This window comes from Miniopterus natalensis, chromosome 3, assembly GCF_054644295.1.
Source record: "Miniopterus natalensis isolate mMinNat1 chromosome 3, mMinNat1.hap1, whole genome shotgun sequence".
NCBI lineage: Eukaryota > Metazoa > Chordata > Mammalia > Chiroptera > Miniopteridae > Miniopterus > Miniopterus natalensis.
In genome coordinates, this window is record NC_142083.1 from 93,511,996 (window position 1) to 93,575,856 (window position 63,861).

Genomic DNA, 63,861 nt, shown 5'->3' on the forward strand with positions numbered 1-63,861 from the left:
TACATGATATACAGATTATAGAATTATACACCTGAAGCCTCTAATTTTATTAACCAATGTGACCCCAATAAATTCAATAAAAGGTGCTAACTTTAAAAAGATAAAATGTATTAAAATGTACAATAGTACCTCGGTTTTCTAAAGTCTCCGTTGACGAATATTTAGGTTTATGAACACCATAAACCCAGAAGTAAATGCTTTGGTTTTCGAACACGCCTCGGAAGTCGAACATGCCACACGGCTTCACTGAGGGCAAAATCCTGAGGCCCAGCTGTCGGCTATTGATCCCTCAATTTTCGAACGTTTGAGAACTCAATCTTCCAGAACGGATTACATTTGAAAACCAAGGTATCACTGTATATGCATGCCAAATTATATTACTTTAGACTCTAAAAGTTTAGAGCATTAAAAAAAAAAGCAGAGGGGGCTGTCAGGCCAGCTGGTTATTTCCCCACCCTCCTCTTGTTATGGTGGGGACACCAGCATGCCCCCTCCCAGCCAGGGTATCAGTGCTGCCCTGGGTAAAGGCTCTGGGTTCAGGGCCCTTCAGGTACCCACTAATGGTTGGCCCAGGATGTGTGGGGCTCCAACATGCTGCCACAGCCTCCATGTGCTATGGGCCTGGACCACCAAGGTCACCCCATCCCCAGTGCCAACCACCTAGGCCTCTTCACTGCTACAGGACCAAGGCTGCCCTTCTGATGTGGAGAATTTAACTTATTTTAAATGTCCCCCCATTCCTGCCATCAAACGGAAGACCCCCACCCTCAGGAACATGTTGGTGCCTCAGTGGAGGGGGCTCAGTGGGCAGGTTATTTCCCCACCCTCCTCTTGCTCCTCCCAGGCTTCATTTGTCCTGGACTACTCAAGACACCCCTCAGCACAGGGTAAGGTGTTAGGGGCACACTTGACATCCCTGTACAGGAGACAAGGCTGGAGGAGGGAAAGGAGTCATCATCATTGGCTGGGAGCACCAAGTGGAACAGAGAGCAATGACAAGCAGAGGGCATCCAGAGCACCATCTATCCACCCCAAGTCACCAAGCTGGCTCTTCCCGCTGACATCTAATTGGTCTCCAAGTAGCATTGGTTCCTTCCTCCAAAAAAATCACTTTGGATCTATTCCCTTCTCTTCCTTGCTTCACCTACCTGTACAGGCAACGTCTGGGTTTGGGCGCACATTCCTTCCTCCCACTAATAGTCAAGGAGGAAAGACTGCTTGCCAGACACGGAGGCGGGGGACTGGAGGAGAGGGATGGGAAGGGGGGGAATGCGGCTGACATAGAAGTGAACAAAACCCAAAAGCCTGGCCCTCTCAGCGCCAAGTTTTACTCCAACAGCCTGCTGGAGTAAAACCCAAACCTCTTCTTCTGCCTTTTCCATTAGGTTCTGACAGTGCTTCCCAGCCTACACCGTCCAGAGAAAGAATGCTGCCTCGGCCGGTATCTCGCACATCCTTCATGTCCCCCGCACCGCGGAACTCCACCTTCCCAGCCCCGGCCTGCGAGCTGCCCCACGGGCCTCCTTTCGCTTCTTCCAACGAGCCTCCGCGCCTTTGCATCTGCTGTTCCTCTGCCGGCGCGCCCCTCCACTCAGCTGCAGTGTCACCTCCTCAGAGACGCCTTCCCTTCTACACCTTGTCTTCTACCTTGCCTCCTGCATCCCAGTTCGTTCTGGCCGCACAGCCGGGTCCTGTCCATACCTCCCTCCCCCCTCGAGTTCCGCCGGTGCAGAAGCCTCGCCTACACGGTCAGCCCGCACACCACGCGTGATTTCTAACCGCACGAACCCATCTAGCGACGGCTTGGCTAGCTGAGCCGCCTACGCCCTGCAGGCTTCCAGGGCCGACTGCCCGAGGCCGCAGAGCGGCACGGCCCTGCTCTGCCACCGCCAGGTCCCACAAGGCGCGAAACCACCCCGTAGGGAGTTTAGCGCCCGGGCAACCGCCGAATCCGCTGCGAGCCCCTTACGCACGCGCACGGAGAGAGGCGGGGCCGCGTTAACCCCCTCCGTGCCGCCCCTTCAGCTGCTGGTGCGGCGCGGTCCTCCCAGCCCCAGCAAGCAGCCAATTTGTCGGCCCCACGAGGCACACAGCTAGCCCTGGGTAGCCCAAGACAACTCCTCCATAGGGAACTACAGAGTGAAAATTCCCGAGACTCTCCACAAACGCTCTCGGCCCTTTAACACTCCGAGCGCTCGCGCCCATTGGCTGGGGCGATTACGTCATCGCTGAGCGCCGAACAGCGGCGTCTTCCCGCTCCCTCTCCTGACGACTGAGCGGCGCCGACCTCAGCGGCTGAGGAGAGCGGGAGGAGGTCGCTGCGGCGGGAAGATGTAAGTGGGGGAATCCGACCCCATCCGAGCTTCTTAGGGGGCGCACCCCGGTATCGGCGGGGCGCATCGTGGAGCCGGCGTGCTCCTCCGTCCCCGCAGTGAGGACGGCGACCTGGCCGTACAGCGCGGGGACTAAGAAGAAAAAGTGTGGCTCGGGGTGGACAGAGTGGGAGGGTCCGAGGCCGCGGCCCGGAAGTAGTCGGGGCCGCGGCGGGCGGAAGGGCGGCCTCGCACAGTCAGCTCCACGGCTGGCCCAGCTAGGCCCCTGGGACTCGGAGAAGCCGCGAGCGCGGTCTCTGCCCTCAGGAACCTCTCGCCGGGCTGGAGACCCAGGCCTGCAACTCTGGGCCCTACCCTGGAAGCGGTCGCGGCCCGGCATCTGGACTGGGGAGTTGTGAGTGGACGTGTGCGGCGAGGTCGCGTGCGGGGCCCGTGCCCCGGTGGGTGCAGAGTTGCTTTGTGGGATACCCTGGAAGACCGACTAATCCTCCCTTCGGGGCCATTAATTCAAACATTTACAACACGAATGTTTACCGGGCTCCTGTGTGCCATTCTCGGTTCTAGCCCTTGGAGATACGGCCCCTGAATTCATGGAGCTCACATTGATGGGTTACCCCAGAAGGGAAGGTTAAGATCAATGGAGGAAAGACGTGACTTTTCTCTTTTTGTTATTTTGCATGAATTGTGCCTAGAATGTACTTTTAAATGGGGAAGGTGCTCTGAAGATTTGAGCTGAACGCCATCTACTCGAGATTTAACTAATTGTTCTCTCCTCTCTTTGACTGTTGGACGCGCACCTTTTCCGGATGATGGGGGAGGTAACCAAGGTCCTGTGCTGTTACCTGAACTTGTGTGAGCAGAGAACCTCAACCTTTGCTTTTTAGCATTCGGCCACACCCAACAAAGCGTTCGTTTACTCTGTGGTTGTTAATATTTAGTGTTTAAGAATAATTGGTGGTGCTTGTTTTCACAAAGTACTTTCAGGTAGATCGTTAGAACTGGGGTGGGGTCCAGGAATCTGCACTCTAGGACAATCCTGTTCAGTTTAAGTAGCCATTGGCCACATAGGGCTGTTGAGCACTTGAAATATACACCTATCCCAAATTGATGTGTTTTTAAGACTTAATGGGGGGGCGTAAAAATTTTACTGATGCGTTTTTACACTGATTGTTGAAAAGGTAATACTTGGGATGTAGTGTGTTAAATACATCACTAAAAGTTAATTTCATTGTTAACATTCTTTTTGTAACCTGGCTACTAGAAAATTTTAGGGTATGTTTGGAACTCCATCCCTATTGGACAGTGCTGCTCCTAGTGAGATAATGGGGGCTGTCCAAGGAACACATGTTGAGCACTCAGAGATATATGACTTTGGGGACAAGGGTTTATATGGGGAAAGAGCCTCATACATGGAGAAACAGCCTTTTCTTTGAACATTAGCCAACATTTACTGAGCCTTAACTAGATGCCAAGTCTCTTTTATGGGTTAATTTGATTGGTGTCCTTGATAACTATGAGGTGTAGGAACTAATTGCCACCATAATACTGGTGAGAAATTGAGGCTCAGAAAGGTTAAGTGACTTATCCAAGGTTACACAGCAAAGCTAACTCAAGCAAACTGATGCCAGAGTCTTAACCATAATCACTGATTATCCAAGGATGCTAACCATATCCAGTATTACCAGCTCCGTGTCTGTATTACCTTATTGTTTTAAGGCAAAACATTAAAGATTTTACAGCCTGGGAAAAGGAGAAAAGGATATTCTGCTCTTCCCTCATTTGATTGTCCAAGGTTGTCCAAGACCAGGCACTCTTTCTTGAATCAGAACATTATTGGAATTTTAGACTCCCCTATACACACGGAAACAGATCCCAAATGGTGTGCTGTGTCCAGGTTAAAGGCTATCGAAAAAGGTGGGACAGAAGTAGTTAAGACCGATATCCTCCGATCTTTGCTTACAACTCCAGCAAATTGTACAGAACTTCACTGGAATTGCTGAGGCAGCAGTTCCCAGGAAATAGGGGGCACATAATGAATTAGTAATTCATTCTTGAGTAAAATTTATTAATGACCATTTATTGAGCACATGCTTCAGTTCAGGCACTTGTACATGCCCTTTACCTGGGACCCTTCAGTCCACGGGCTAACGTTCTAACCATTGAGCCAAACCCACTTGGGCCACAATGGATATTTTTTAACATTGTTTTGTTGCTTTTTAAATGTTCATTTAGGATGTTTTTTCTTTTGGGGTAGTAAACTTTTTTTTTTTTTCCAATCCTCTCCAGAGGGCATACTTAGAGGAAGGGACACAGTAGAGAGAAAGAGAAACATCAATGTGAGAGAGAAACATTGATCAGTTGCCTTCTCTATGTGCCCCTACTGGGATCTAACCTATAACCCAGGTATGTTCCCTGACCGGGAATTGAACCAGCAACCTTTTGGTGCACAGGATGATGCTCAGCCAACTGAGCCACTCCAGCCGGGCAGGGTAGTAAACATTTTGATACCAGTACCAGTCACTTTTGAAGTAGTTTTCGCTTCCAGTAATATATATCCAAAGTATCCTATAACGGAAATTAGAGCAATAAAACAAATTCTAAACCTATCAGGAGGGCCACACTCATTTAGGTTTTTTCCTATTCTGCATGCAAATGTGCTGTAGTACTTCTATGGGACTGTAGAGGGCTTATCATCAAACTTATAAGTGAAAAACAGGTATTGTACCACCTGCAAAATAACAATACAGTGACCAGCATCACCATCATTTTCTTAAGAAAAAGACAACCTGAGGTGACGATTCTACTTTGTGTCCTGTGGAGATGGGATCCTCCCTGAGGACATGGTGAAGGTCCCCGCGTGTTCCTGGATTTGTGGACTCTCGCTGCTGTGTTCCTTGCCTCCATTCGTGTGCTCAGCTTTTGGCTGCAAAGTAGATTTTTTGCCTTGCCAATTTGTTCACTCTGTAAATCCTTTTATCTTATTAGGCTGCACTTTGGCGTAAATTGCAATCGATTAGGGATCGTTTCTCAGACTCAAGTTAGAAGTGAGAGTTCAGATAAGTGAGGCCGCCATTCTGCTTTGAACACCTCAGAAGGGGAGAATGGATTTATCAGGAGTGAAAAAGAAGAGCTTGCTAGGAGTCAAAGAAAATAATAAAAAGTCCAGCACTAGGTAATCCTTCTGTCAGATTTTTCTAGTGATACTTTGGGGGTGCTTGTTGCTAGGGACCCTTAGAAAGGGGAAGATTGGAAATGTCTTGCATTCTATAGTGAAAGTGTCCTAAGCCACAGATCATTTTGCTCTGTGATGGCCTGGGATCTCTGTAGCCGCATGGACCCCCTCTTTTGGGTTGTGCTATTGTTTTAGGGTTCAATCAAAAGGGCATGCATTCTCACATTCTTCCTTACCATCCAGGGCTCCTTCTCCTACCAAACGCAAAGACCGCTCTGATGAGAAGTCCAAGGATCGCTCTAAAGATAAAGGGACCACCAAGGAGTCAAGCGAGAAGGATCGGGGCAGGGATAAAACTCGAAAGAGGCGCAGCGCTTCCAGTGGTAGCAGCAGCACCAGGTGGGGCTGACCTCGTAGTGTTGAGAGGCCTCACATCCCTCCTGAAGGGCACGGAAAGTGCTTTGTCTTTTTAATTATTTATAAACAACACACTCAGATTGTTAATCGGAATTCTAATTGTGGCTGACTGGTTTGGGGTTTGCTCTGGTTATATATAGAAGTTGGTGTTTGTGTGTTTTCTTTCCTTGAAATATTGAAGAATGAGACATCTTAGGGTATATTTTTCTCTGAAGTGCTTCCTTTATTTTTTTACTATGTTTTTATTTTTTTAGAGAGAGAGGAAAGGAGGAGGGGTGTAGAGAGATAGAAACATCGATCAGCTTCCTCCTGCATGCCCCCCTACCAGGGATCAGGCCCACAACCCAGGCATGTGCCCTGACTAGAAATTGAATGGTAACCTCATGGTTCCTGGGTCAACGCTCAACCACTGAGCTACAGTGGCTAGACTCTAAAAGTGCTTTTTATTCAGGGTTGTAATCGGATTGCCCTAGCCCAGAAATTGTTTTTTTTTCCATTGAAAACCAGCCTTGGTCAGTCAGTAGTCACCTTTCAAGCTGAATTGGTGGCTCTGACTTGCCAGGCTCCTTTACCTTTTAGTAGACAACGCTTCTGTATCAGTAGGAAGCAGCTCATTCTTCCTTTCTTGTCACTGCACAATGTAAATGCTGTTTTTTCTTCCCAACAAGGTCTTTGGCTTGAGGGCGAGGTGGTAAATGTTTTCCCTGCTGGGGAAAGTAGGGCCGCTTGGAAATATAAGGACAGCTGTTTACTCTTGCGAGTGTGCGTAGGCTTGCCTGTGCTGGGAAGAAACGTTGTTCCCACCTGTTGTCTGTGACCCCCCCATTTCACCCCTCAGGTCTCGGTCCAGCTCTACCTCCAGCTCGGGCTCCAGCACTAGCACCGGCTCAAGCAGCGGCTCAAGCTCTTCGTCAGCATCAAGCCGCTCGGGAAGTTCCAGTACATCCCGCAGCTCCAGCTCCAGCAGCTCTTCCGGATCTCCAAGTCCTTCTCGGCGCAGACATGACAACAGGCGGCGTTCCCGCTCCAAGTGAGCTCCCCTCCAACACTGTTTCTCACCAAACCTGTGAATTATCTGTGAACTTAAGTTTACAGGCTGGAGGCTATCGAGTTTGTAGTTATTCTAAAAGACCAAAAAGGAGTCTTTCTGTCCTTGTAGGACTTCTAAGACAGGAATGATGTGCATGAACTAGTAGGAAAGACTTCCTTATTTAAAAACTGTTAACATCCCCACTAAAAAAACCTTTGACTTAACAGAAATTGATTGCTTTTTGTTTTCTTTTCTCAATCAGATCCAAACCACCCAAAAGAGATGAAAAGGAAAGGAAAAGGCGGAGCCCTTCCCCTAAACCCACCAAAGTGCACATTGGGAGACTCACCAGGAATGTGACCAAGGTGAGGACTGCCAAATCTATCCAGTGGACCAGGGGATGGTGCCTTTGGATGTAGCCTTCCGAGGACTTGTGTGATGGCACATGACTCAAATAGCGCACTAATTCCTTTTAATGGGATATATATGTGTGTCTAGGAGATTACCACCAAATGCCAAGGTTGTAGTTATGTGGTGAATTCTCTTTGACTCTTACACAAGTGACTGGTGCTTAAGCATTGGTGACACTTCTTTCCCTTTAGGATCACATCATGGAGATATTTTCCACCTATGGGAAAATTAAAATGATTGACATGCCTGTAGAAAGGATGCACCCCCATCTATCTAAAGGCTATGCATATGTGGAGTTTGAGAATCCAGATGAAGCTGAAAAGGCGCTGAAGCACATGGATGGAGGTGGGTGTGGGTGGCTCTGCCACCGCTCCTGAACCTCCTCTGTCCCCGATCCAAGACCAGCTACCCACCACATATAGGGACCTTTAGAACTGATTTCCAGTCTGGCTGGCTACACATCAGAATCTCCCTGGAGCTCTTTCAGGATTTTAATTTTCAATTCTTATTCAGTGGGTGTGTGTTTACCAAAAACACGTTTAATGGATCATTATTGAAAAAAATTGGCAAATATGAATATATTAGCATTTTAAGAGTTTTTCAGTCTGTTAAAAGCCTAAGGATTGAATGGTTTTTGTTTTTTTACAAAGAATATATCATGAATATTATGGAGCTATTTGACTTTTATATGAGAATGCTTCCTTTAATCCTCAGAGTCTTTTTTCTGTTTTGCTAACATTTCAGCATTAAGATTTTTTAAATTTCCTGAATTCGCAAATTTTTCCCATTTCCTAAAAGCTTGTGTCTTAGCTATTATCACATTTGCAGTCGTTTGGTATTAGGCAGAATAGTTGTAACATTTCAACATTAGTGAATAATTTCAGATGGCCAGTTTTCATTTTGTTTTTTGGGGAATGTGTAATTTGTCTCTGCCCCAGCTTGCTGCTGTTGTATGTAATCCAGGCAGCTGGGGCCAAGAGCCAGGACTGCCCATAGCACTGTATGGGCTGCCTGGCTGAGTGGAGAGGAGAATCTGAGCACCCCAGAAACTTGGTGTCCTCAGAGGCCCCTTTAATACAGTTGAATAGCTTAGCTTAACTGTTGTTTTTGGGTAACTGCCCTTGAGCCTTGGTATAGTTTGGATACTTAGCTAACTTTTCCAGTCTATTTGAATCCCTCTGAACTGTTTTAGGGAGTTCAGAATAAACTACACTCCATCACTCTGCACACACCAGCTTTTGGCTTTGTGAATCACATTTTCGTATTAGAGATTATTGATCATGTTTGAACATGAAGAATCTGAACACTTGCTAAAATTCAGGAGACTTGGACACATCCAAGGTGTGCCTGATTATAAACATTCCACATTTTCTTAAGATTCTGGTGGACTTTTGTGTTTCCCCATATTGTGCAATGCACCATCAAATGGAACAACTCCGAGTTGTCTCCAGAAGGAAAGTGAAAAGGATTGGCCTTTACTGGCAACTGCCAGGAGGTAGATTTGTCTCTGTGCTGTGTGTTTTTTTTAATATATTTTTATTGATTTCAGAGAGAGGATGGGGGGGGGGGGATAAAAAACATCAGTGATGAGTCATCATTGTTCGGCTGCCTCCTGCACACCCCCGGCTGGGGATCGAGCCCAGAACCTGGGCATGTGCCCTGACTGGGAATCGAACAGCAATCTCCTAGATCCTAGGTCAATGCTCAACGGCTGACCCACGCCCAGCTAGGCTATCTGTTATTTTATAATCAGGGCCAGCTTAGGCTGCAAATATTAAGTTAAGCCTTCGAGTCGCTTCTGAACACAGGTCCTCATTCCTCATTTATCCCCTCGATGCCTTTGAAATTTCCTTGAATGTAGGAGCTGAGAAGATAAAAGAGCCCTCCACCCTTTGGAGACACACAGGGGCTGTGCTTGGTATCCCGAGCAATCCCTAAACTGAGGTTGGAGTGTATGCTTCCCTGGGGTTCTTGGGTCTGCCTCTCAGTTTCCTTTGGTCTTTCTGTCGATAAAGCCCTGCAGGCTCCTCTGGCCTCCTTCCTGAGCTCCCTCCCTAGGGGCACATTTCCAAAGTCTTAAAGGCAGGCTTGGCCTCTCCTTAACCTCATTTCATCTTGTCCTCCCACCCCAAGGTGTTCTTCCTCCTGAGCCCCACTTCTTAGATCATAGTTCATCCAAAACCTGGTGCTGATCACCCCCCTTCTCCTGCTTCCTATCTGATCCGTCATCTGGTTCTGGGGATTTTATGTCCCAGTTACCCCTTGAGTTCTCAGTTTTCACCCTATCTCAGTTCTTGTGAAACCCCCTAGTGGGTCTCCCTTCTCTTGCCTGTCCCCTTCCCATTGTTCTTGAGAAGGAACCTCAAGTGCTAATCCCACGGTACAGCTCAGGGCCAGGGCACACTTTTCCCCTCAGGTTAGCAGATTCCAGCATGTTCTTTGGGTGTTGACTCGAATGGCACTTTCTCTGAGAGGCCATCCTAGTGCTTCAAGGTTGAGTACCGTTACGTTCCATGCCCACTTACAGTTTTCTGAATGAAACCTTCAACCGTAGTAATGGTGCGGTTATTTCTGTGACTAGCTGAGTTTGTCCTTATTTCCAAGGACCCTGTTTGTCCTGCTTTCCATGGCATGCCTACATCTGACGGCGCCTGGCTTAGAGTAGATGCTTGTTAGATATTTTTGACTTGATCCTTTTCAACAGGGCAAATTGATGGCCAGGAAATCACTGCCACTGCTGTGCTGGCCCCCTGGCCTAGGCCACCCCCCAGGCGATTCAGCCCTCCCAGGAGGATGCTGCCACCACCTCCCATGTGGCGCCGGTCACCCCCACGGATGAGGAGAAGGTGAGTCAGTTTGGGGTTTCACAGGGGACTGGCTGGCTGAGACCATTTTGGGTTTGTTTTATTTACGACACAATATGACAGTTATGACTTTGGTATCTTATTCAGCCCCCGCACGCACCATAATGGGAGTGGGAAGGCAGTGTTGGCATGGGTGGCCTTCAAAACTCATGCTCATTATAGCAGGGGAAAGGAAGAGGGACCAGCAGAAGGTGGCCCTGCAGGTTGCCCCAGAACTCCAGAACGTCTTCCTTTCCAACCTATTCTGACTCGGAGTGTTGGACCAAGAAACTGTGCAGAATTGTTTCAAAAAGAAGCTAGCATTACTCCTGCTGTCCAGAATGTAGAGCTGTTTCATGCCATGTGCTTCAAGTGTCTGATGTGATTTTTCCTCTTCCTACAGGTCCCGCTCCCCGCGGCGCAGGTCCCCCGTGCGTCGGCGATCCCGCTCTCCCGGCCGCCGCCGCCATAGGAGCCGCTCCAGTTCCAATTCCTCCCGATAAGCAAGCCACTGAAGCTCTGCCCCATAACTTATATCCCATCCAACTCAGTTCTGTCACTTCTCTAGCCGAAGGACAGTCGTCAGTAGGAAACAAATCCTCACTCAGGGGCAGGCTTCCAAAGGCAGCATTGAGACGTTTCCTCTGAAGGCCAAGTTTGGGTGCAGAAGTGGTGTTGGTTTGGGGTTATGCCTATGAAGATGCTCTCCAGTTTCCTGGCTAGAAAGTTCCCAGGTTTCCAGTCCCTGAGAGTCAGTTCAGTAGCAGAGCCAGCAGGAACAGAGCAGGATTCCAGGTAGCAGTGCTGCCCCAGCCTGCGAGCACATTTTTCCATTCCACAGGTGACCTATGGCCAGTCTAGCAGCCTGAGGATCCTTCAGGAAAGGGCATGCTTTGGTACAGCTGCCGTTCCTATTAACGTGGCCCTGCTTGAGTTCTGACCTCTGGGGTGAAATAGCCCGTGTTAGTTGCTATCAATCGTTCTGTTTTACATGTGCTCATACACATTCACCCACACCCCACATCTCTCTCTGAAATTGGTGAGCAAGTTGAGAGCTAGCTCTGCAAGGTCATCACAGGACCTCCCCCCCTTCATGGTGGTCTTTGGGGTTACCTTGGCAATGTGTACATTGCTTTTTTGGCTTTTATTGTACAGTCAGTACTATGAATTTTCTGTTTTGAGTTTTTTTGTAATTGTAGCATTTTAGATAATGTGTTTATACTTTGTTGTGTAGAGTAAAAAGGTTGTGTTGAATAAATCTAGGGTTAGAATGTGTATTGAGTGTTGGAGTCACTGCTTCCTTCCTGCCCCTTGGCCCCAAAGATAGCTATGGTTGTGAGGGACACATGGCTGCCTAAGATCTGAATTTTGGTTTTGTTTTCAAAGTCATGCCTCCAAAATCAAGTAGAACCTTGGTCAGTGTACCTGAGAGTTGGGTTTTCCCTGCACATACACAAATAAGAGGAAGATGTTTTTTCGTCTTTATATTCCCAGAAACTTTTAGTTCTGCCTGACTGGAAACGTGAATCTCATTTGCTGCTGCTGTATTAGTTACTGTGACAAAAAAACTATTTCCTCCTCAAAAATTGGTTTGTGCCACAAGGAAGACCTGGAAACACTTAAGGTGTTAAAGAACAAAAGTGTCAATTGTCTGACATTGTGCTTGACCCTTATTGTGCCCAGTGCTCAAACCGAATGGTCAGAACAAGACCATGTCCTGCAAGTAGTACAAAGGCTTGCTCCCCGTGCCTCTACTTCATTCCCCCTGCCTGGAGGGGTCACCATCTTTATTTGTTTCTTGAGTATCTTTTCAGTGTTTCTACATGTTGGATCAAGCAAATGAAAACACCCACCGTTTCTCCCCTTTCTTGCGGAGGAGGTAGCAACTGTGGTCCTGCCTTTAGTGAGTGCCTGTTTGCAGCAACTATGTTGCCCTACTGGGCTTTGGGAGAAGGCAGATGGTGTTAGTCACCAAGCTATGCTGATCTCCATGCGTATGGCTAAACTGCCACTTTTCCTCATGTTCACACATGAGGCAGCGCATGGCCCCCATCTGCATTTCCTCTCTAGCATCCTTTTCAGTGGGGATAGCAGAGTTTGAGAAACAGCCCTGGTGTGAGTTTGCCAGGGTTCCCAGAGTGTCCCTTATTACCCCTTAAACTTACAAGCCTCTCCATGACCTATGTAATTTATGTGCATTTTCTCCCAGTTTCGACACTCTTGCCTGGGTAACTTGGTCTTTGCCAGGTTGGAGAAGCATAGGAAGCCTGCCAGCGCCCCATAGGCGCATCTGTGGACGGAGGGGGAGTGCGGGTCTGTTCTGTGGGGTTTATGGGGAAGGTCTGTCTTGGGCAGGCAGCTCATGCCTGACCCTGCAACCCACAGCCCCAGGGCCCTGCTCAGTGAAGCCGGTCGAACTGGTAGGCCAAGCAGGGCGGAGCTGCTCAGGCGTGGCCTGAGGCCCTAGGGGTCAGGAGGATTTGCACCCTGGTTGACACGGTTGTGGGCGGAGGGACGCGCTTGAGCGGGGGAAGCGGTGGAGTAGTCCTTGGCCAGCTGGCCGAGGTAATGCCGGGGCAGGGGGCGTGGCCGGCCCCGCCCCGACTGCGAGGCCACACCCCAGCGCCGCGACTCCCACCCGCTCAGGTCAAGATGGCGCTGACGGCGGGGATGCGGCTCCCAGCGCGCGCCCTGCTCCGTGCTTGTGCGTGACCTCCGGCGGGTGGGCTGGAGACCGGGGATGGCGGGCTCGGGGCGGGGCGGGGCGGGGAGGGGCGGCGAGCTAACAGGCCTCCCGCTGCCGTTCGCAGGGGCCTGGCTCCCGGGCGCGGCCCTCGGGCGGACGGAGCCGGCGGCCAGCGGTGGCGTCGGCGCACGACGTTTCGGGAACCAGCGGGTCCTGGTAGAGCCGGACCCCGCCGCAGGTAAGCGTCCCTCGCGCTCTCGAGCTCCGGAGCCCGGGCCCTGCGCACGCTGCACCTCGCCTGCTCCTTGCGTCGGCCCGTGGCTTCGGAGGTTCGGCGGTGGTGCCGGTGCTTGGCCGGCCAGTTACCCAACCTCCTGAGCCGGTTCCCTGCCACGGCGCCCTCACTGCCAAGGGTTAAGAAAGGCGAATTCAGTAAGCCTTGCAGTGCTGGCAACAGGGCATGCTCCGCAGGGCGGTTCGTTGTATTATTCTCCCCCAGACTCGTGCGAAAGCTATTGAATTCCTAAAGAGCACGAGAAAAAGCCCAGTTTTAAAGTCCGTTTCTGTTGCGTTTAGAGCGTAAAGGTCATCAATCTAGGTGTTAGTTTAAATGGTTTCCTTCCCACACACTTCATTATGAAGATTAAAATATTTCCGTTTTTAAAGTTTGGGGGATGTGCCCCTTTAAGCTGTTAAGTTGGAAGCTGAAAATAATTGCAGGTATTTTTAGAATAAAATATTTTAATTTTTCTTAATACTTTCACGTGGCACAGAACCCAGCAGATATTTTACTAATTAAACCAGGAGCCACAAGTGGAATCACTCGTAACAGCACCGCTATCACCACCGGCAGTCAAAACACTTAAAACTCTCCAAGGGGGATAGAAAAGGTAGAAAACCGGTGCACGCCAGAGCTGGGTACTGGGAAGGCTTGGGGTCAGAGATGGGCAAAGTTTTGGAGTTTAAGACATGCTGTCCCATGGTCCCCCAGCTGTAAGGCCTCAGCCTTTCAAGATGGTGCCATGCTGTGCATTGGGGAAAGCCATCTCTATTCCCAAACACACACTGGTTCCACACTGTTGCCTACACCTGGAACAGTGTCAGGGCACCAGGATCCTTGGTTCAGTTCCCTTGTTTAGCCCCTCTCTGGCTTGGGGCTGCCTGAGCCAGGTGACGAGGGGTGGGCCTCAGACTAAGCCCAACTCCTAGTCCAACAAAAACCTGACTCTAAAAGGGTCATTTTTGTAACAGATTTGAATTTATCAAAGAGTGCAAAAACATTTAAAGGTATTGAGTGGGTGGTGGTAATGGCTGCACAACATTGTGAAAATATACTTAATATCACTGGATTGTACACTTAAAAAATGGCTTAAATGGTAAATTTTATGTTGTTTTTAAAAAGTATTGCTAATTTTTTACCAAAGTGCATCCCCGCCCCACCACGGAAGTCGCTAGCTTCATTGGCTTGGTAGAAAATTAAGTTTGGGGTCAGAAAGCCAGAGCTGGTTGTTTGGTTTTTTCTACCCGACCAGTTAGCTTTCAGGAATCTTGAGGCTTAGATGAAATAATGCAGTAAAAGTGCTTTAAAATGTTTTTATTTAAGTGCTGTTACTGAAGCTGATTTTAGAATGCGTTCATAATATTTATTTTAATACCCTGTGCCAGGAGTGTTGTTACTTACCTCTGGTGTCCAAGTTCATCCAAATTCCCTTGTAAACTCATGTTCACCTTTGGCCTCTTACCTTTCCCCCAGTGTCCTGAATTCTGCCCCATGAGACTCTACAAAAATGCAGAGTCACTTTCAGAAACTTTCTTCTGAACCAAGTTTAGAGAGCTTCTTTTGGAAGTTTTGATTGCTTCTTATTTGTACATGTACATACCTGTAGCCAGGTAATAATTACCCCTTTCTCCTAAATTAAAGGCCTCAAAAGAGCCCACTGCCTTTAGGACTTAGTTCTCACTCTTAGAGAATGGTTTGTGTTGATGGTCCAGAGATTTCCAAGGTTCTGACCAAGGAAATGCACCCTAAATGAACAGTGGCATATCTGAAGTCCTTGGGCTCTGCCCTTGGCCAGGCAATGAGAACAGATGGCCCCAGCTGACCCATGCCAGCAGCTGCACTGTCCTCAAGGGCAGGCCCTGTCCCTCCTGCTTGCCCTGCTGCTGGCAATATGAATGGAGAACATCTGACACTCCTCCACTCCCAGTATTTTTCACCTCTATCCTTAAACAAGCGTGAACCAGAGCACCTCACTGGAATCATCCTTGCACGTCTAGTTCTCACAGTTGGCTGACTCACTCTGCAAGAAACTAAGGCAATTTCCTACTCCCACGAGGATGGTGGACTTGTGTCTGGGAGAGAAAGATAAAAAATATTTGTACATGAATGTTCACAGAAGCATTCACAGTAGCCAAGAGGTAGAACCAACCTAAGTGTTCATCAGCACATGAATGGATAGATAAAATGCAGCATACAAGGGGATATTATTCTACCTTAAAAGGGAATGAGGCTGCCCTGACGTGTGGCTCAGTTAGTTGGAGCATCTTCCCGTGCACCAAAGGGTCATGAGTTTGATTACCAGTCAGGGCACATACACAGGTTGTGGGTTCGATCCCTGGTTGGGGCACGTACAAGAGGCAACAAATCAATGTTTCTCCCTCTCCTCTCAATTAAAAAAGAAAAAAAAAGGGATATACTGATACATGTTACAACATGGGTGAATCATAAAATCATGTTGTGAGAGAGATTAAAGATGGTGGCAGACTGAGTGCAAGCTACACTGACACTCTCCCTGGACTAAACTGGAATTACAACTAAAATATAGAAAAATCATCCTGAATAATCAACTGCAACTGAAGACTAGCTGGGGAACACCCTCATAACCAAGAAGAAAAGTGGAGACCACATAGAGACTGGTAGGAAGTGCAGAGGGACGAGAGGGCTGGCTGGGCTCCCACAGGCAGAAGCTGAAGGTCCGGAGGGATTCTCAGCTGTGGGGGTTCCCACTGAAGACACGGGCCTAAACCCCAGGCTGGGCTTCCCAGCCCAAGCACCAGAACTGAGAAACGTGCCCACATAACACCTGGCTGTGAAAAGCAGCAGGGTTTCTGTGTGCCAGTGAGAGATGGTTGGAACTGCAGGCACCCTCTTAAAGAGTCAACACAAAGTTTTGTGTGCAGCCACTCACCTTGGGCTCCAGCAAAGGGGTGGGCGGAGTGGCCTAGAGCTGTGTGAGGAGAACCTAGGGTTTTGGGCTCTGGAGATAGAGCTCAGAAGGCACCCATCTAGATTCCTGTGCCGAGTCATTACCCCAAACTGTGGAGGACATCTTTCTCAGGGAGACATTTTGCTGCTTTTGCCTGGGGGAGAAGCAGTTGCCTCACCCTGCTGGAAAACCTCTAGCCCTACCCAGAGGAGTTTCTACAGCCTGAGACCCATTAAGAGACTGATAACAACCAGCTGCCCCACCCTGTGGAATTTCTGCAGCCTGAGGGTCATTAAGAGAATCATATTAAGCTGCCTTCAGGCAGAGGCAGACCTCAGAGTGCTTGGAGTTTTTGCCTGATCTGCTTCTGGACCCAGGCCTTGGAAAAGCAGAGTTTAGTGTGCATTTTGATCCTGTCCAAAGGCACCCAGCCCCAGTAGAGGAGACCTCAAGCTGAGGGTTGTTGATAGCTCCAAACAGGGCACTCGGCCGGTCACAAACTGTGTCTGACATTGGCCTGCACCAGAGACCCTTCAAAAAGACTGAGAGTCATAGCAAATCCACCTACTACACAGAAACAAACCCAAACAGGCAGCCAAAATGGGAGACAAAAAAAGCAAGCCCTAAATGAAAGAACAAGAGAAGTCTCCAGAAAAAGCTAAATAAAATGGAGATAAGCAATCTATCAGATACAGAGTTCAGAGTACTAACTGTAAGGATGCTCAACGGCATGAAAAAATATAAGGAAACTATGAAGGAAATTAAGAATGACATAGCAGAAATAAAGAATACATTGGAAGGAGCAAATAGCAGGTTAGAGGAAGCTGAGGATCAGATCAGCGAATTAGAAGACAGGGTAGAAAAAATTACTCAGAAATCCAAAGAGAAAAAACAATTAAAAAAACAGGACAGTCTAAAGGAGCTATGGGACAACATAAAATGTAACAATATTTGCATCATAGGAGTGCCAAAGGAGGTAGAAAGGAAGCAAGGGTTAGAGAACCCATTTGTAGAAATAATGGCAGAACACTTCCCTAACCTGGTGAGGGAAAAAGTCACACAAGTTCAGGAGGCACAGAGAATCCCAAGCAAGAAGAACCCAAAGAGGCCCACGCCCAGACAAATCATTAAAATGCCAAGAATTCAAGACAAAGAATCTTAAAGGCAGCAAGAAAAAAGCAATCTGTTACCTACAATGGAGCTGCCATAAGGCTGTCAGCTGACTTCTCATTAGAAACTCTCTAATGGCATGAAGTGTTCAAGGTAATGCAAAACAAGGATCTGAAACCAACACTACTCCATCCAGCAAGGCTATCATTCAGAGTAGATCGTGAAATAAAGAGCTTCCCACACAAAAAAAGGCTAAAGGAATTTATCACCACCAAACCAGCATTGTAGGAAATGTTAAAGGGACTGTTGTAATAAGAAGAAAGAGAGAGAGAAACAGGCATAAAGAATTAAAATGGCGCCCAGCCCAGCATGGCTCAGCGGTTGAGCGTTGACCTAGGATCCAGGCAATTGGGGTTTGATTCCTAGTCAGGGCACATGCCCGGGTTGCGGGCTCGATCAATGACTTTCTCATCATTGATGTTTCTATCTCTCTCCCTCTCCTTTCCTCTCTCTGAAATCAGTAAAGATGTATATTTTTAAAAAATTTAAAATGGCAATAAATAAGGACCTATCAATAATAGCCTTAAGGGTTTTAAGGGAGAGATCAACAGCAATACAGTCAGTCGTGGACTTTAACACCCCACTGACTTCACTGGATAGATCTTCCAGACAAAAAGTCAACACTATCTAACCCTACAAGTTAAAGAATTAGAAAGCTCCCCTGTGAAACCATCTGGACCAGGGCTTTTGTTTGCTGGGAGTTTTTTTATTACTGCCTTGATTTCATCAGTTGTTATTGGCCTATTCAGGTTTTTTGATTCTTCCTGATTCAGTTTTATATGATCTCACGCATATGCGGAATCTAATAAACACAATAGACTGAGGAACAAAATAGTTCTAGAGACACAGAAACATGGAACAGACTGAGGGATCTCAGTGGGAAGGCAGGGGTGGAGGAGTGTGTGGGGAGAGATTAATCAAAGAGCTTATATGCATATATGCATAACCCATGGACACAGACAATAGGGGAGTGAAGACGTGAGGGGAGGGCAAGATGCAGGGTAGAGGAGATCAATAGGGAGAAAAAGGGGGGATATCTAACATTTTCAACAATAAAGATATATTTCAAAAAAAAACCTTTTTTTTTAAAAATATATCTTTATTGATTTCAGCAAGAGGAAAGGAGAGGGAGAGAGAGAGATAGAAACATCAATGATGAGAAGCGTGATTGATCGGCTGCCTCCTGCATGCCCCCAACTGGGGATCAAGCCCGCAATCCGGGCATGTGCCCTGACCAGGAATCGAACCCTGATCACCTGGATCCTAGGTCGATGCTCAACAGCTGAGCCCCGCCCGGCCAGGCAAAAAACATGTCAAGTGAAAAGAAGCCAGACACAAAAGGTCACGGATGATTTCATTTTTATGAGATGCCCACAATGGGCACATTCATAACAACAGAAAATAGACCAATGGTTGCCAGTGGCTAGAACAGAAGGAATGGTGACTGACTTGCCAGTTGGTACAGGACTTCCTTTTTAGGTGACGGAAATGTTCTAGAATGTGATAATGGTTGTACAACAGTGTGAATGTACTTAATAGAATTGTTCACTTTTAAATGGTTAATTTATGTTATGTGAATCTCACCTGAATTTTAAAAAACCATGTAACTTCCCATGGCCTGGTTGAGGGTGCAGGGTAACTAGGGACACTTTTCCAGTGCTGGGCATGAGCTTTCTCTTCATTTTCACACTAGGGATCGCTGTGATGAAGCTCAGGAACCCCCCAGTCAACAGCCTTAGCCTAGAGTTGCTGACGGAGTTGGTCATCAGCCTAGAGAAGCTGGAGAACGACAAGACCTTCCGAGGAGCTATCTTGACTTCGGTGGGTGCTCGTTAGCTCCCCAAGGCGCCGAGTTCCCTGATCAAAGTGTGAACCTGTTACCAGATCAGAGTCCAAACTTGGAGATCATCTGCATGTTACATAGTGTGGAATAAACTAGGCAGTCCTGGACACAGGTGCCCACGAGAGATTTCTAGGGATCGTGGTCCTAGGCAGGTGATGTTTTTGCAGGCACAACCTCGAATCCATGTTGATTCATGAAGTATAGATCCTATGAATACTGGGCAGTGGATTCCTGGGGTGCCCTCCCTGGGTGATCCTCAGAACCTGGGCTGGTTTTCACACCCAAACCTGCCGGACTGGGTGCCTCATGTGTTCCTGACCCCTCCAGTAGGCATCAGGTCTACCTGCTCTGCCAGGTGCCAGAGGTGCCAAGAGAGGACACAAATAAGACCTGGCCGGGGAGGTGAAGTGTGAACCCAATATAACAGGCCATTTGTTGGGTCAGGAAGAGTACTAGTGTCACCTTTCAAGTTAGGAGCCACAGACAGCATGAATCTCCCCCAAAGCTAAGTGCCACCATATTAGAGACCTGCCGTCAGTAAAGGTGCAGGAAGCAGACCACCACAGCCTCTTTCAATCAAGGTTTGGAGCATCTACTTGGGTGTATATCTGCTTTCTTATCCTTCAGGTTGTCCCAGGGGTAGCCTGGTGTTGTCAAAGCTCTGAGGAGCCTGGCTGCCTCTGACCCTGAGGGAACCAGCACTGTGCCTGAGACTGGCACCAGCAGGGGACTCCCAGGAACTGGGTGTGATGCATATACCTAGTGGGTACTATGAAGCTGGGGTTTGCAGAACAAAGCCTGGCCCCATGCCATGGAAGAGAGATTATTCCACATTTCTCCGAGGGTGAGACTGAGTACTTAGGGGTGTAGATTGTTGAGGGCCTGGTGACAGAATCTCAGGGAACTTTTTGACAATCTCAGCAGAACTTCCTGGAGATGCTAAAATTGCCTCAGAACTTTTTACGCTGGGTAATTTCTGAAAATACTCCATTTAAGATGTCATTTCATAGCACGACATTTTCTTTACTGTGCTCTAAAATGAGAGAACTGTGTGTCACCAAATATAGGACCTTCAGAATGAAAGGGGGAAGGCCATCACTTTACTGAGGCCCCCCCGCCTCCGTGCTTGTAGGCTCGGTGCTACACAGTGAAGGTCCCTCCTACCTCCAGGCCTCAAAGTCACACAGCCCTAAAGGAGGGGAGCCAGCATTTGTCCCTCCATAGCCTATATTCTCCCCACTACAGTGGGATCACCCCCCAAATGTATCTGTATTGTGTTCTGTATTGAGTGCCTACTGTGTATGTAGTAGCACAAGGCCTGCCCAGTGAGTCCTCAACAGGTGATTATGGAATGACATCATGTGACCACCATCACAAAGCACAAATGGAGTGGCTTAAAACAACAGAAGTGTACTGTCACAGTTCTGGAGGCCAGAAGGTCAAAATCAAGGTGTTGGCAGGGCTGGCTCCTTCTGCAGGCCCTAGGGGAGAGTCTTCCTTGGCCTCATCCAGCTCTGGTGGCTCCTGGTGTTCCATACTTGTCACTCCAGTTTCCTCCTCTGTGTCCAAATTTCCCTCTCTTTAGAAGGACACCAGTCACAGGATTTAGGCCCCCTACTCCAGCATGACCTCTTCTTGATCACATCTGCAAAGACCCTGCTTCTCAATAAGGTCGTGTTCACAGATCTGGGGGTGAGGATCTGTCCTTGTCTTTTTCAAGGGCACAATGTGGCCCGCTACAGATGTGTCGCTAAATCACAAAAACAAGCTGCCCCATACCCCAGTTAGGATCATGTGGTTTATTCTCACATTCAGAATATAATGCTTTGCCTTCGATTTCCTGAAGCAAGACTGTGGGCAAGTGCTGTACCCTGCCCGACATCTGTGCTGATAAAATGTGTTCGATTTTGTTGGGAGAGGAAGCCAGGGGATTGTGGTGAGAAAAGGGTGAGGGGAAAAGCAGAAAAGCTGAATGTAGTCCTGCCATGTCCTTGAAGCAAGAGCAGCTCTGTCCCTGCTGCCATCCCTCCTCCCCAACCAGGGGCTGGCCTCCGGGTCCCGATGTCTGGACCCTGAGGAACAGTGGACTTGGTGTAATGATTGCACGTCTTTCTCCGTTGGGTCTTTTTAAGTTACAGGAGTAGAACACATTGCATGGAAACGAGGTCAGCCTCCAAGTATTATGCACACATAAGCACGTGTGTGTACGACGCCTTGCTCTGCAACCTACTTCTGTAGCTTAATAGAAGGATGTAGGGGCCGTGGAGTGTGACTGCCCCATACTTCATTATCTGCCTGCTCTTCACAGACAATGGGTAGTTGCATTCTCACAAGCAACTTGGTAGCCATAGTCAATTCTTCTGTGTTTGCTCCCCTCCCTTCCTTGCCAGCTGTCTCAGGACCTGGGCATCCACACAGGACACATATCTTCAAGATCATTCCCCAGGCTTCTGTCTCACATGTGACAGCCCAGGGCAGAGGTCTGGATTTTTGACTGGTCACTGCCCCTTCCCTGATCAGACAGCAGCACGTCCCTGTCTGCACCTGTCTGCAGTTTGCTTGACCTTTGCGGGTAAATCAACATGTTCCCTCAAAAGACTGTCAGAAGTCCCCCCCATGCCTCTAAGTTTTCTGCCTGGGATACCACATAGGTGTGCACAGAGCCTGGGGGTGTGCCCCTGACACTGCCTGCCTGTTCCTTTTCCAGCTTGAACTTGGAAAGGGAAGAACTTCCCAGGATGTAGAAGGAACTGAGTCTGAGGGAGATTGAGGCTGAGTCCTAGAGCCCCAGCTCTGGGCTCCTTGGGGCAGTATCCTGCTGCCTTGAGCATTACCTCAGCCTTACTGACCGCTGAGCACCTGTGGGCTCCCCCTACCCTGGGGGCACATTGCCCTGGAAGGTGGACTCTGATGGGACCCTGGCTCCCTCACCCAGGACTGCCCTGGGGTCTTCTCCGCCGGCCTAGACCTGACGGAAATGTGTGGGAGGAACCCAGCGCACTATGCTGAGTACTGGAAGGCTGTGCAGGAGTTGTGGTTGCGGCTCTACACGTCCAACCTGGTGCTGATTTCCGCCATCAGTGTGAGTGTTTCCATTCCCTAGTGGCCTTCCTGACTCCCTGGAGGCTAGGGGGAAGGGGGGAGTGCAGGCAAGGCCCTGCCCTTGGGAAGCACTCAGAGGGGAAGGATGCCTTCAGGAGACTCTCAGATGTGCACAGGTAAGCATGCCATTACAGATCACTGACATGGTGACAAACTAGGTGGGGCCACAGGGATCAACTCACTGGGGTGGGGGCAGGCCTCAGGATCCAAGAGCTGTTACCAGGGAGCAAGTAGGGAATTGGATCCACATTTTGAAAATATCACTTTGGCCTGGTCTGGGGAAGGCAGGGGAAGGCCACTAAGGTAAGGTGCTGGAGCTAAGGCTCCAGAACTAGTGTGCCCTGAAGAGATGTGGTGACAACTGAAGTAAGGGGCAAGGAAGGCTGGAGCCTGGTGGAGGGGAGGTATGAGAGGGTTAGGTCACTCTGAGAGCTCACACACACTGGCAGGCTGTTGCTCGGGACCCTGGATCTCTGGAATACTATTGGGACCAGCAATAGCAACACCCAAAGCCCAGTGGTCTTGCTTCCCCTGCAGGGAGCCAGCCCTGCTGGAGGCTGCCTGATCGCCCTCTCCTGCGACTACCGGGTCCTGGCTGACAACCCCAAATGTGTCATTGGGCTGAATGAGACCCTGCTGGGCATTGTTGCCCCTTTCTGGTAAGGCCAGGGACTGCACCCATATTCCATGTGGCCCAGGGATGAACCAACCCACCTGGGAGCCCCCAGCCCCAGGTAAGTGGGTGTCTGCATTCCAGGTTTAAAGATACCCTTGTGAACACCATTGGGCACCGTGCCTCAGAGCGTGCTCTGCAGCTGGGGTTGCTCTTCCCACCAGCAGAGGCCCTCCAGGTGGGCCTGGTGGACAAGGTAGTGCCTGAGGACAAGGTGCAGAGCACAGCGCTCTCAGTGATGGCCCAGTGGATGGCCATTCCAGGTGAGGAGCACAGGGAGGGCCAGCTACTGTGGGTACTGATGAGCAAGCAAAGCCTCCTCCCCCTCCCTCGCCCCCTTTCCCCTCCCCTCCCCTCCTTTCCCCTTCCCTCCCCAGCTACGTACTCCTGGTGAGACCAGAAAGTTTTCATGTAGAAGTGCACTGTGCAAGTTGAAAACATGCAGACTGACTTAGTGTCCTGGGGCTACTATAACAAATTATCACAGGTGGAGTTGGGGGGTGCTTAAAACAACAGAAACGCATTCCTTCAGTGTAGAGACCAGAAGTCCAAAAACAAGTTGTAGCTAGGGCCAAGATCACTCCAGAGATTCTAGGGGAGGCTCCTTTCTGCCTCTTGGTTCCTGGTGGCTCCTGGCACTCAGCTTGTGGCCTCATCACTCCAATCTGATTCCATCTTCAAATGATCTTTCTCTCAAATCTCCCTTTCCCTTCCCTTATGAGGACACTTGTCATTGGACTTAGGGCTTATCCTAAATCCAAGATGACCTCATCTTAATTACATTTGCAAAGACCCTTTTCCAAATAAGGCCACATGCACTGGTTCTAGAGAAGTTGTTAGGACTTTCACATATCTTTTTTTGGGGGGGGGGGTCCACTATTCAACCCACTACCCAAACAATTAGAAATAGCCTGCATATCTATAGAAATAGGGCTGGTCATGTCAACTATGATAGGGACCTAGATCAGCAGACTGTCTATAAGGAGCTGGGTGAATTTCTGGCTTTGTGGGTCACACCATGTCTGCCACAACTGTGGCATGAAGGCATCCACAGAGAGTATGTGAACTAATGAGCATGTTGCTATTCCTATAAAACTTAGGGCCGCTGAAATTTGAATATCATATAATTTTCACATGTCACAATGTATTGCCCTTTTTGTTGATTTTTTGTTCAACTATGCTACATAAAAATGTAAAAAGCATTCTTAGCTCACAGACCATGGAGACCAAATACTGTGCAGCCATTAATTATAATAGGACATTGAGTGACTTGGAAAAGATCCTCAAACCCTGGCAGATGTGGCTCGGTTGGGCATCGTCCTGTGCACTGAAAGGTTGCTGGTTCGATTTCCAGTCAGGGCACATACCTGGGTTGCCAGCTCGAGTGAAAATAGGCTAAAAGGCAATTTTTACAATATCATCCTATTTGGGTTTTTTATTTTTTTAATATGTTTTTATTGATTTTAGAGAAAGGAAGGGAGAGGGGAAGAGAGAAACATCAATGATGAGAGCGTCATTGATCGGCTGCCTCCTGTGTCCCCCACTGGGGATCAAGCCCAAAACCCAGGCCTGTGCCCTGACCGGGAATCGAACCGGGCTCTCCTGGCTCCTGCTGAGCCACGCAGGCTGGGCGGCTTGTTTTTAATCCTCACCTGAGGATATTTTTCCCATTTTCAGAGAGTGGAAGGGGGAGAGAAGAAAACATCGATGTGAGAGAGACACATGAACTGGTTGCCTCCTGCACACACCTGGGCCAGGGCAGGGGTGGGGATCGAGCCTGCAACCGAGGTACATGCACTTGGCTAGAATCAAACCCAAGACCTTTCAGTCTGTGGGCCCATGCTCTAACCACGGAGCCAAACTGGCCAGGGCTCGTATTTTTAAAAGAAACCAGTAGGTAGTGGGAAAGGTGATTCTCATTTTCTTCCTTTTTTAAAAAAAAAAAATACATCTATTGATTTCAGAGAGAGGAAAGGAGAGGAAGAGAGAGATAGAAACATCAATGATGAGAGAGTCATGGATCGGCTGCCTCCTGCACGCCCATGCCCCTGACTGGGGATCGAGCCCACAACCCGGGCACCTGCCCTGACCGGGAATCGAACCCCAGTCACTTGGATTCTAGGTCGACGCTCAACCGCTGAGCCACGGCCGGCCAGGCTCATTTTCTTCCTTTTGCTTTCTTTTATCATCTAAGTTTTCTACCAAAGTTTCTGTTGGAATTCTCTTGGGAAGGTTGGGAGTTATGCTGCTGGTGGGTTTTCACACGTGGACCGTGTTATCTTTAGATCACGCTCGACAGCTGACCAAGAGCATGATGCGAAAGCCTACAGCAGACCACTTGGTGAAACATCGGGACTCAGACATCAAGAATTTTGTCAGTTTCATCTCCAGAGACTCCATCCAGAAGTCCTTGCAGATGTACTTAGAAAAGCTCAAACAGAAGAAGGGCTAATGGTGGGGTTGCGCACGCGGGGTTCAGGCACATGCACCCCTCTGGGGCCCTCTGGTCCCAAGGGGTTTGTAACAAGGTATTTTCCAATTCAGACGTCCTTTCAGCTCTTTGTTTTGCCGATCTTCCCAGAAGGCCCTGTTCCTTTCAGCCAGGGCGTAAGGCCCACCACTGCATGTGAGTGGGCAGGGCAGGGTTGGTGGGCAGTATCTGGGTTTAGGGATTATGAACTGGCAGGTGGACCTATTCTGGACCTTGGCAGTGTCACCACTGAGTGTCTCCTTTCCCAAAGAATTGTAACTAAAGCCCTGGCAGGTGTGGCTCATGGTTAGCGCATTGCCCCATGCACCAGCGGGTCAGGGATTTGACTGGGAATCGGGTTGCATGTTCAATCCCCAGCCCTGGTCGGAGACCTGTGTGGGAGGCAACCAATCGATGTCTCTCTTTCACATTGAGTTTCTCTCTCTCTCCCCTTCCCTCCCTTCTTTCCACTCTCTAAAAATCAATGGGAAAATAATCTCAGGTGATGATTAACAGGAAAAAAAATTGTGACTAACGTTCTCGGTTTGTCCCATCCCTGGCCCCTGGGCCCCCTGATTGCTACAAGCATAAAGCAGTCATGGGCCCTGATGATCCACACAAGACTCCCCTGCCTCCACGCCCCAGAGAAAAACCCTTCAGCCACCACATTTGTTTCTTTAGATGGAGGAGTGTATGATAATTCAGAGAAATCGGGGGGACTTGAAAAGAGGGATGAGGGAGGAATTACTTGAGAGGCATTCTGTGTTGAGAGTTTCCCATGTCTTATTTTAGAAAGATATGTCAAGAAAAACCTGTTTAAACTTCTGACAAAAAGACTTTTCCTCCCATACAATTCAGGACAGTTGCCAAATCCTGCCAAAGATGAAATGTTTCCAAAACTGAAAACCTCATCAGGCCCTTGTCAGTTATGCTGTGTACTGGAACTCTGCTTGTTCCCAGTCCTCAGGTGATGGGCTTACCTGGGATACAGGCCACTGTCCTCCGGGACAAGTCCTTGCTCAGCCCAGGGCTTCTGAGGAGAACCTACCCAGGAACATACCATTGAAGGGCTGTACCAACTGGAGTTGTGCAGGTTCTGTGGGCAGGACCTTAACCTGACCCCCCCGCAGTGGTGGGACCCCTGAAGACCAGTGCCTCAGGATTCCTGCAGGACCAGAGAGTCAGACTGCGGGAGGGATATTGGGCTGGAAGTTTGGCCTTGCAAGGCAACATTATACGTATGTGATCGCTGATCCCCACTGCATTCAGTACAAGTTCTTGAAAGCATTTACAATGGTCTGGAGGTGGTAGTGCCCCGCAGGATGTGAAATGGACAGGCTAGACTGTGCCTGGCCCCTAAAGAACCCCCTAGGCTGTAGGACCAAGGTTTGTGCTGCAGGAAGACAGCCCTGAGAAAAGTCATGGAGGCCTCCCAAGCTGACTTGTTTGTGGTCCTGGCTGAGCACTCCCGTTTATTTAGCAGAGCCACACCCAGCACTCTGGGGTGCTCTTCACACCCCTGTGAGGTAGGTAATGGTAGGCCATTTTACAGATAGGCAACAGGCTCTGGGTGTTCTGTAACATGTCAATGGCCACTTGTTCAAGCCCAGTTGACCCTGCCCTGTAGCCTTGCTGGGAGTAAGCCAGCCACCCTGAAGGAGCCCTGTAGAGCTGTTCTTCATGGCCAGTGCTTGGAACTGTCAGTGGGACTTGAGGGTCACTTCCACAGGAAAATGGTCACTGATGGCAAGGGCCTGGAGGGAGAGGGAGTCAAGCCTCAGAGACCCTGCTGGGCAACCTGCCCTCCCTGAGAACTGGCCCCCACCTGGAATGAAGCCCACTGGGTTTCTAAAAAAAACTGCATCTGGGGGAGCAGGCTAGTGAGGCCTGGGCTGTCCACCCCTGCTGTTGCCTGCAGGTGGGGAAGGGACACAGACTCAGGACCCTACCTCAGGAGAGACAAAGGTTATCCTATCTTGCCATCCCAGATTTGTTCCATTCTGCCAGAAATGAGCCTCTAGGGGCCTTTTCCAGAAACTAGGGCAGGAAGGGGGTCACCTGGTACACTAAGGCTGAGCCTGGCCTTGGGCAGAAGAGAGCTGGCTCCTGTCTGCCAGTGCAGAGCAACCAGGGGACCCCCCAACCCCTGTGGAACTCAGCACTCACCTGGGTCTGGTCGAGGCCAAATACCTCCTGGAAGTTGTGCACCACGGCCGACTGGGGCTTCAGGCTCCTGCGCAGGTGGGCGCCGCAGACAACAATACGGTCGTAGGCACAGTCTGAGTTGCCCACCGTGGTGTCAGCACTGTCTGGGATGAGCCATTTGAACACCTCGCTGCTGCGCAGGCGGATATCCGCCCAGTCCTGCTCCCGGACGTAGCTGCAATCTGCGTTGAAGTCACCCAGGAACAGCATGTCCTGCGGGGGACCAGGGTCTGAGCCAGCCCAGCAGAGCCTACACTTCTGTGGCCGCCCCCGGGGACCCAGGTGTGTGCGGGCACGGGGCTTACGTCAGTGCCCCACTTGTCGATCACGTCCAGGTACACGTCGTAGAGAGCGTCGATCTCCGCTACTGCGTCGTGCGGCGCGGCATGCAGTGGAACCAGCACAAACTCCTTAGCAGCTGCGGGAGAGGGTGGGTGTCAAAGGCGGGGTGGGGCCTGTAAGATAGGTGGGGCCTGCGTGGGGCGGGGCCTCACCGGAGTTGGGGGCTGAAAATTTGACCACGAAAGGTTCGCGACTGAAAATGTCCTGCGGGTCCGGGTACTGGTACGTGTCTACGACGGACACTGCATCCTTCCTGAGGGCAAAGGGCAGGTGGGTGCGCTGAGTCGGCCACCTCCTACTCCCCACCCCACCCCGCATCCCTGCCCCTCACCTGTAAACGAACAAGTACATTTCCTTGTACTGATCCCGCCCCAGGGGCTCACTGCTCACAAAGCTGTACTCGTTCCTGGACATGCTGCGGAGATACGGACCAAGCCCTGAGTCAAGGCACCGCGCCGAGGCCTGGGATGCCTCCCGGAGCTCCCGACGCTGGGCGCTGCCCGCCACACCTGTTGATCTGCTCCATGAGCGCAGTCACTGCGCTCAGGTCCGGATCTCGCACTTCCTGCACGAGCGTGATGTCATAGCCAGCCAGGATCTGGAGAGGGGACCCCAGGGGTCGGGTTACGCAAGGCGGATTCACCCGCAGAGCCCAGCGGCAGCCCGAGCCCTGGCCCCCGCCTCACTTGTGCGATGACGCTGCCACAAGCTGAGTCCAACACTTTGCTGTCGCCGAAACTCTGGATATTGAAGGCTCCAATGCGCAGCGCTGCTGCCCCGGCGGTCCCCAGAGCCCAGAGCGCAGCCAGTAGGGCCTGGGGCCCTCCCATTGCGCGGAGCGAGCGGTCTGGGAGGGACAGACACAGCCCACGTGAGCGCGGACAGGGAGTCGGACACATCTAGCCACCCCTCACCTCCCCGGGCAAGGGGGCCTAGCAGAGTATGCCGCCCAATGTGGACCGGCACCAAGGTGCAACGCCCCCGCCAGGCTCTCCCCAGGGTGGTGCTCTGGGCTCACAGCCATTCTCCTACTCCGTGGGAAAACTGAAACCCAAATAGAGGTACCCCATTCCATTCAGCCCCAGACGCACCTGAGATGTAGATGGGGCCGTGTCAGAGACTCCGAATCTGGGCCCAGGTAAGGGTCTGAGATCCAGGCTGGGAATGTGTCCGTGGTACCAGACTCCAGGGCTTGGTCTGGTAACAGCTCTGGTGACTGGGCACGGGTATTTGAGGCCCTGATCCAGGGAGGGGCCCAACTGCGTTTGGTCCCGCCCCCTCTACAAAGTTGGTGCCAGAACTCCTGGCTCCCATTCCCACAGAGACCCCAGAGGGCAAGGCAACAGGGGATCCACCCTGAGGCTGCTCCAGCCCCCAAGTCTGTCAGAATCAGGACTCAGAAGTCCCTGCCAGCACCCCAAGAGCTGCAGGAGAGGGGGAGATGACCAGCCATACCCATGGTCCAGGCTTTATTCTTGTTCCCACCCCCCATAAACTAGGTCATCCAGACTTTCCCTCCTGGAGCTGCATCCCCTCAGGGAAACTAAGGTAGCATAATTAGTAAAGACCAACCCCATTCTTGGCCCCATATCTCCCACTGTTTCTTCTACACATTGTCAGAGGCTCCTGGTCTGGCCTCAGTCCCCTGCCCCAGGGCACTGCATTGGGCCTTAGGAAGCTGGGGTCACAGATCCCAGTGGGCAGGGCACCAGCAGGTGGCTGCCTGTCCACATGCCAGTGACACCCACACACCGCCAAAGTGTCGCCAACCCATGAGTACTGGGCGGGGTGGCCAGGAATGAGAGTCTACAGAGTGGTGTGGGCAGGCAGGTGCTGCCACAAGAGAACTTGCCAGGGCTGCCACGGCCGCAACATCACAAGCCATGGGTTTTCATGTTTTATTGTAAAGCAACAAAAAACTGTATTTACACTCCCACATGTCTGAACATCTGAATTCTGTGCCCTGTCTTTTCCATACTAGGCCAGGTAGGAGTGGGTAAGGCACTCAGTATCCTTGCCCTTGACCCAGCCCAGCCCAGTGGGACCCTGCAGGTATCCATGCTAAACGATGACAGTCTGCACCTCGAGCTGGCCCTCTGGGGAGGCAATGACCAGCTCACCCGCATGCTCCAGGATCTCAATGTCCTCCGATGAAACCATGGTCACTGTGGCCTGCTCAGTGCCATTTGCACCTGCGCGGGCAGTAAGCACAGTGCCCTCGCTAATGGCTGAAGCCAGTGTCATGGCCACCTGCTCTGTCAGGCTCTCAGGGGTGGCAATGGTAATGGTGTCTGTAGCAGTGGCTTCTGGACTCAGCCCTGCCTCCTGGTCCATGGTCACATTCTGCACAATGATTTGGTGCCCGGCGCTGGCCTGGTGTACGATCTGCTGCACCACCTTCATGATATGGCTGTCCACCTGTGGGTGGCTCACAGCTCAGCCCACGAGGCTGGGTAAGGGTACCAGGCATCCCCTTCCCACCCCTCCCGCAGCCCCTCACCTCTGTTTGGGTGCCCTCTATGATCTCTGTAGCTTCACTGGTCTCCGCATCATCCGCAGTGGCCTGGACAGAGGGTCAGAGGTCAACCTTGCCTGCCTCAGTGCCACATCCCAACCCTGCCCTACACCCACCTCAATGATGTACTCCTGGGTGTCAGCCACCACGGATGAGAACTCAACCAGCACAGTGTGTGGGTCTTCATCGAGGACAGTGGCAGCTGCTGTGGGGCTCTCAGATACCAGCAGCTCCTCTACCTCCAGCAGGCAGCCCCCTAAGATGAAGAGTTCAGTCAGGGGTGGCCGCCTGCTGCCCCTTGACCCCTCCTGACACCCACTAGCTACCAACCTTTAGTACGCAGGTGTCGATTCAGCGTGCCATGCTCAGCAAAGCCACGGCCACACTTGTAGCACTTGAAGGGCTTCTCACCCGTGTGGTGCCGAACGTGCCTCACCAGTGAGCCCTTCTCCCGGAAGCCTCGGCTGCAAAATGGGCATACGTGTGGCTTCTCCTCCAGGTGTGTCCGGAAGTGTACCTGCTGGGCATTCTGAGGAGATCCACCATCAAGATCAACCTGGCCTTGGCCACAGCTCAGACTGAGCCTTTCCCCATTGACTTCCAGGGCAAGGGAAGGTGCAGGATTCAGGGGCCAGCAGGGACGGGCCAGGTCGGCAATGAGCAGGCTCGGGGTAAAGGGCTAACAAGGGAGGGCTGTGGCAGAAACAAGGGATGGATCTGGCCCATAGAGTGGAGAGATCATGGGTGGGGGGTCAGAAGTCAGGGGTCAGGGCTGGAGGGCCCACCTTGGTCTTGTAGCGCTTGCCACACTCAGGACAAGGGTAGGGCCGTTCATCTGAATGGACGCGCCGGTGGCCGCGAACATGAGCGATGGTCTTGTAGAGTTTCCCACAATCCCCACAGCGGAAACGGCGCTCATTCACATGGACCTCCTGGTGCTTCTTGAGCAGGTAGGCCTTGGGGAAGGTCTTGCCACACTGCACACATGTGAACAGCTTCGGCCCTGGGGACTCAGGCAATGTCAGACCAGGTCCAATCCCTAAGGACCCCCTCAACGACCTGCTGCCTGCCCACAGGCCACCCTGAGCACCCACTGCCCAAGGGACAATCCTGGTCACCTACATCCACTGACCAGTGCCCCACCCTCCTGCCACTCACCTGCATGGCTCCTTTTGTGGGCCTCTAGGGTGGCCGCTGTTGGGAAGGTTTCACTGCACTGAGGGCACAGGTGGGTCCTGGGTACAGCTGAGGCCTCGTTGGCCACCTGCTGGGGGACCACGGCATGCTTCCAATATCCACTGCAGGCTGGGTCCCAGCAGTACCAAGGATAGACCCATAGTACCCCCACCCTAATAGGCTCCATCATAGGCCCAGGGGTAAACAGATCAGGCAACAAAGTCACTGCAGAAAGTGACAGCAGGGAGAACAGCAAGGAGGCTGGCGGCCAGGCCAGTGTAATGAACAGCTTCATCTAAGGTGCCGCCCCCAGGAACGAGCACACTGGCAGCACAGGTACCTACTGTCTCCACCTGCTCCACCTCCAGCAGCGGCAGTTCTGGGGGACCATCTCCCAGGGGCTGGGGACTGGACGCAGCGGGAGGGACTGGCTCCAGGGCCCCCTCCTCCCCAGTGACCCTCTCAAGGACAATGCCAGAGTTCTGCATGGCCTGGTGCAGTAGGTTCTCCCGACTGTCCTCGCTGGAACAGGGAAGCTCCTTGGGAGCTGGGGGCTGCAGGGGAGGTGGAGGGAGGGAGGTTGGCCAGGTGGCTCAGCACATGGCACCCACCCAAAGCCACTGCACAGGGCAAACCCAAGGGGCCCAGAGACCACTGTGCACACCCAATATCTTCACTCAGGAATGCCCATGGGAACCCCACAGCCCACTCCATCTGCTCTTGCTTGCCCCATCTAGACCAGCCATTGGTCTTTTGACTCCTTTGCAACCAGAGTGCCAGGAAGGCTGCCCAGGTCAGTCCTATTCCCACTGGAGCCAGTGCCCAGAACAGAGCCTGGCACTGAGCAGACAGAGACCATACCCCCCAGACGGCCCCCCACCTCTGGGGCTAGGGCTTTCATGCCCAGGGGAAGCTCTTGCATCTGGACATGGACTTCATGGATGACTGTGCCCTTGGCATCTGTCACCAGATGAATCACAGGTGACGTCTCCATGGGCTCGCCTATCACCGATGATGATGTAATGGTCCCCATGGTGGAGGCACCAGGCCCTTTAAGACAGAACCAAGAAGAGTTCTTGAAGAAACCTCCCTGACCAGGGCAGCTCCAGGGCTGGAACAGGGAGCCTTCACCATGCTGACCTGCAGGAGCATCCTCTTTGCCAACAACCACATCCTTGCTCATGCTGAATCGAATTTTTTCAGTGCATGGGGTGAGAGACTTGAGGTGCCGGGTAAGTGCGCCCGACTCCCGGAAGCTCTTTCCACACTTGGCACACTTATAGGGACGCTCATCTGTGGAACAGAGTCAGCTTTGGGTGGAGAAGGCAGGCCTGGAGCATAGCCTCCCACCAGGAGGTAGGGGTGCTCCACGAATCAAGCTAGCTCACCTGTGTGCCGCCGGTGGTGCCGGATGAGTGAGCCCTTGGTTCGGAAGGAGGCCCCGCACAGCTTGCACTCGTGGTCCTTATGGCTGCTGTGGGTGACCATGTGGGCCTTGAGGATGCTACCCTGGGGGGGAGGGGCAGCGAGGCTCAGGCACCTCCCTGAGCAGGAGGCCTGGCCCCCTTAGCTGGCACGGCCCAAGACCTGGGGCTCACCGTCTTGAAGGTCTTGTGACACAATGCACACACGTAGCGGCCATCCTCGTTCACCAGCAGCTTGACCTGGGCCTGTTCACCCTGCCCAGCCATCCCAGTTCCCTGATGGTCAGGGCTGCCTGAGGCCTCTGTCATCTCATTGTCGCCCGGATCCACCTCAGCAGCCACAATGACCTCTTTGATGTGTCCACTGTCTGAAGAGAAGCAGGTCAGCCTGAGTCTCAGGATGCCACAGGCCCTACTGCATCCTGGGATCCTGGCCCAGGAATACTGCTGGAGCACGTTGGAGGTGCCTAGAAAAGCTCCAGGACCCCAGAATGTATCCACTGGGGAGACCATGGTGCCCCCGCCCCTTACCCAAGAGGAGCATAGTACTAGATGTGCGCAGGGGTCCTGCCACTTCTAAGGGCAATGGAGTACCCAACACAGAGACAATGGCCAGGCCAACCCAGCTCACTGCAATCTGCCCTGCCTGCTGCCCCAGCTCCCACTAACATAAGAAGAAAATGCCGCTAGAGTCACCCACTGGCATCTGTTTTGAAGCAGGCAGGCAAGGAACCCAGCCTGGAAGTAAATGCTCATGAGACACCTGGGACAGCCTGAGGTTTCTGCACCTATCAAGAATGTTGAAAAAATCTGACAGTCGTCCTGGCCTGGTAGCTCAGTTGGTTAGAGCGTCATCCTGATGCAAGTTTGATCCCTAGTCAGGGCACATACAAGAATCAACCAGTGTGCCCTGTCCGGTGTGGCTCAGTTGGTTGAGCGTCATCCCATGCACAGAGAGGTCGCCAGTTTGATTCTTGGTCAAGGCACATGCCTGGGTTGTGGGCTCAATTCCTGGTTGGGGGGCATGCAGGAGGCAGCCGATCCATGTTTCTCACTCACATCAATGTTTCTTTCTCTTCCCCTCTCCATTCCTCTCTCTTTAGAATCAAAACAAACATATTAAAAAAAAGAAAAAAAAGAAAACTGACAATGTGTAAAGCCAAGCTGTAAACACTTCACAATTTCTGTTCATAAAAATGACAGTGGGAAATGATTGTGAAACTATTTCTTTGAAGCCTCTGTCAGGCTGGCACCATGTTTTGACAAGTCATTCTCTCCAAATAGAACGGAAGCACCTGACTCAAAAACAAATAAGGACATGTCTCACCCATGCTCTGGCAGGCATGCCTAATGCTTTATCTTTCCTCTGCCCCAGAAAGTGTGGTACAGTAGGCCAAAGGGTCAGGGAAGGGGTAACAAGCGAAATGCAAGTTTGTTTTCCAGAGGAGGCAGGAGTGGGTATCCAGCTGCCACTCAGCCCCAGCAGCTCCCACTGACCATGCACCCTGGCCCAGCAAGGTCAGAGACCTCGCAGCCCTGGGACAGCGGCAGCTGGCAGTTTAGGATTCTGGCCAACCCTAGGTTCTGAACCACTGAGCAGCTAATATCACAGGGACATTTGGGATACCCAGGATGCCTGCAAAAGGGGGAACTCCCAAGGGTGCAAGATAGGCAGGGGGTGTCCAGAGAGGAGCCCCAGAACTGCCGAGTTGTAGGCACAGGCAGGCTGGAGATCAGGGTGGTGGGAAGGTGCCTGATTGAACAGGGGTCTGCAGCCCATAGATGCCACCCAAACACAGGAAATTTGTTTTTCTTTTTCCTTTCTTTGTTTATTTTTATTTTTTTTAATCCTCACCCAAGGATATCTTTTATTGATTTTTAGAGAGAAAGGAAGGGGGAGAGAGAAACATTGATGTGAGAGAGAAACATCAATCAGTTGCTTCCCATATGTGCCCTGAACCCGCAACCTTTTGGTGTATGGGACAACACTCCAACCAACTGAGCCACCTGGCCAGGGCAGGGAACTTGTTTTTCTATATGACACTACCCACCCCAGAAAGCAAAAACCACACCAGGGCTGGAGCATGGCCCCACCTCCCACACAACATTCCTACCCCAGAGTGGCACCAGGTGCACCTCCTTGTCCACAGGAATGTCAGGGGGAAAGAGAGCGTGGAGACAAGGACAGGTGTCCCATCAACTCCTGAGGTGGGGCCTTGGCAAAAAAGCCTGATCTAAGGTTCCCCTCCCCCAGTTCTCCTCTACCACCCCCTCTTCCTACCCTAGATGGTCCCAAGAGCTTCCCAAGGGCAAATTCTACCTGTTGCCCAAACCTGCTTCCTGTCTAACTGCTCAACCCACTCATGCACCTGCCAAGGTCTCTGCCCAGTAGGCCTCCCAGGTAACCACCATTCCCTTCCCAGCTACCCGAGGCATCAGGCCCAACCCAGCCTCCCTCCACTGCTCAGACCACCGACCCCTCCCGGCACCCTCCACCTGCCCCAGCTCTGACCTGCCCTTAGAATGTCTCCCCTGCATACTGGCCTGTCCCCAATTAATGAGTGTGTAATCCAATCCAAACCTCTCAACACCCCTCCCCTATTGGACATCAGGAGGTACTTTAGCTTAAAAAAGCCATCAAAGAGGCTGACTTGGCGTTGTATGCTCATAAAAGCCTTGTGAGAATCAGGTCAAGAATAGCTACCCCCACGCTGGAGGGAGTGAGCACTGGGAAGCTGAAGGCCAAGGTCAAGCAGCAGATCAAGGACAAGCTGGAACAGCAGGTACACTCCATGCACACCCCACCCCGAACCTTCAGAGCCAGCTGTAGGAGGAAGCAGGAACCAGGGGGGTAGCAGAAAAGTGGGGAAGATGCTGGAAGGACCAGAGCAGAGATGTCTAGAGAAGTAGCAGGAGAGCAGCCAGCTCGTGATTATGCAAAGTGAGGACTCCCCAACGTACAGGTGTGCCCTAGGGCAGCCCAGGCCACACGCTTCCCCTTTCCTGGCAAGGCAGGGTCTGATCCCCATTGCTCAAGCCTCCAACAGACCCTGCCCTGGGGAAGGTGCACACGAAGTCCCAGTTCCTCCTGTGCCTGGCCTTGCTCTCAGGGAAGCAGAGGAATGTGGGCAGCAGAGGTCCCCAACCTCCAGCCCTGACCACTGATGGCTACCAGGTCAGCAACACTTCAGGGCTGAAAGCCAGGAATGGACGTGCCCAGTGGGGCCAGCTTACCAACAATATCAGGCGTGTGGCTGATGTCTGATGTCAGAGCAGCTGCCTCCACAACAATGTGGGCCAAAGTGATGGGCTCCTCCGGACTTGCCACTGCTGGGACCACCTACCAATGGGGAACAGGGGACATAGGGGACTCATCTGCGGGGCTCCAGAGCTCCCTTGGTTTGGTCAGTATGGGCTTGGGTTTATGTCCATGCAGGATGGCTGGGGTGGAGGCTCTCATCTCCCCCAAGAGAATCACTACTCCGAGCCCAGCCTGGCCCAGGGTGTCAGCCCCATCTCTCTAACGTCTGTGGCCACTGAGGAGCACGGAGCGCCAAGCACCCTCAGGGAGGATCCAGAAGGAAGTGATCAGAGCTCTAGCTTGAAGCTCAGCTGGCTGTGCAGGAATGAATGTGATGAAGGTAAGCACCCACACCAACCAGCCCCAGCCAGGGGTCACAGGAAAGGGACCCAGGAGCATGGGAGCAGGGGCCTTCCTAGAAGAGAGGGCACCTCTGGGAGGGGCAGGTAAAGACGACTCTGGGCCCACTGTCCTCTAGGCTACTCCCTGTGGTGACCTGAGGCACCTGACTTCTCCTGGAGCTTCTTTTCCCACTTCCCTGCCAGGAGGACAAGCATGCCCCCGTGCAGGGTGCTATGGACCTTAACTGTGTGTGCACAGTCCTGAGGACGCATGGGGTGCAACAAAGTTGGCCATTTTTATTTATTTATTTAATTTTTTATTTTTAATCCTCACCTGAGGATATTTTTCCCATTGCTTTTCAGAGAGAATGAGGGGAGAGAGAAAGAGAGAAACACCAATGTGAGAGAGACACATCGACTGGTTGCCTCCTACACGTGCCCCGACCAGGGCCAGGGATCACATCTGCAATCGAGGTATGTGCCCTTGGCCAGAATCGAACCCGGGACCCTTCAGTCTGCGGGCCAACGCTCTAACCACTGAGCCAAACCGGCTAGGGCGAAGTTGGCCATTTTTATTATGGGGTGGCAGGACTCACAGAGACACACTTTGTTCGTGGGATCCCCAGGAACTATGTGTACAGGATAGGAAGGAGGCCCAAAATACAAAAGCCACCATGATACTCGAGCCAAGACAGACCCTTGGGCTACAAGAAAGGAGAGACCCCAGGCCCCAACTGCACATGCTTCAGCCAGAGGCTCCTGAGAAGGCTGGGCCATCCAGGAAATCCCAGAGCACCACCAGGCTCTTGGTGGTAGGGCCCAGACCCTCCCTCACCCAAAATCGGATGCCTGCCCTCTGCCCACCCCAGTGACACAGGGAACCAGCTGCACAAGTCTGTCCTAGCATGCCACCTCTTCCTCCTCCTGCTGTCAGGTGAGCCTAAGGAGGAGGGGAACACACCCAAACATTGCGTGGGTGGTGGGCTCACCTCCTGGCCCAGCAGCGCAGCAGCTGTGGGGGTGGTAGGCACAGCCTCCTGGGGAGCCCGCTGGCAGACCTTCTGGAGCTTGTGCTGAACAAAGTCCTCCAGGGCAGTGAACTCCGCCTGGCAGCGGCCGCATCTATGCACATCATCCTCATCTGTAACGAGCCTGCAATCAGTGGGGCTTGGGAGAGCCTCTGTCCCCAGGCTAAATCCACCCAAGGGTGGCATCAGAACCAGAGGCGCCTTCCCTGACCCTCCCAGAGGGGCTGAGAACATTCAGGTGCAAGCCTCCATCCTCTGGAGATCTGCAAAAGCAGAGCCTACCCTTGGGAGAGGAGCAATGAACAGGGGTGGGCCTCGACTGTACACTTAGGCTGCAGGGATCCACTGAGGCTGTCGTGCCCAAAGCCCCACCTCAGAGATTAGGGGAGGGAGGCCCAGAGAGTGGTCAGGAAGCAGAGGGATTTGACCAACCCAGTTTAGGGACAGTGGTTTATGGGGTTTGCATGTGCCCTTGGGGACCTCAGTGACCACATCTAGGTCTGTTCCCTCATCTGTAAAATGGGCTGACCTAATGCAGAGTACAGTGGAGGGAGAAGAGGTGCTCGTGCCCACAGGGCTCTGGCTGAGAGGCCGGCCCTTGGCAAACACGGAAGAGGGGGCACCCTGGCCCATAACCACTCTTCTCTCACTCTGACTTGGTGCTTCTTTGGTTCCAACAGGCAGCACCTCCCTGCTCTGATAAAGGTGCCCAGGGTGGAACCTCTCAGAGGTACCCACGCCTTAGGGCCACAGCACCTGAGCCCCTCATCATCTGGGATGACCAGCCAATGCTGCCCCTCCTGCTCAGAGTCCCTACCACATTCCAGGCACCTCACTGGGGATGTCACCAAATCCAGACAGCACCCTGGAAATGACTATTTTTCACTCTAGAAAAGCAACTTGAGATTTAAGGCCACCCAGCTGGTGACTGTTGGGGCCAGAACCAGAACCTGAACCTGAGGGTCTACTCCACACACCCCAATGTTTATACAAAGGGATGAGGAAGTGTTTCCTCTGCTTCCATAAAAGTCCGCCAGTTCACACCACCTCACATGCAGTCCCACATTAAGGTCAAACCCAGGCCTGGTGCACTGGAGCTCCGTCAATGTCTGTTGAATTAATGAGCAAACAAAGAGCCAAACCAAAGCCATGACTCGCCTACAGGCCACCTGACAGAGGGCAGTCCCATCCAGATGGCTCACAGTCACCAGCCAAGTACTGACTTTTAACCCTCCTGGCCCACTGGCTGAGTCTGACTCGGCACCAGGGTGTTGCTTTTGAAGGAACTCCTGCCACAGAAGGGGACACACCCAGCCGATGTGACACTGAGACAAGGCCATGGGCAGCCCAAGCAGGGCACAGCATCCTCCAAAGAGACCCCTCTTCCAGTTGGCCCTGCCCGTAGTGGTGCTGCCCCTTCCAAAGCTGGAAGAAGGAGTAAGAAAAAACTTTATCAGGAAAACAAGCGCTGTTAGGACAAAGACCAACATCACTAGCCAACTGCCTCCTGTCTGGCCCAGTCTACAGCCTCATGGGACAAGCTCAGAGGGCAGAGACTGTAGTTCTATCTCCAAAAGCTATGGCCCTGTGAATGAGCCCTTGGTGTGTGCCAGCACTGTTCTCAGTGATTTACATGCTCTATTTTCATTCTCGCCACTGTCCTATGCAGAAGAGATGTTAAGGGAATGTGCTGAGCTGTCATTGTCCTGGCATCCAATCTAGTCCTTGCTACTTACTAGCTGGATCACCTGGTCATGTCCACATTTTCGAACCTCAATCTTCCTCACTCACAAAATGAGAATAATAACAGTAATAAGTGTCCAGAATTTGTTTGAGGATGAAGAAGGCTGATACAAGTTAAGTGCTTGATACATTGTTATCAGCACCTTCCTCATTTTGTAACAGGAAGTGGAGGTTCAGAGAGGTGTGTGGTCACCTACTCAGGATCAACTAGCTAGAAAGTGGCAGGTCTGGGACGGAGCCCACAGGCTGACTGCAGCGCACTGGCTCTCCTCCCCAAGGGCCAGCCCACACAAAGCCCAAATCCTGGAGAAACCTGAGGCCCAGTCCTCCTGGAGCCCCCAGTCACACCCCAGCCAGGGCCCTAGCAGACCCTCAGGTGCAGTGGGAGAGGGCCCAGAGGGGAGCAGGGACCGTGCCCAGAAAGGAAAGCAGAGAGGCCGGCCTAGGAGAGCAGAGCTGACGGTGGAGGCGTTCGTGGAGGTCTACGCGGACAGCCCGGGAGGCTTGAGCAACTGTGAGTATCCGTAAGTGAGCACCGGAACCCGCGGGGGTGACGCGCTCTGCAGCTGAGGCCCAAGAGTCTGAGGAAACCGGGAACTCGTGGAGGACTCTGAGGGGTCCCATGAGGACCCGGGAGGTCCGCAAGAAATCCGGGTCTGGGAAAATCAGTCGCGCCCGCAGCTCAGGTCATCGGAGCCTCCGCCAGCCCCGGGCTGAGTCGCCCCCACCCGGGCCACACCCCGCCCAATCGGCCGTGTTACCTTCCTCGCTAAAGGGCGCCGGGAGGCCGAGGAAGCCGCTAGGGGCCAAGGCCGCCGACGCCGCCGCCTCGACCCCGCCCTCGCCCGCTTCCCGCCTGGCTTCGGCCCGGGCTTCTGCCGTATGAGCGGCCGTCACCCGCACTGCCATCGCGCCATCCATGTCGCAACGCGCCGCAGGAAGATGGCGGATTTACGACCGTGTCGTCATAACAACGGGCCGCGCCGGAGCCAGCGAGAGAGAAAAACTAGGGCAAGATGGCGGGGCGGGGCCAGGGTGGGTTTGATGGACAGGTGGAGGGGAGGAGCTTATACCAAGAGTTATGGGGCGGGGCTTCTTGTGGGGGCGTGGTTACGGCGGAGCGGACTGACTAGCGCGGGGGCGCGTCCTGAGGAGGGCCCTTGGGGTTCGGCTTCGCACGGAGGGGGGAGGCTGTGCGTGAGGAACCGAAGGCTAGGGCGGGCCGGGGAGAGGCTGGGTTCAGTTGCGAAAGCGGCGTCTAGGTTTGAGAGCTGGGGTAAGAGGTCGAGGTGGACGGGCAGCGCCACCCGGCCAGCCGGAGAGGGTGCTGTGACCCGGGGCTCGCCGGGATCCGAGCTCTAAAGGGCCGTGTGGTCCCCTCCGTCCACCGACCCCCCCTCAGGAGTCAGAACTTCCCTTGGTGGTTGCCTAGGTCTTGGGAGTAAAACTGAGTCTGGGAGGATTTCACTAAGCCTTTTATTCTTTTGTTTTTTAAGTTGTGATAAATATACACAATGATAAAATTTATCATTTAGCGACATTTAGAACATTCACAATGTTGTGCAACCATCACCACCATCTAGTTTCAGTAGTTTTGTCTTTCCAAAAGAAAACCTTAGCAGTCGCTCCTCATTCTCCCCTCACCCCAGCCCCTGGCAATCACTTTCCGTTTCTACGGATTAACCATTTCTGGACATTCATATAGATAGACTTACACATGTGGTCTTTTGCATCTGGCTTCTTTTGCTTAGCATAATGTTTTCAAGGTTTATCTGTGGTAGGCAGACAGATATGAGCAGAGCAACGGGCCAGGTACTGAAGATCACCAGGGCGGGAAGCCCTGTGTGCCTAGAAACAGACGAAGTGGGAAAACAAGGACCTTGCCCCCAGGGTAACCTTTCCACCCCAGAATATTGCTGATCATGCAGTTCAGACCATCTGACCTTCCATATCACTGGACAAGCGGTTCGGACCCTCCCCTGACCTTTCCTCCCCTGGCAGGTTGCTAGTCACGCAGGTTAGACCCCCCTTACAGAGGGTGGGGAAGGGATGAACAAGGGGACCAGAAAACAGCCCTTAAAGCATTAACCCCTAGGGATAACAGCTAGGCTTCAGTTGTATTTCAGCTCCAGAAAAGCAACAAAACCTATCAGCTGACCTCAGGACCAGCTGCATTGATTGATGACCCTCTTCCCTGGTGTCGACCAATCAGTGGAGACCATGACCCTGATAAGACACATCTGGAAAGCTGATGAGTATTCTATTGCGATCCTCCCTTTGGACTGCCCCTAAAATCCCCGACCCTTAAAAGCACTTAGGACAGAGGACACTCTCCCTCCCTGGAGAGTGTGCCCCCTCCCCCCATTTCACTCCCATTCCTCTTCCCCTGCCCCCAAGTCATGTTACCTTCTGAGCCCATTTCTTCTACTGCTCACTTCATCCACCTCTGTGATTTTCTAAATAAATGTTCTCTTATAGTTTGAGTTTTAGCTGAGAACTCTGTCCTAGCCAGAACCAAGTACCAAGGTTGCTGAACAAAGGTCCAGTCTGATCCTACCATTCTAACACGTGGTCCAGTTCCGCCACCACCATCCAGGTTGCAGTATGTATCAATACTTCATTCCTTTTTATGGCCGAATAATTATATGGCTACATCACAATTTATTTATCCATTCATTACATTTCTGTTGTTTCCACGTTGGGTCCCTTTCCATGTTCCAACTCCCCCTCCCACCCTGTGGGAAATATAGAGAAGGCCATCTGTAAGTGGATTGTGAGACCTTGGGAACCTGGCTAGAAGACAGGCCAAAGAGAAACTGCTTCTAGATTGTGAACAGCTACTGTGGTTTTTTGTTTTGTTTTTTGTTAATCCTCACCTGAGGATATTTTTTCCATTGATTTTTAAAGAGAGTGGAAGGAAGGGAGGGGGAAGAGAGAGAGAGAGAGAGAGAGAAACACCAGTGTGAGAGAGACACATCAATTGGTTGCCTTCTGAATGCACCCCAACTGGGGCCAGAGAAGGAACCTGCAACCCAGCTACCTGCCCTTGACCAGGAATCGAACCCACTACCCTTCGGTAGGAGGCCAATGTTCTACCACTGAGCCACACCATCCAGGGCTAAACAGTGTTTTTTGTTTTTTAAAATATATTTTTATTGATTTCAAAGAGAGGAAGGGAGAGGGAGGGAGAAAGAGAGCGATAGAAACATCAATGATGAGAGTCAGTGACTGGCTGTCTTCTGCATGCCCCCTGCAGGGGGTAGAGCCCAAAACCCAGGCATGTGTCCTGACCGGGAATCAAACAGAGATCTCCTGGATCATAGGTGGATGCTCAAACTTTGAGCCACACCAGCCGGGCAATAGTTAGTGTTTTGATCTCAGTCGGGCCCAATCCCCTCCTGGTGCATGCCCTGTTTTTCTCTGGTTTCTGTACTCTATAAAACTTTGTGCTGGGAAAGTCTGGGTGGCGATGAAACAATAGCACAAGCCAGCTGCCCTTAGTGCAGCCCATTGCAGGCTGGGTGGGACTTAGCTGTTCAGTCTCACCAGTGGTAGCTAGTGTGACTGTAAACTTAACCAGTTGGTTGCCACCAGTGCACACATAAGTGCTAGTAAATCCATGTCCTTCACAGCCAGTCCTCCAGGTTATTTCTTTTTTTGGAATCCAGGAACAATATGCTGAGGTTTTATGGGACCTCAGCATTTTGTATAACACACCTTTTCTACTATTGTGAATAGTACTGACATGAACATGCTCAGACAAGGTTTTTTTAATTCTTTTAAAGGTAACATTTAATTAGCTCTTCCAAGCTAAGTGCTTTACAGGATTTTCTCATTTAAGATACCAATCATCCCCATTTTGCAGATGAAGAAACTGAGGCACAGAACTAATAGGACACTTGCCCCAGGGCAGACTGGACACTAACCCAGATCTTTCCAAAGCCATGGGCTAGAAACTCACAAGGGATGCTCTTCCATCTCAGTTATTCTCTTTTTTCCTTTTCTTTTTTTTAAACTTCAGTTATTTTTTGATTGATTGATTTTTATTAAGAAGAGAGAAAAAAAACCCATCTATCAGTTACCTCTTACATGCACCCTGACCAAGAATCAAACCCATAACTTGGGTATGTGCCCTGACCAGGAATCGAACCCGCCACCTTTTGGTGTACAGGACAACGCTCTAGCCAACTGACCCACACCAACCACAGCCAGCCTAGTTATTCTCTGTGGCTCAGCCCAATGCTGGATGCCAGAGGCTTTTGTAGATTAGACCTGGTCCCTTCCAGAAAGGCCAGTCTCTGGGGAAGCCCAAGCACAGACACAAGGGCCCTTGCAAAGTGGGAAGTTCTGCCCTGGGAAGGGCACTGAGCAGAGATTGTCTTCATGCTGGGGCTGCCCAGCTGGAGAACTAAGGACTTTTGCCTGGCAGGAGCTGTGATGTCTGATGCACAGGTCAGATTGCTGGAGGTGAGGCAGGGTAACAATGAGGCAGCTTTCTGCAGGGGGCTTATTCACCATTGCAGGGTTTTAAGCAGAGGGAGTGACAGTGTTTCAAAAGGATTCCTCTGACTGCTATTCAGAAAAAGGGCCTTGGCCACCCTAGATGGTTTTGCTTAGTGGTTAGAAGTGTCTTGGGTTCGATTCCGGTCAAGGGCACGTACCTTGGTTACAGACTCGATTCCCAGCTCCAGTCAGGGCATATACAGGAGGCAACCAATTGATGTGTCTATCTCACATCAATGTTTCTCTCTCTCCCTCTCCCTTCCATTCTCTCTAAAAAAATCAATGGAAAAAAATATCCTCTGGTGAGGACTAGCAAAAAAAAGAAAGTGGACCGAGCCCGGCCAGGCGTGGCTCAGCAGTTGAGCATCGACCTAGGATCCAGGCGATCCGGGTTTGATTCCCGGTCAGGGCACATGCCCGGGTTGTGGGCTGCAGCCGATCAATGACTCTCTCAGCACTGATGTTTCTATCTCTCTCTCCCTCTCCTTTCCTCTCTCTGAAATCAATAAAGATATATTTTTAAAAAAAAAGAAAGAAAGAAAGTGGACCTTGACTAAAACAGAGGCAGGGAGATTCAAGAAGGATGGTCTCTGAGAGGAATAAACAGAAAGAGGAGCAGGTGGTGGCTTGTGGAGCACGTGGGATCTGGGGAGCTTCTGAGAAGGAAGGACCAGGAGGACACCTCACTTAAGGACGTGCTGAGGAGTAATGGAGAAGCCAGCATCAGAGAGGTAAAGGAAGCTGCCTGAAGCCACCCCTCCTCCCTGGAAACTGGCATGGGGAACGATTTCAAAGGCAGGACAGCTGGGTGTGGGTGGACACAAGGAAGAGCTGGCCCAGGGAGACAGAGATCCTGTCCTGCTATGTGCTCCAAAGTCTGTGGAAATGAGTTGTCAGAGGGCAGACCAGGGCTCCTGGCCAGTTACTCCCAGGGGGTCAGAAAAGGTCATCCAGACAGGTGAGCTCTGGGCCTTTCCTGAGCTGGAGCCCAGGCAGACAGGCCAGCAGACACAGGAATGGATAGGCCTGAGGTCACTTGGAAGGCAGAGTGGCCAAGGAAAGGCAGGGAGACCAGAGTTACCCTTCCCCCAAATGGCCTCCTTTTTCACCCTGCCCTCAGTGTGGGCTCCACCTGCACACTGTGTTTTACAGTCAATACTGTGATTTTCCATGGCCTGACAGAACTCCATCATCCTTCCCTTTATGATGGCTGCTCAATCTCTATTCCTTGGATGTACTTTTATTTAACCAATCCCATGTTGAAGAATATTTATGTGGCATCCAAATTTTTTTTTGCCACTTGAGTCTTTTTTCAATGACCCCTTTTTTTGCTTAGCTCCTCAGAAGTGATAACTTCTGTGAAAATTCAGAAGCAATGGCTACTTTTATTTTCTAATACAATTTAAATCCATGCAACACTATTAAGATTAAATAGTGTTGTCTGTATACCACTTACATCCATGTCCCATTCCATTTGCAGTATGGCTTTCCTGCTTGGGGGGACCTTGCTTGGGGGGCACCATCCATTTGCAGGTAAAAGCTGAGCACATACTGTATGTTGGGAACACATCATGATTTTTATTTGCTCCTTTCCCACCCAGATGCAGGGCACCTCTCCCAAGGTCAATCCTCTCCAATAAATGGAACCAGCCCTTCTAGTCTTCTCCTGGACCTTGTCCACAACCATCTACTCTCGATACTGACTGTTCCACCTCTCCCGCTATGCCAGCTCAGACCCTACAACCTACAGGGGATGTTAAACCAAACAGGTGCTACAGAACTCAGCTTTGGGGTAAACTGAGTTTAATCCCAACTCTGCATTGTCCAGGGTGGTTACTCACTGTAGGTCAGTTTCCTCATCTATAAATTGGCATACTAATAGTCCCTGCCTCTCGGGGCTGTCCTATGGTTCCAACAATGTAATGCAAGTAAGGAACAGTGTTCAGTGGGTAGTCGCTTAGTTTCAAGGCAATCTGGCAAGTACTGTGTGAGCCAGCCCATGGCTGGACAGCAGCAGTATTTTCCATTCTGGTCAGTTTACCACATACACTGGATGTTTCTGGGAGCTTAAACAGGGGTTTATGATCTTCTGTCAAATCTAGCTCTTCCCCAGGGTCAGCTCCAGCACCAAAACTGAGCAGGAAGACACAGGGAGGAAGGTGCTCCCCTCTTGGGTGGTGAGTGTACCAGGCAGGAACACTTTTCATGCCCTGCCTTTGTGGGCAATGGCCCTGTCCTTCAGGGGTTCCCAGGCCAGCAGAGACCAGTTGAAACAGGCCTTATGAAACCAGCAGGGTCTGGCCTGTGTGGCTCAGTTGGTTGAGCATTGTCCAATGCACCAGAAGGTCCCCTGTTCAGTTCCTGGTGAGGGCACATTCCCCAGGATCTGCCCTGTAGGGGCCATGCAGGAGGCAGCCAATTGATGTTTGTCTTTCACATCGATGTTTCTCTCTCGCTCCCTCTCCCTTCCTCACTCTCTCAAATCAATTTTTAAAAACATATTAAAAAAGAAAGAAAACAAGCAGGACGCTAAGGGAAATGAGGTCACTGGCCTTACCTCATGGGTTTGGGGGTTAGGTGGAGGTCCAAAGAAGACTTTACGGAGAGCTGGGGTCCAAGAGAGGAGCAGGGAATCTGACACATTAAGGTTTGGAGGTCTGGATCGCCTGGCACAGAGCAGGTTCTCAGGAAACTGGGGCCTGTTATTGTTCTGCCACCTAGTCCTATTTAAAGTGGTAATGTTAGAGGTGGAAAAATGGCACCAGGTGTTAGCAACAAGTTAGGCTGGACTTCGGTTCAGCAACCTCTGTACTTTAGTTCAGCTTGAAAGAATTCAGAGCCAAGGTATTTAAATTATAAGGATATTTGGAAAGTTACAGAGGGCCCTGGCCAGATAGCTCAGTTTTGCAAAGGACTAGAAATGAGAACGCAGGGCTTGTTAGGAAGGAGTCCCGAGGTGGCTCTCAGGACTGGCCGCAATCGGCCCGGGCGCTGACACCTTGTGCGGAGACTGCCCAGTGGGGAGGACACCGCTAGGCTCAGCTCAAGCAAAGGCGAACACCCAGCTGTCTCCGAAAGGGGGGCAGCACCCATCCCTACCGCGCTCCTGCGGCTAGCCCCGCCCGCAAGGCGGGAGAGAAGCCAGCCAATAGTAGCCTGCCCGGCCCAGGGTCATTGGATTAAGGATCTCCGTCACCTAGGCTGACCACGCGCCTCCAATGAGTGAGCTGCCCACTGAGCTGCCCAATAAGCAGCGGCCTTGCGTCCTGCGCCGGCTTCCTGGCCCCTCTTCGTTTCCGCAGTCAAGGTTCCACTCCGAATGCCGGTTGGCTCCCTGCCAGCCAATTACAGGAGCGCCCCTGGCCCTACAGCCAATGGTTGCCCGCTTCCCTGCGCCCGGCCTTGACGGTTGGCGCTGAGCTTCCGCAATCCGCAGTAGGCAGGTTCGGATTGGTGCAGGCGGTGTCCAATGGGTGACGCGAGTGAAGCGGAAGGCCAATGAGCACGGCGGGGGTGGGGCGGACACTGTGGCGGGCGGCTGTGAGGAGCGGCCGGTGGCGGCCGGTGGCGGCGACGGCGGCGGGCGGCCATGGCAGAAGCAGAGGCAGGCGGCGACGACTCCCGCTGCGTGCGGCTGAACGCCGAGCGGGCCCGGGCGCTGCTGGCCGACGTGGACACGCTGCTGTTCGACTGCGACGGTGTGCTGTGGCGCGGCGAGACGGCCGTGCCTGGCGCTCCTGAGGCCCTAACGGCGCTGCGGGCCTGTGGCAAGCGCCTTGGCTTTATCACCAACAACAGCAGCAAGACCCGTGAGGCCTACGCCGAGAAGCTGCGGCACCTGGGCTTCGGCGGCCCCGCGGGACCCGGCTCCAGCCCCGAGGTCTTCGGCACGGCCTACTGCACCGCGCTCTACCTGCGCCAGCGCCTGACCGGCGTTGCGGCTCCCAAGGTCTACGTGCTGGGCAGTGCGGCGCTGGCCTCGGAGCTGGAGGCCGTGGGCGTCGCCTGCGTGGGCGTGGGCCCGGATCCCTTGCTGGGCGACGGCCCTGGCGCTTGGCTAGAAGCGCCACTCGAGCCCGATGTGCGCGCCGTCGTGGTGGGCTTCGACCCGCACTTCAGTTACATGAAGCTCACCAAGGCCGTGCGCTACCTGCAGCAGCCCAGCTGTCTGCTCGTGGGCACCAACATGGACAACCGGCTCCCCCTCGAGAACGGCCGCTTCATCGCGGGTCCGTGCGTCCCGGGGGCGGGAGGTTGGAGGGCGGGCAGTGGGTCCCTCTAGTCCTCTGACCCTGGGCGTTCTCCTCTCCTCTCCTCCCCTCCCCTCCCCTCTCCCCACCCGCAGGTACCGGTTGTCTGGTCCGAGCCGTGGAGATGGCCTCCCAGCGCCGGGCCGACATCATAGGGAAGCCCAGCCGCTTCATCTTCGACTGCGTGTCCCAAGAGTACGGCATCAACCCGGAGCGCACCGTCATGGTGGGAGATCGCCTGGACACAGACATCCTCCTGGGCGTCAACTGTGGCCTGAAGACCATCCTGACCCTCACTGGAGTCTCCACTCTAGGGGATGTGAAGAGTAATCAGGAAAGTGACTGCTTGTCTAAGAGGATAATGGTCCCTGATTTCTATGTTGACAGCATAGCTGACCTTTTGCCCGCGCTTCAAGGTTAAAGATTTAGCGTCTTTAATCTACAGAATAAAAAAATTGAAAATCACTTAACCAAATTAATAGGTGGGGCTTAAGCACTTGCTCAGCTAGGAGGCTTCAAACGGTATACTTGGAGTTAAGCAAAGGCACTAGTTAACCTTGTAAGTAAACGTTTGTGGGGCGATTTTGTTAACAGATGTTTGTAATTTAAGATGCACTTTCTTTTTTTGAGAGAGAGAGAGAGAGAGGAAAGGAGAAAGAGCAACATCAATTTGTTGTTGTTCCACTTATTTATGCAGTCATTGGTTGCTTCTTGCATGTGCCCTGACCGGGGATGGAACCCACAACCTTGACATATCAGGACTATGTTCTAACCAACAGCTACCTGGCCAGGGCCTAAGATGCACTTTTAACCTTGGCAGGCATTGTGGGCGTCCAGGGCCTTGGTTGCTGTTGGCAAGAGCAGGCTTCACATCTGTCCAGGATTCCTATAACTTAAGGGCCTGCTGATGGGACTGAGGTGGGTCTAGGGGTGTCACATATTTGAAAATTTAATTCAGGGATCAAGCCCCCTTGTAGGGCAAAGGGAAGAAGGGGCTGGTTATTTGGACTATCACAAGAAACGTCCAGACCAACCCATGGCCCCATGGGCATGGTAATCAGCAGAGGAACTTGCCACTGCATCCCAGCTCTTCACCTGCAGGGTGGGAAGGAGGAGGGGGCTACCCCCTGGTATTGTCACCCTGTCCTTGGGTTGTGGGGTGCTGCCCTCAATACTTCCTTAAAAACCACTCTGTCATAATTGAGTGTTGTGTTTCAGACGCTCAGGGCTGCTGCTCCTCATACATGGTTGTGCAGCTCTGTAAACTCACCCCAACTAAACCAGGACTTTCTCAGATGTGCATTTAAACCCAAGTGACATGGACTGAGCATATTGGCTGAGTGGCCAGGAGGGCGTGGGTGCCTTTTCTGAACTTTGGCCTGCTGTGTAGAGAGCTGAGAGCAGCATTATCAAAAATTATTTTTTTAAACTTTTGAACAACTTTGTCAAGGGGTGGAACTGAACTTTAAGCATGTTAATAGCTGTGCTCTGTCTCGTAGGGCAAATCCCACCCTAGAGGTCTCCATGCCCCACAGTGAGCATCAGGGTTAAAGTCAGGCAGGCCAAGGAATGCCTGTTACCCAGGGTGCCCTCTGGGTGAAGGAAGAAAGAAGTGTGCTCAAGAACAGGAAAATGGTTCCTACAAAGCATCCAATATCTTCCTGTCCTCCCATACTCTTGATTGTGTGGGGGTTAGATGCCAATGGTCCATGAGGCCAACTATCTTGGCTCTGAAGTCCTTTGTTAGTGGCCAGCTGGAAGACTGGCAGGGTTCACCAGCTAGCCACAGGCTCTTGATAGGGAGCCCTGGCCTTTTCTGCTTATTCCCTAAGTTGCTGACCTTTGGGAACAGGCCTGATAAGCAGACTCTCCGGCTGCACTTGTAGGGTAGAGCCTGGGAAGCTGTTCCTTTGGGCCGACTCCTTCCCAGTGCCTTGCCCTGCACCCAGTGGTGTCTGCCTACAGCATGTGGCTTCTCTCCTAGTCCCAGAGTCACAGCACTGTCACTTGTTCTGTAAGAGTTCTCAGCAATAAAGAGTATCTCGAGCCTTTAGCTCCTCCCAGGCCTGGAGTGTCTGGGGTTTGGACTCTGCCATGGGGCAACAGCAGGGCAGCTGGTGCCTGTGAGGGTGGTGCTGACGTTGGCTCTGCGAGGTCAGCTCAAGGTGGGTCTGGATATTGAGCAGGCCTGTCAGGGCATTGTCACCCACACCAGGAGCATGAAGCAGGTGCAGCAGCCAGCGACACCTTCCTCTCCTGCGCCCCATCACTGCCTTTATTGCACTGTGTGAACCCAAATGCATATTAAACTCTCAAACGCATGCCGACTAGCATTCCTTGCTCTCGCCTTGACAGCAGCCTTCACACAGAGGCTGCAGCTGTCTAGCCTTAGTGTGGGTGTGGGGTGGGAGGACTTAGTTGAAGGCTATTCTGGGATTTCAGTTCCAGAGCTGGAAACTCCATCCCATCTCAGGCTCATTAGAGGAACAGGTTCTGAAGATCCAGGAAAAATGAAGCAGAAAGCAAACAGAATAGAAAAGGGCTCCTGGTGAGGACACCCATGTTGTGAAAGCTGCCAGTGCCGGGGGAGCCCTGATTGTTGCAATCCACAGTGTCAAGTGACTGGAGATGCAAGCTACGAGACAGGGCCATAGCACAATTCAGTTAGAGAAAGCCATGCTGGTCAGGGCAGAGGCTGGTGGACACGAGGCTGACTGAACCATCCCAGGTGTGGGGGGGTTCAAGTAGGCTACCTTTACTGCAGTGGAGCCTCCTGGGAGCCATCCTGGTCTCAGGCATGTGGTCTTGTGGGATGTTACCCAGCCCATCCTGTGTTGTGGGGGATGGGAAGTGGCTGGGGTGCATGGGGAGGGAAGTAGGGTGGTGGTGCAGAGTCCAATATCAATCTTTCATAATAGGCATTTATTGGTTTGCTGTGTGCCAGGCCCTGTGCCCAGCCCTAGGAGTCGAGGTAACCCAGGAGACTGGAAACAGGCCTGTTTTGGAATAATTAATCTGCCCCCAACCAGACTCTACAAAGTTGCTCTTGCCAGCAGGTCTTGATTTCCACAATGGCCATGCTCTTGTGCCCTACCTGGTTTGTGCTCTCTGGTTAGCATAGACCAGGTGTCAGGAGAGCCAGGCATGGTGACAAGCACACCCCTCCCCCACTCCCAGGTAGATGGGAAAGGGCTGTCTTGGCTCAGGTAGCTGGGCTGGGGAGGAGGCAGTAGGGTCAGGAGGGGAGGGGGCCAGGACGGCTGTTTGGCTTATCAGAGGCTCCTGAGGTTTCCCTGGCTGACTCCAAGGGGTGGCAGACAATCAGTGCATTGTCACCAGGGCTGCATCATGGAGCAGGGGAGCTGCTGTGCAGAGGACCCCAGGCCTGGGCCTGTCAGGGTGAGTGCCTCCCACCACCCAGTGCCCTCTCCTAGGACAAAGACCCAGGGCATGCCCTGAGTGGGGGACAAGAGGGCAGCACCCATCACTCACTCCTCTTCAGCCCCCTACCTTCCCTGAGCCAGCCTGCTCCCTGGTGTCTGCTCCAGGCTCCACTGACTGCAATGTGCCCCGAGGTGAAGACCAGGCCCTGCCATGGGGGCTGGAGAGCCCTGGGTCTGCTGCTGCTGCTGCTGGCATTGGCTGCTACTGGGGCTGTGGCTGGAGGGCTTCTTGGCTTTGCTCACAGCCCTCCCAAGGTGAGCCTCCTCAGGACCTGGGCAGGGGTAGGGGTGCAGAGAGTGGGAAGGGGGAGGAGAGGCGAGCACAACCAGCTTACAGGGGGAGGACAATGGAGTGGGAGAGGTCAAAAGCCTCAAAGCCGGGCTGGGGAAAGAGGGTTGAGGGCTGCCCCACCCTGCCCAGCTGAGCTGTGGCTTCCCACTCAGCCACTGCTACAGATGCTCCGTCTGACCATCCCGAGCCCCAGGGTGTACCAGTTCAACCAAACTGCCCAGGTGGACGTGGCCCGGAATGTGGCAACCATCAGGGTAACCCCGGCTCAGAGCAACCGCAGCTGGGCGGTGCTGTTCGATGGGCAGAGCGTGAGTTGGCTGGTGGGGAGGAGGGGGTCGCTGCCAAAAGGTGTTCAGGTAGATTTGCCTTACCTGCCTGCCTCCCCAGGGCTGTGTCTGTTACCGCCCTGCGGAGCACCAGGCCTGCTTCCTCCACCTGATGGAGCCTAGAGATCGCAAGACCCTGCAGCTTCTGGTGAACACCTCAAGGGTGAGCAGCCCCCATACTCGCACGGTCAGGCTTCCCAGGCCAGGGGCCAGACAAAGGGTCCTGTGTACAGCCTTGGCCTGGGGTGGGTTGGGGCTCTGGTTTCAGGGAACAGAAGCTCTATCTTCCCTTTGCTGAGACTGCTGACAAGCGCTGAGGGCAGAGCTGGCACAGTGCTGGCTTGCTTGTCCAACGATTCATGGGCCCTGCCTAGCCAAAAGCAGTGCAAGTATCCCTGGCCCATGGCCCACCAGAGCCTTCTCTGCAGACCCAGGGGCCTAACAGCCCCAGCCAGGATACCCACTATGCCCAGGAGCTGCTGGCAGTGCTTGGGAGCCGTGAGGTGGACCCTGCCCAGGTGGGGGCTTCAGTGCGGCACTTTTGCACAAAGACCCCCATTTACTGGGCCCGTCGAGCAGAGGGTGAGTCGGGGCGGCTATGGGGAGAGGCCTGGGCTCCCATGGACAGTTCGGGAAATGGGGTTCACAGAGGTCCCTCCCGCCAGGGCCCCGGAGGCAGCGGCTGATCTACCTATGCATCGACATCTGCTTCCCGAGCAACATCTGCGTGTCAGTCTGTTTTTATTACCTCCCAGACTGAGCCCCTAGCCCACCCAGCCCCACAAGCCAGCCAGCTGGACGGCCCTGTCATCACTACCATGGAAGGCAGCCACCGGCGGGGGCTAATAAACCCCTCCACCTGGCCATGATAGTGTTCTCTGTGGCCTTGGGACATGTAACAGGCGGGGAGGGAGAAAAGCACTGGCTTGGGGGTGGGCAGCAACCAGACTGGCTTGGGTCAGCCTCCTGAGCCCTGTCACATCCAGATAAGCAACTGGGGGCTAAAAGAGCTCCTGGGCAGACCAGCTTGGCCAATCTAGGCTGGCCAAGGCTAGCCCATGGGGGTTCGCTCTGACTTGGCAGCTGAACAGTCACATCTAGCCAGTGCTGCCTGATGGCTGCCTGCAATCCCAAGGGGGGTACAGGCTAGCCCAACACACTGTCGTTGAAGGCCAAGCAGACCACGGCTTTCTGATGACCACCATATTCTCTCTTGATCTCTCCGGTCTCCACGCACCAGAGCCGGGCCAGGTTGTCAGAGGAAGCTGCAGGGAGGGGAGGATATTGGTAGCAGCTCAAGATTTGGCCCCAGGCTGGGCCACACTGGAATCTGGCTCCCAGGTAGCAGGGAAGCAGCAGCAGCCACCACTGGGCTAGCGGGGTAAGGAGATAGGGTAGGGTAGGTCGGACTCACCGGTGACAATGTACTGGGAGTCCCCTGAGAAGGCACAGCCCCACATCCAGCCTCGGGATGACTCTCCAGGGTTACTGCTCTTGATGCTCAACTCCGTCATCAGGGAGAAGTTGGATGTCCTCCAAATCTTGCACGTCTGGTCGGCTGAGCAGGTGGCAAGGAGCCTAGGGGTGGGTATAAGTGTGGTGAGGATGTCATCAGTAGCCACTCCAACCCTGCACCCCCTTGCAATCTACCAAGCAGGCCTGGATCCATCAAGCCCCAGCCCCAGGCAGGTCCCTTCCTCCCGCAGCCATGGTGAACTCCTGGTGCCTTAGGCCCCGCACACACGTGGAGTCTGGGCTGAAGCGGCACTGCAGGGCGTAGCGGGTGTGTGCTGGGATCTTGGTCTTGGGGATGAGCTGTGTCACCTCATCGCCAATGCCCCCCGTCAGATTCCAGACATAGCAGTTCCCCTGCAGGGTAGGAGGAAAGTCATGGGAGGACCAGACCCTCCAGTCTAACACATGGACAAGGATGCCCTAGCAGGTAGACCCAGACTAGGGGCTACCATCCAACACTGGCTGTACACAGGGGATCTGGGGGCCAGGGACATCTTGCAGGCACATCTGGTCCTGCCTGCAGGGAGCACCTTAGAGGCCTGGCCCCAATTAGGCCTGAAAGCAGGCTGAAAGCAGGAGGCCATGTCTAGCCTTCTTAATGCTGCTGGCCAACCAGAATGTGAAAAATGAGATGGGAGGAGGGCACCCCAGAAAGGGAACAGAAGCACAAAGGCTCAGAGTAGAGGAGTCGGGGGGTGTTGTGGAACAAGTGATTTAATACACATTAAAGGGAGAAAATGAGGCTGGACAGGAGATCAGGGGCCAAACCACAGCATCTTGAGGCCCTGGTAAGAAGGCAGGGTCATCATGGTATTTATGAAGGGAACAGTGGTACTGCTGAAAAATGCCCTGGTGGCAGAAAGAGAATGGACTGGGGTGAGGGGAGGTCAGAGAAGAGGGAGGGAGGCCACAAGAAGGGAAGACAAGGGAAACTTGGACCAGGAAATGATGGGGTGGGTGACACAGATGAGAGATTCAGGAGATGGAATCTGTTGGTGGGGCTACAGCAGGTAATGAGAGGTGGCATCTTGACTTTGGTGACTGGGTTGGAGCTGGAGCACAGGAAGGGGAAGCAGGACTGTGGGATAAGGGGAGGGGCCTGGGGGACATCTGGGAAATAAGGAGCTGGGTGCTGAGCTGGTCTCCCCCACTGAAGCCACCCCAGGACTCACAGTGCTATTGACTGCTGCCATGTAGCTTGCATCTGGGTCAATGTGGGCAGATGTGATGGAGACCTCAGGCTCAGGGATCAGCTGCTCATTGTGGTCAGTTTTTAAGTCCCAGATGTGGATAGCGCCGCTCTGGTCACCCACAATGAGCTCTGCCTGGGATGCAGGGGAGGTGAGGTAAGGCAGGACCCCTGCCCTCCAAAGCCCCAGGGTGCCCAGCCCTGTGCATGCCCCTCACCTGGTTGGGGTGCAGACACACACAGTTAATAGGTGCGTTCACCTGGAAGATCCGCTGACACTGCAGGTTGCGGGACCTTTGGGGTAGGAGATATCACTGTCTGTAGGAGACGCTGTTGGTGCCCCATCCAGATGCCCTTTCCCTGGCCATTTATCCTTAACCCTCTGCTAATAGGAGCTGACCCACAGGAGATACTTGGGAAGCTCAGCACTCACCAGGGGCAGCCTGAAGCTAATGATTGACTCAGAGGGGGCATAAAGGCCAGTCCACTGCCTCAAGGCAGGACTGGCTCTTTGATGCAATTTATTTTCCAGAGCTCCCTGTGGGGTCAGGCTGAGGCAGGACTCATCTGTGTGTGGCTTTCTCCCTTCCCTAACCTGCTTTCCTCAACTTCAATAAATCACCTACATGGTAAACCCTGTCTCAGCCTTTGCTGAGAGGGAACCCCACCTAAGTCACTCTCCAGCCTGGCCCTCACCCCCATACATCCAGTACCCCCACACATCCCTCCTGCCTGGCACCCACACCTGAGGTCCCAGATCCGGGCAGTGCAGTCCTCCCCACCCGTGTACATCCAGCGGCCATCCTCATGGAAGCCCACAGATGCGATGTTCTTATTGACCCCGTCATAGCTGATGATGGGGTTGGGGTTATTGGAGTTGAGATCATACATGCGGATGTGCTGGTAACCTGTGGACACAAGCCAAACTGAGGTTTGTCTGTGCCTAGATCAACCCACCAGAGGTTAGGAGTCAGGCTGAGGGTACAGGTACCTGCAGCAGCAATCATGCTGCGGTCGGGTGTGATCTCCAGTGCATTCACCTGCTATGTCTGTTAAGGAGGATGACCAGTAGAGCAGCCCTGGGGTCAGGGGCCCCTTAAGGCCTCCACCATCTGACTCAGCTGCTGCTGTATCCTCCCCACCCCAGGCCTTTGCCCAGGCTGTGATTCCCCACCAGGGGTCCTGTCCAGCACCACCCTCCCCACCGCCCCAGCAGAGGATACAGAGTCCTGGTGCTGCACTGTGCGGGTGCAGATTCCGCTATGGGCCTGCCAAAACCGAACGGTGTGGTCATAGCCTGCAGTAGCCAAGATGACAGGGTCACTGCCCACCGTGCCTGGGGACGGGTTCATGTTGTAGCTGCTTGGAAGACTAGGCAGGGGTCAAAGGTCAGAGCATCTGGAAAACAGAAAGGTGAGTATGTCTTCTATGTCCTAAACTAGCAATTTTCAACCATTTATATATCATGGCACACATAAACTAATTACTAAAATTCTGTGGCACACCAAAATATATATATTTTGCTGATCTGACAAAAAATAAGTATGATTTTGACTCATTTACATCAGAAGGCTATTGTGTTGGCTGTTGTCATTTTTTTATTTGACAATCTAAGGGGAAAGAGGTCAGTGCCCCTGACTAAATAGTCAGGTATTGCATGTTCTAAAAATTCTTGCGGGCCCGGCCGGGCGTGGCTTAGCGGTTGAGCATCGACCCAGGATCCAGGCGATAAGGGTTCGATTCCCGGTCAGGGCACATGCCGGGGTGGCGGGCTAGATCCCCAGTCGGGGGCGTGCAGGAGGCAGCCGATCCATGACTCTCTCATCATGGATGTTTCTATTTCTCTTTCTCCCTCTCCTTTCCTCTCTATGAAATCAATAAAGATACATTTAAAAAAATAAAAAATAAATTTAAAAAAATTCTTGCGGCACACCGGTTGGAAATCGCTGTCCTAAACAGATTATCAGTCCACTTGGGGAGACAGAAACTGAGGATCAGAGAGGTTAGGGACACGCCTGGCAAGCGGCCAGGGGCAGCCTCCCAGCTCCAAGGCGTGTGCTCTGTTCCGGACCCCAAAGTCTCGTCCCAGACGCCACCCCACCCGCCACCCGCAGGGGGCAGTCACGCCCCTAAAGCCCCTCTGCCGCAAGGATGGGTCGCGCCTGCGCAAGGAGGCAGATGGGCCGCCGGGAAAGCGGAGGGCTGTGGCTGCGCATGCGTAGCAGGCCAGCGGCTAGACCTGATGTGAGGGGGTCCTTCGTGGCGGGGCCCCGGCGCTCCCCGGTGCTCCGCCGGCCGTCCTGGCTCTGTCCCACTGAGCTAGCTTCCTCCGGGCGCGCTTTCGCGGCCACACAGTAGCCGCTTTCTAGCCCTCGTTCGGCGACCTCCCTACCGTACAGGCGGCTCCGCGCTCCGCCCTCAGTCCAGGACGTCGAGCGGAGCCAGAGTGAGTCGATAGAGTCTGAGGCCGAGCTTAGAGTTATCGATGGGCTGCTAGGGCGACACCACGGCTGTATTGGGGTGGGTGGGACGAGACCAAAGTTCTGGTGCAGGGTGCCTGTCCGTCCCGGGAAGAACCGGTGGAGACCTTGGTGCTGCCTGGCGGCGCGGGGTAGATGGACCAAGCTGTGGCCCCTGCTTTCGCCTCACTCAAGCACCCCTCCCTTGTGACACGACTACTCATGTCCCATGCTTGGGTCCCGAGGCCGGGGCGCGCTGCCCCTTCCATCCCCTACGCCCCATGCCGGGTAGGATTCCCAGGTACATTATGGGACGCTTGGTTACATTTGATTTTCAGATAAGTAGCAATAACTTTTGTATATATATAAGTAGGTCCTAAATGTTGCGTGAGGTAAACTAGAAAGTTATTCGTTGCTTATGTGAAATTCAAATGTAACGAGGCATCCTGCAGTTTGCGCTAAATCTGGCAACCCTAGTCTAGGCACTTGCAGGCCTTTCTAGCCCTGTCCTGACTCTCCTCCATTCCCCCAACGCAGTCCAGTGACCTCTCCAAAACTGGGAGAGGTCCCTCATACTTTATTTTTCCATTTCAGACCCACGCTCCACGCACGTGGCCTCACCCTTTTTCACAGAAAAAGAATGCTTAAGATAGGCTCTCCCACTGTTAGCGCTTAAAACGTAACTGTACCTCCACCCCCTTCCTTATCTGGCCCTTTGACCAAGGCCACATCCTCCAGCCCATCCACCCAGGCCCTGGATCCCAGGAACCTTCCTTCCTGTACCTCCCCCACCTCCACTCCTTCCTCCTCCCCAGACTTTAAACTCCATAAAACAACCCAAAACTCTCCTTCCAGCCAGCACTCTCTCCTTCAAAGAGCTGTTGTCACTGCCTTGCTGGCTCCACATCCTCACTTCCCACTCACTCCCCTTGCTGTCAGGTCTTTCTTTTACTCCCAGTTCTCCAGTTAAAATGTCACAAGGGGCCCAGTTGGGCGTGGCTCAGAGGTTGAGCATGGACCTAGGATCCAGGTGATCTCGGTTGGATTCCTGGTCAGGGCAGATGCCTGGGTTGCTGTCTGGATCCCCAGTCGGGGGGCGTGCAGGAGGCAGCTGATCAATGACAACTCTCTCATCATTGATGTTTCTATCTCTCTTCATTTCTCTGAAATCAATAAAGATAGATTTAAAAAAAAAAAAGTCGAAAGGGCCCTGGCTGATTTGGCTCAATGGTTAGAGCATCTGGCCCAGAGACTGAAGGGTCCCAGTTTTGATTCCTGCCAAGGGCATGTACCTCGGTTGCAGCCTCCATCCCTGGCCTCTGTTAGGGCAGTGAGGGGGCAACCAATTGATGTGTTTCTCTCACACCGATCTCGCTCTCTCTCTTTCTCCCTTCCACTTTCTCTGAAAAGCAATGGAAAAAATATCTTCGGGTGAGGGTTAAAAAAAAAAATGTCACAAGGTCACTGCCCTTCTCACACTGCCAAACCCAGTCGATATGTTTCTTTCTGAAAATTGACACATCTGCACAGTGGTTGACATCACTGCTCCTGAAAAGCTCCTGTTGCCTAGCTCCTTGTCGAGTCAATCAGTCTCTTTCTCTTCCCCTAAAGGCTGGTTGGGGCCCTTCACAGTTCTTGTCTCTGCACATCACACTGTCCCTAGAGGTTTTGTTCATTCTCCAGGACTTCTAATACCACCATCCCTGCTCCGATGCCTTTCTACCCTGTCTCCAGCTCAGATCTAGCACCCTGTGAGACAGTGTCCCTGCTAGTCCTCACCGATACCTCCATTTTTCATAGCAAAGACAATTCACCATGGACCTATACCCCTCTCTGTGCTAGGCACATCCACCACCCACTCTTCCATAACAGCCTCCGGACCTGCCTCCGCACACCGCTGGCCCCACTTCAGGCTATCCTGCACATTGCAAAACGGTCTTTTAAAAACCTAAGTCTTGCCCAGCCAGGCATGGCTCAGTGGTTGAGCATTGACCTAGGATCCAGGCGATCCGGGTTTGATTTACGGTCAGGGCACATGCCGGGGTTCCGGGCTCAATCCCCAGTTGGGGGCGTGCAGGAGGCAGCTGATTAATGACTCTCTCATCATTGATGTTTCTATCTCTCTCTCTCCCTCTCCTTTCCTCTCTCTGAAATCAATAAGATATATTAAAAAAAAAACACCTAAGTCTGAGCCCTGTTAGAAGTCTTCAGGGGTTTCCTGTTCCCCTCCTGGGCCTGGCCTCTACAGACCCTGCAGCAGAAACCCTCTCTTCTCTATAAGCCACTTGCTCCATGCTCCATCTGGCCAGAGTAGATGATTTGCCACCACACTCCCTTCTGAACCTTTCCCCATACCTAGGATGCTTTCCCCTCCACCTCTTCATCTATTGAACTCCTGGTTTTCAGCACCTTTCATAGCATTTTGAGGGCTTATGTGTGTGGGTATTATGCTGTTTTTGTTTTAATTGAGGTGAAATTTACATAATATGAAATTAACCATTTTCAAAATTTGTGGCACTTAGTACATTTACAAAGTTGTGCAACCACCACCTCTATCTAGTTCCAGAATATTTTCATCACCCCAAAAGAAGACCCCATACCCATTATACAGCCTCCCCTCATTTCCCCTCCTCTCTCAAGCCCCTAGCTCCTGTCAACCACTACTCTACTTTCTGTTTCTATGGATTTGCCTATTCTGGATATTTTGTTTTTTTAAAAATTCCCCCCATTTCTCCACACCCTCCCTTTAAGTATCAACTTGGTCTCAGTCTGTTTCTGTTTTGTGCGTATATATATATATATAATTTTAGATTCAACATATAAGTGAAATCATAGGGTATTTGTTTTTTTTTCTGTCTCACTTATTTCATTTAGCATAATACCCCTAGGTCCAACAATGTTATTGAAAATGGCAAGATTTCATTATTTTAACAGCTGAATAATATCCTGTTGTGTATATATATCACACCTTCGACTTGTAGGTTACTTCCATATCTTGGTTATTACTAGTAATGCTGCAAGTGAACATAGGAGTGCATATCTCTTTTTGAATTAGTGGTTTTATTTTCTTCAGATAAATACTCAGAAGTGGAATTGCTGGGTTATATGGTAGTTCTATTTTTAATTTTTGAGGAACCTCCATACTGTTTTTGAGAGTGGCTGCAATAGTTTACAGTCCCACCAACAGTGTACAAGGGTTCCCTTTTCTCCACATGCTTGCCAACATTTGTGGTTTATTGATTTATTGATGGTAGCCATCTGACAGGTGTGAGGTGATATCTCATTGTGGCTTTGATTTTAATTTTCCCAATCATTAGTGATGTTGAGCATCTTTTCATATATCTGTTGGTCATCTGTTTGTTCTGTTAGGAAAATATTTACTCAGGTCCTCTGCCCATTGAACATTCAATATTATTTTTATTAGTTTCATGTGTATAGCATAGTGATTAAACAGTCATATACTTTACAGAGTGATCCCCCGATATTTCAAGTACCCACCGGTACCATACACAGTTATTACAATATTATTGATTATATTCCCTATGCTGTACTTTTACATTCCTGTGACTATTTTGTAACTACCAATTTGTAGTTCTTAATCCTTTTACATTTTTCACCTACCTCTGCCCATTTTTTAATTTTTTTTTTTTAATCCTCACCCGAGGATATTTTTTCCATTGTTTTTCAGAGAGAGTGGAAGGGGGAGAGAGAGGGAGGGAGGGGAAAGGAGGGAGGGAAACAGCGATGTGAGAGAGACACATCAACTGCTTGCATCCTGCCGGAATTGAACCCAGGACTCTTCAGTTCGAGGACTGATGCTCTAACCACTGAGCAAACCAGCTAGGGCTCTGCCCATTTTTTTTTTTTTAATTGGATTTTTTTTGGTGTTAAGTTGTATGAGTTCCTTATATGTTTTGGATTTATGTTGTCAGATGTATCATTTGCAAATATCTTCTCCAATTCAGTAAGTTATCTTTTCATTTTGTTGATGGCTTCCTTCACTGTGTAAAAACTTTTTAGTGTGATGTAGTCCCGTTTGTTTATTTTTTTTTCTTTTTTCCCCTTGTTTGAAGAGACATATCCAAAAAGATATTGCTAAGAGTGATGTCCAGGAGATTACTGCCTATGTTTTCTTCTAGAAGATTTTGGTTTCAGGTCTTATATTTAAGTCTTTAATCCATTTTTGAGTTTATTTTATATATGGTGTAAAAAAGTAGTCCAGTTTCATTTGTTTTTGCATGTATCGGTACAGTTTCCTCAACACTACTTATTGAAGAGACTGTCTTTACTCCATTGTATATCCTTGCCTTCTTTGTCATAGATTAATTGACTATGTAAGAGAAGATTTATTTTTGGGATCTCTAGTCTATTCCATTGATCTATATATCTGTTTTCATGCTAGTACCACACTGTTTTGATTATTGTAGCCTTGCAGTATAGTTTGATATCAGGGAGTGTGATACCTTCCACTTTGTTTTCTCCCAAGATTTCTTTGACTATTCTGGGTCTTTTGTGGTTCCATGTAAATTTTTGAATTAGTTGTTCTAATTCTGAGAAAAATGCAGTTGGTATTTTAATAGGGATTGCATTGAATCTGTATCACCTGTAGATTTGCTTTAGGTAGTAAGGACATTTTACAATATTAATCCTTCCAATTCATGAGCAAGGTATATCCTTCCATTTATTTGTATCTTCTTCAATTCCTTTCTTCAATGTCTCAATAGTTTTCAGAGTACAGGTCTTTCATCTCCTTGCTTAAATTTATTCCTAGGTATTTTATACTTATTGATGCAGTTGTAAATGGGATTGTTTTCTTTTTCTGATCACTCGTTATTGATGTATAGAAACACAACAGATTTCTATCTATTGATTCTGTATCCTACAACTTTATACTGAATTTACTTATTTTAATAGTTTTTTTGGTGGAGTCTTTAGGGTTTTCTATATATCACATCATGTTATCTGCAAATAATGAAAGTTTTACTTATTTCTTTCCATTTTGGATGCCTTTTATTTCTTTTTATTATCTAATTGCTGTGGTTATGACTCTAATACTATGTTGAATAGAAGTAGTGATAGTGGACATCTTTGCCTTGTTCCTGATCTTACAGAAAAAGCTTTCTGTAAGCTTTAAGTATGATATTAACTGCGGGTTTATCATATATGGCCTTTATAATATTGAGATATGATTCTTCTATACTCACTTTATTGAGTTTTTATAATGAAGGCATGTTTAATTTTGTCAAATGCTTTTTCTGAATCTGTTGAGATGATATATGGTCATTATCCTTTATTTTGTTAATGTGATGTATCACATTGATTGATTTACAGATGTTGAACCATCCTTGCATCCCTGGGATGAATCCCACTATGTCATGGTATATAATCCTTTTAATGTATTGTTGAGTTCAGTTTGCTAATATTTTGTTGAGAATTTTTGCATCTGTGCTCATCAAGGATATTGGTCTGTATGGATATTTCATATAAATGGAATTATACAATATGTGGCTTTTTGTATTTGGCTTCTTTCATGTTCTCAAGATTCATCCAGTTATAACAAGTATTAGTACTTATTTCCTTTTTTTTTTTTTTAAATATATCTTTATTGATTTCAGAGAGGAAGGGAGAGAGAGAGAGAGATAGAAACATCAATGATGACAGAGAGTCATTGATCAGCTGCCTCCTGCATGCTCCCGACTGGGAATCAGGCCACATCCCAGGCATGTGCCCTGACCCGGAATCAAGCCATGATCCCCTTGATCATAGGTCGATGCTCAACTACTGAGCCACGCCCAGGGCTATGCTTCTTTCCTTTTTACGGCCAAATAATTTTCCATTGTGTAGACAGACCACATTTTGTTTATTCATTCAACTTCTGTTTCCACTTTTTGGCTATTTTGAATGATGCTGCTATGAAAATTCCTGTACAGGTGTTTTTTTTTGTGTACATGTTTTCATTTCTTGTATACTTAGGAGTAGAATTGCTGGGTCACATGGTAAACTCTCTTTAACTTTTTGAGGAATCACCAAACTATGCTGAGCATTTTACCTACATTATGCATCAGGTTTTCACAATGGCTATGCCAAGGAGACAGGAATACTGAGGCTCGCCCAGCTGGCATGGCTCAGCAGTTGAGCATCGACCTAGGATACAGGAGATCATGGTTGGATTCCCAGTCAAGGCACAGGCCTAGGTTTCGGGCTCGATCCCCAGTAGGGGGTGTGCAGGAAGCAGCCAATCAATGACTCTCTCATCACTGATGTTTCTCTCTCTCTCTCTCTCTCTGAAATCAATAAAGACATATTTTTTAAAAAAAGAACACTGAGCCTCAAAGGTGTAGAGTCACGTGTTTAAGGGCACACAGCTAAAACAGGATAGAACCCATCCTGCTGGGCTCAGCTCTCCCCCATCTCACCCCTTCTGGCTGAGGTGACCGCTCTCCGGGCAGTTCC

The 63,861-nt window shown here is 51.4% G+C and overlaps 7 protein-coding genes across 14 annotated transcripts; 4 read left to right on the plus strand and 3 right to left on the minus strand.

The window, feature by feature from the left end:
* Nucleotides 1-2,109: 2,109 nt before the first annotated feature.
* RNPS1 (RNA binding protein with serine rich domain 1) lies at nt 2,110-11,481 on the plus strand. 4 transcript variants are annotated; one of them, XM_016208037.2, is made up of 8 exons: nt 2,110-2,333; nt 5,319-5,505; nt 5,749-5,904; nt 6,761-6,952; nt 7,215-7,317; nt 7,555-7,708; nt 10,068-10,209; nt 10,610-11,481. In XM_016208037.2, the coding sequence occupies exons 2-8, from the start codon at nt 5,435-5,437 to the stop codon at nt 10,707-10,709; spliced, it is 918 nt and encodes a 305-aa protein (XP_016063523.1). In that variant the 5' UTR covers nt 2,110-2,333; nt 5,319-5,434; the 3' UTR covers nt 10,710-11,481. The 4 variants fall into 4 exon arrangements, with proteins under 4 accessions (XP_016063523.1, XP_016063524.1, XP_016063525.1 ...); XM_016208038.2 differs by lacking the exon at nt 2,110-2,333 and adding an exon at nt 2,413-2,773; XM_016208039.2 differs by lacking the exon at nt 2,110-2,333 and adding an exon at nt 2,413-2,727.
* A 1,377-nt stretch (nt 11,482-12,858) lies between these two features.
* On the plus strand, nt 12,859-25,429 carry ECI1 (enoyl-CoA delta isomerase 1). Its single transcript, XM_016208035.2, has 7 exons — nt 12,859-12,910; nt 13,017-13,130; nt 18,962-19,089; nt 22,047-22,193; nt 22,751-22,872; nt 22,971-23,149; nt 25,172-25,429. The coding sequence occupies exons 1-7, from the start codon at nt 12,859-12,861 to the stop codon at nt 25,336-25,338; spliced, it is 909 nt and encodes a 302-aa protein (XP_016063521.2). The 3' UTR covers nt 25,339-25,429.
* Nucleotides 25,430-26,773: 1,344 nt separating this feature from the next.
* DNASE1L2 (deoxyribonuclease 1 like 2) lies at nt 26,774-29,081 on the minus strand. Its single transcript, XM_087815708.1, has 8 exons — nt 28,995-29,081; nt 28,590-28,750; nt 28,413-28,501; nt 28,235-28,318; nt 28,056-28,156; nt 27,867-27,979; nt 27,523-27,774; nt 26,774-27,110 (listed from the first exon to the last, which is right to left on the minus strand). Exons 2-8 carry the CDS (start codon nt 28,731-28,733, stop codon nt 27,057-27,059), a joined length of 837 nt encoding a protein of 278 aa, XP_087671834.1. The 5' UTR covers nt 28,734-28,750; nt 28,995-29,081; the 3' UTR covers nt 26,774-27,056.
* A 706-nt stretch (nt 29,082-29,787) lies between these two features.
* E4F1 (E4F transcription factor 1) lies at nt 29,788-40,352 on the minus strand. Of its 3 annotated transcripts, none has more exons than XM_016208031.2 (14): nt 40,193-40,352; nt 37,650-37,801; nt 36,253-36,358; nt 33,193-33,386; nt 32,983-33,103; nt 32,735-32,887; nt 32,475-32,644; nt 31,939-32,148; nt 31,577-31,682; nt 31,204-31,421; nt 30,749-30,947; nt 30,535-30,674; nt 30,404-30,466; nt 29,788-30,321 (listed from the first exon to the last, which is right to left on the minus strand). In XM_016208031.2, the coding sequence occupies exons 1-14, from the start codon at nt 40,350-40,352 to the stop codon at nt 29,965-29,967; spliced, it is 2,349 nt and encodes a 782-aa protein (XP_016063517.1). In that variant the 3' UTR covers nt 29,788-29,964. The 3 variants fall into 3 exon arrangements, with proteins under 3 accessions (XP_016063517.1, XP_016063516.1, XP_016063518.1); XM_016208030.2 differs by having other exon boundaries at nt 31,577-31,685; XM_016208032.2 differs by having other exon boundaries at nt 30,238-30,321; nt 30,404-30,674; nt 31,577-31,685.
* A 7,171-nt stretch (nt 40,353-47,523) lies between these two features.
* PGP (phosphoglycolate phosphatase) lies at nt 47,524-50,505 on the plus strand. The gene is made up of 2 exons (XM_016208004.2): nt 47,524-48,163; nt 48,280-50,505. The coding sequence occupies exons 1-2, from the start codon at nt 47,524-47,526 to the stop codon at nt 48,603-48,605; spliced, it is 966 nt and encodes a 321-aa protein (XP_016063490.1). The 3' UTR covers nt 48,606-50,505.
* A 578-nt stretch (nt 50,506-51,083) lies between these two features.
* MLST8 (MTOR associated protein MLST8) lies at nt 51,084-57,375 on the minus strand. 3 transcript variants are annotated; one of them, XM_016208044.2, is made up of 9 exons: nt 57,189-57,375; nt 56,173-56,347; nt 55,941-55,992; nt 55,695-55,857; nt 55,168-55,243; nt 54,933-55,085; nt 53,990-54,114; nt 53,660-53,823; nt 51,084-53,510 (listed from the first exon to the last, which is right to left on the minus strand). In XM_016208044.2, the coding sequence occupies exons 2-9, from the start codon at nt 56,299-56,301 to the stop codon at nt 53,392-53,394; spliced, it is 981 nt and encodes a 326-aa protein (XP_016063530.1). In that variant the 5' UTR covers nt 56,302-56,347; nt 57,189-57,375; the 3' UTR covers nt 51,084-53,391. The 3 variants fall into 3 exon arrangements, with proteins under 3 accessions (XP_016063530.1, XP_016063531.1, XP_016063529.1); XM_016208045.2 differs by lacking the exon at nt 57,189-57,375 and having other exon boundaries at nt 55,941-55,989; nt 56,173-57,133; XM_016208043.2 differs by lacking the exon at nt 57,189-57,375 and having other exon boundaries at nt 56,173-57,132.
* BRICD5 (BRICHOS domain containing 5) lies at nt 51,410-53,109 on the plus strand. Its single transcript, XM_087815709.1, has 6 exons — nt 51,410-51,583; nt 51,760-51,882; nt 52,072-52,227; nt 52,307-52,408; nt 52,674-52,827; nt 52,911-53,109. The coding sequence occupies exons 1-6, from the start codon at nt 51,533-51,535 to the stop codon at nt 53,003-53,005; spliced, it is 681 nt and encodes a 226-aa protein (XP_087671835.1). The 5' UTR covers nt 51,410-51,532; the 3' UTR covers nt 53,006-53,109.
* Nucleotides 57,376-63,861: the final 6,486 nt, after the last annotated feature.

Bases quoted from the DNA above. Each gene is read 5' to 3' on its own strand.
- BRICD5 (XM_087815709.1), top strand. From the start codon at position 51,533: ATGGAGCAGGGGAGCTGCTGTGCAGAGGACCCCAGGCCTGGGCCTGTC. The intron at 51,883-52,071 runs GTGAGCCTCCTC...CTTCCCACTCAG, and splicing joins TTGCTCACAGCCCTCCCAAG to CCACTGCTACAGATGCTCCG. The intron at 52,828-52,910 runs GTGAGTCGGGGC...CCCTCCCGCCAG, and splicing joins CTGGGCCCGTCGAGCAGAGG to GGCCCCGGAGGCAGCGGCTG.
- E4F1 (XM_016208030.2), bottom strand. From the start codon at position 40,352: ATGGATGGCGCGATGGCAGTGCGGGTGACGGCCGCTCATACGGCAGAA. The intron at 32,149-32,474 runs GTGGGGGGCCGT...CCTCCCCTGCAG, and splicing joins TGAAAGCCCTAGCCCCAGAG to CCCCCAGCTCCCAAGGAGCT. The intron at 30,322-30,403 runs GTGAGGGGCTGC...AGCCACCCACAG, and splicing joins TAGAGGGCACCCAAACAGAG to GTGGACAGCCATATCATGAA.
- DNASE1L2 (XM_087815708.1), bottom strand. From the start codon at position 28,733: ATGGGAGGGCCCCAGGCCCTACTGGCTGCGCTCTGGGCTCTGGGGACC. The intron at 28,157-28,234 runs GTGAGGGGCAGG...CTTTGCCCTCAG, and splicing joins ATGTACTTGTTCGTTTACAG to GAAGGATGCAGTGTCCGTCG. The intron at 27,111-27,522 runs GTGAGTGCTGAG...CTCTCCCTCCAG, and splicing joins TTGGCCTCGACCAGACCCAG to GCCCTTGCCATCAGTGACCA.
- ECI1 (XM_016208035.2), top strand. From the start codon at position 12,859: ATGGCGCTGACGGCGGGGATGCGGCTCCCAGCGCGCGCCCTGCTCCGT. The intron at 13,131-18,961 runs GTAAGCGTCCCT...TTTTCACACTAG, and splicing joins AGAGCCGGACCCCGCCGCAG to GGATCGCTGTGATGAAGCTC. The intron at 22,873-22,970 runs GTAAGGCCAGGG...TCTGCATTCCAG, and splicing joins GGCATTGTTGCCCCTTTCTG to GTTTAAAGATACCCTTGTGA.
- RNPS1 (XM_016208037.2), top strand. From the start codon at position 5,435: ATGGATTTATCAGGAGTGAAAAAGAAGAGCTTGCTAGGAGTCAAAGAA. The intron at 7,318-7,554 runs GTGAGGACTGCC...CTTTCCCTTTAG, and splicing joins TCACCAGGAATGTGACCAAG to GATCACATCATGGAGATATT. The intron at 7,709-10,067 runs GTGGGTGTGGGT...CCTTTTCAACAG, and splicing joins GCTGAAGCACATGGATGGAG to GGCAAATTGATGGCCAGGAA.
- MLST8 (XM_016208044.2), bottom strand. From the start codon at position 56,301: ATGAACCCGTCCCCAGGCACGGTGGGCAGTGACCCTGTCATCTTGGCT. The intron at 55,244-55,694 runs GTGTGGGTGCCA...CCTACCCCAAAG, and splicing joins GCCCGGATCTGGGACCTCAG to GTCCCGCAACCTGCAGTGTC. The intron at 53,824-53,989 runs GTGTGTGCGGGG...ACCCACCCCTAG, and splicing joins CGCTTCAGCCCAGACTCCAC to GCTCCTTGCCACCTGCTCAG.
- PGP (XM_016208004.2), top strand. From the start codon at position 47,524: ATGGCAGAAGCAGAGGCAGGCGGCGACGACTCCCGCTGCGTGCGGCTG. The intron at 48,164-48,279 runs GTCCGTGCGTCC...CCCCACCCGCAG, and splicing joins GAACGGCCGCTTCATCGCGG to GTACCGGTTGTCTGGTCCGA.